Genomic DNA, 68,798 nt, shown 5'->3' on the forward strand with positions numbered 1-68,798 from the left:
GGCTTCTGAGTACCGTTCATGTGATGCGGTTACGGTCCTTAGGAATCAGATTATCCGAACCAAATGTATTTTCTACTTAGATATTTTTGTGGTTTGAGAAAGGCGTGGGGAACTGATGGTTAAGCAACGTGGCTGTTGTTCACTTGCACGCAAATTTCTACTATGTTCCTGTTGCCTGCACGCAGTAGCAACGGGCACGATCAATTAGCAAAGCAACAAAATTCCTATTTTCAACCTCTTTTTGTGTGGCTGAGGAATCCACTTTCAAATATAGCTAGTTCTGTAATGAATCTTAATCTCTCTGTTATTGCTTTGCTTCACAAGTCACAATTGGATTGATACATTGTACAGCCCTATTAGGCTCGTACTTGCTAACCTGGCAAACTGGTCAGTCATTTAGGATATTCATAGTCAGAGTCTAAAAGGTTAGAAAAAATAAATAAAATGAAAAGCTGTGGTTTTTCAATTTTCTAAAAATTATTGTAATACTTTAAAAAACACTGATCTTAGGTTGATTTTGGTGTATATCATATTAATGTAACATCAAAAGAAACTAAATGACCACTTTAGTTCTTATATTTGTGCTTACTAACTCGGGTTAGTACCTCCATCTACCTCCGTTTGAGTTAATTGACATGGACATGTGATCCGTTAAGTGTGTAAATGACATTTCCACGTGAAGAGTGAACAGAATTAAAAAAAAACGGATCCTTCTCTTTCCACAAATACATCTATCTGGGATTGGAGTATTGTTTTATGAAGTTGCCGTCAGTTTTAATTAACAATAATCATTTCATGACAGAAAAGGGGAAACCATAATCATTTCATGACCCAGGGTCTGTAATCACGTTTATGATCAGTGTTCTTAAGCTTTTAATAAAAACTCGGTGCATTTTGATTTTGTTGAATTTATGAACCTCTTATTTTCGACATGAAATTAAAATCACGAGGAACTATCATGTTTCAGGCATTAATATCCTTGGCTATGAGGTAGGACAGGGACATGCTTCTCATTATGATAAATTCAATTCTGCTGAATATTTGCCCACAAAAAAACCAAAGAGTACGTATGAAGTAAAACTCTTACATTCTAATTTCGCAAGTTGTTTTAGAGATGGAATTTGTGGTTAGTTTTGAGGATAGGGTTCATACTAGCACCCACACTGACAGCGTGTTGCTTGTCATTTTGCAAGAAGTTTGATATCCATCTAAGGTTGCTTGACTTGATAAGGTTTGTGTATAAGACGTGAGATTTTTTATGGAGACATCCCTCTGTCTTTTTCTTCTTCCTCGTAATAACATCATTGTCCCATGTTGCAGAGATTGACAATCCCTTGCAGTACTGTAGATGCATATGATGCTTGGATAAAAATATGTTTAAAATACTATATCTGTCAATATATTTATTTATTCAACTTGAATTGCTTACACTAATGTCAAACTCATATTTTACACATCAGTTTTGGTTAATCAGCCAGATGACTTCATTCATAGTGTATTTAAGCAATGTTCCAGAAGGTAGAGAGACCGTGTTTCTATTTTGAGGTAAAAACTAAAAACCAAGTTTGTCACTGCATCTTGATTCTCATACTTCCCGTTTTCTGGTAAAGGTAGTCAGTGCATTATTAATATTCTGCAGAATGGCTATGATTTTGAGTACTGTATTGGTTTAAGGGTAAAGGCCACCCAGGGGGGTGGACTTCTATTCATTTGTTGTTCCCTAATGGTACAATTTTTCTAACCTGCCAACGCAACATTCCTATCCAAACTCAAAAACTTAGATGGATGTCAAATTTTTAAGTGAATGCCCCATCCAAACAATGCTTCCAATGTTTTCATAAAACTCTCTTTGGTCATAGCTAATTAGCAACTTAACATTTTACCGTCAGTCACGTGTTACAGTATACTAGGAAACAAGGTTAGGAATACCCTATAAACCCAACTCGTAACACATCACTAAGCCTAATAATCTAAGATGACTAAAATGGTCAGATTTTATTTTTCACCTTCTGATATTTAGGTGCACTTTTGGAGAAATTGACGCTTGTCACCAAATAAGATTGTGGTAGCAGCTTTGGAAGTTTGTGCGGCTGGTTGTACCTCCATAAGCACCCAAGCAGCTGCATACGCAAGCTACAATATATAAACAGAATTAGAAACCAGCTAGTACTGCAAGGCTTTTTATGGCTACACAAATTAGAAGAAAAATTGGTCTAGAACTCAGAACGAATTAAATTGAAGCTTCCTTTGTTCAGCACTCACTAGAAGTTCAGTGTTGCATTTTCTGAAATTTATTTCCTCTGGTCTGCATTGGCATCATTCAAGTTATTCATCTCTTAACTCCTCATTGCTGTCAACCAAAGAGACCTACATCCACTGCTAACAAAGCCAGCCAAAGGGGTATGCATTCACTGTTTATGCCAGTTGTGATATGGTTGCTTCCCCCATTTCTTCAGACTATGCATGCAACCAGCTGCTAGCAATAAACCAAGCACAGCAAATGCCATTAATGTTGCATTACTAACATTCCGGTAATAGCCACCCTGCAACAACATTTAGGAAGTTAATATGTTTACAACAGCACACAAACCAACTAAACCAAAAGAAACACACAACTAAAAAAATTGAAAATTATTTTTAGACAGAAGTTAAAGCGTCTAGTATATAAAATTGCAAAAAAAACATGCAAAATTATATTGCATATTATATTCCTAGAATTTAACCCTTCCCTTAGAGTCACATGAGCCAGCGATGTCACCCTATATAGCTAACCAACTATAGGGACAAGTTGAGGTCATCAACAAGTTATCACATAATCAAAAAGTTGGTCTATTTTCAAAGTGCCAGCCAGCTTGAATGATCATTTCATAGACGAAAGTCATGTTTGAGACTAGCTGGAAGGCCCAATAAGAGTAAAACCAGCACTTGTTTCTGCTGCTTTAAGAAAGACCGTGGAGGGATAGGAAGAAACAAGAGCAGGGCCACTCTTGAATATCAACTTCTCATGCCACCCTCCACGATTATGGCATTCTAACTTAAAACCTCAAAATATTTATCTTTCATCTAGGGTGAACCTCGACGTAATGGCAAAGTTGTTGCTTAATAACCAAGAAGTCACGAGTTCAAATCCTCGAAAACAACTTCTCTGCTTGTGGCCACAGGAGTAAGGATACGTATATCTACTCTCCTCACACCCCACTAGGTGGGAACCTCGTGCACTGGGCATCCCTTTTATGGTTCAGATCAACTCATGTTAATATTGTTTAACTGGTTAGTTGGTTAATTATATGCTTCCTACAATTTCAGATAACTTAATGAACAAATACACACTTGCACCACAGAAAGCAGAACTGCTGCATTTGCCGGGGCCAAAGAAAGCCCCATCATCCCTCCACGCAACTCATTAGGCACATACCTGCAGACAATGTAATTAGAACTATCAAATCATTTGTTAAGAAAATGAACAACTACAAATCCTGTTAATGAGTTTACATGGTCCTCAATCTGGCAAGTGATGGTATAATGAACCCGACACAAGCATGAAACAAGCAAAATAGTGTCACCAGAACTCCAATTTCCTGTATGTGATAAATTATCAAAGCAGACTCTAGGTTTCAAGCTTGATAATATGACAAAGTATATTTCACTATTTGAGACTTTTTAAAGATGAAAGATAAGTGAACCTGATAGTCATAGGCCACAATAGAGAGGAGAAGAGCTAGTATGATGTATGCATATACTAGGCAATCCTCTGTTCTAAATGATGATGGCCCACTTGTAAGACAAGGAAATGCAGTGCTTCCAAGCATCCTTGAGCCCAGAAAGCAAGGATATATCAATCCTAATTGCACTTCTCGACCATCAGCCTACAACCACATGCATCAAAAATACATGTTAGCATTTTAAGTATATTATTCAATTAAGACCATTTCAAGAATCACCAATACAGATAAGTCTGAAGAAGAAAAGAAAGCCGATAAAATATTCATTGATCCTATACGATTATAGTGTTTTAAGTATTCTCCACATACATTAATATCTCAGCATATCATAAGATGTGCTCTAGAATTTCGATATCATACCACCACTGTAGGTGCCCAGAGGATCCAAAAAATTCCAATGGAGAAGTGAAGGCAAGTTTGTGCCCATGCCAACAGCCATATCCTTTTATCTGTGGATTATAGAATTATCATCAGTATGTTGCTCTCGATGAACTTTTCACTACATTGATTGATAATTGAAAAATGCCTATAGTAGATTCCACCAACTCCTTTCCATGTGTATGTCGAAGAAACTATCAAACCATGTCAGTCTGAACATAGAAAAGGAGTTTAGAATGCATGCATTCATAGATCAGGCATATTACAGCTTGAGAGTGAAACTGAAAAAACAAACTGAAGGCATGGCAAACTATAATTAATAGATTACTAGGATACCAAGTTATTAATCATCAGAAACTTAGAAATTGTGAAAAAAATATCAATACTAGCTTGATATATGCAATCATGAATTCAGAGATATCTTTTCATTCTGTCAATGAAGTCAGATACAAAGTCCAAATTTGATTCAAATGAACCTCTAATGTGTATTTCCACTCTTATTAAATTGTCAGTAGATTCTTATCGCAGTTTATCTTGCAACTAGTAAGGCGAGATATATTGACAACTGTGGATTGTTTGATTGGAATGAAATTTGGAATGGGTATGCTTGACGATATGAATTATGTGAAAAATAAACGGATTCGTTCACCAGAAGCCACTCTGAGTTTTGTTTATTTGGTTACAACAAATTCAACTTTTGATCAACCCATAACTTATGCAATCAGAGCTGAGCAAATTCAATTTACCGGAATAATCTGAGCTGAATACATTTATGCAATCTACTTACTTGCTACCATATCTGTATCTATTTAAGCCTGTTTTCTTGTTCTCATTTTTTTATCTCAGTCTTCAATTAGGTAACCATGTTGTCTTTCCCCCTGAATATATATATATATATGCTACTAGTATATGACGTCTAGTACCATATGATAACTAGTATATTTGCTTTTGCTGTGAAACCCTTAGATGTTCTTTTAACTAATAGGATAAATTTTTTGGCCAGAGTCACTACAAATCATGAACTGCTTTAACTAAATTAAATTCATTACACATGCCTCTTTTGTCCTTTACTCGAGCAGATCTTCCCATTTGCAGTACTGGCCTCCTGCTAATACTCGATGAAACCTATCCCTGCAATAGACTGGTCTTCCGTCGGCAGCCTCAGCGGCAGCTGCCGCTAGATCGTCATCAGATATCACGTCTGCAGGCAATTGAAGCAACTCCTCCTTCCTACAAGGCACATAAAAAATTGCAATTACCTGGTTGAAATGATTAGGAAGATGGTGCAAGGATCTTTATGTCTTTCCTTACCTTAGGTTGAACTTTGTGTTAATTTTTGGAGTTTGAGTGGTAGATTTATTTTCTTCTGTGGTAAAGGTGGTTCGAAAAAAGTTCTCCACGGGTGTAGCAAAGATAAATAGCATAACTCCAGTAACAAGTAATGCTCCTGTACCGACAAGAGTTTGCTTCAGAAGTTTAACGACTGGTTTGACCTGGAGACATAGAAATCAAGTTTATCATTTGCTCTTCTAGCCTGCATTAAAAAAAATCAGCATGATGAGTTGATGCAATGTTGTGTTATTTCACAATGCCCGGTACCTTGTAAGAGCCCAGCAATCTATCACGAGCTAGGATCTGCAAAGAAAGCTAAGTTTTCAGTTTATAGTGCCTGAAATGAGAGAAATGAAGCATGTCACTTGTTCCTTTAGTAGTTACTGTTAGGAAATTTTAGCTATATTTATTCCATATCCTATGTACATCTATCCTACCGAATCTCACTAAGTGAGAGCCTCATACATTGAGCCGCCCTTATTCCATATCCTACGTATTCACTAATTTTGAACAGACTGCTTATTGCTTAATGAAGTGGTATCTTCTACAATTTGAAAAGCAACAGTGGCTAACCTATTATTTGTTCACCTTTACCTCTAAATTAAATTTACTCCTTTTCTATTTGTTTACTTTTAGTGAATGAAAAAGGTGCATGTAGAAGAGGCTAACCTCAGGTGGCTTGACCCACATCTGTCCGTCATACCAGCCACTTTCTTCATAAGGAATGACCGCCGATAGAAGTCTATCACCAACATAACTCCACCCCTGCATTGGAATTCACTTATCTTAACTGCACCATGTATTTAAGTGTAAAGGTGCAGACACAGCCACTTTAATCATCAGGTATATTTGGTTTGAATAGTGAGCTATGAATAGATTACATTAAGTTGAAAATTTATTATATTGCACATTGGCAACAACATGCATGGCTACAAAAGGGAGTTCCAACTGAGTTAAACTTGCAAATCTTGACCTGCAAATGCAATTATACAGTTTTGAACTTTTGAATTCATGATGTCTTCTACTGGGACAAATGTGTTTCTAATTTTGTGTCTTACACAATACTTTCTGGCCCCCATAAATGAAATGATTGTAGAACACAGAGAGGATTACAACCCACCAGATAAATCCTCAAGACAAACAAAGAGACAATGAAGAGTGTTCCTGTTCCAGCAGCTAGTGCAAATCTTAGAGGCTCCTGCAAGGTAGTTAACATTAACTCAGGAACAAGGAACTTTGATGTGCCACTTTATAAATGTTTTAATTCGTGTTTGTGTGCAGCTCGCAGATACTAGTTAGTATGCATGCATCAAAATATCTGGTCGATTAACTGATTAGATGTCCCATATTCCCCATAATTATAAAGGGCGGCCTAGTGCACAAGGCTCCCACCTAGTGGGGTTTGGGGAGAGTACATTCGAACTGCTGCTGAATCCACGGGCAGGGAAGAGACAACCTGGCGAACACGCAGCTTACCCTGTAAGCAAAGATACTATTTTCAGGATTTGGACCCATGACCTCGTGGTCACTAAGCAACAACCTTATTGTTGCACCGAGCTCACCCTCTAGATTCCCCATGATTATATGCACATATTTTTTTTTACTTCTTTCTTACTCTAGAAGGATTAAAGCTTGCAGCTGCAATTGGCACTCCAAGAACTATGAACACCGACAACCAGAGGCCTCCAAGGCGAAGGAAGAAAGACCCAGGACCCAGTTCACCCCATGAATACAATATTCCATCCTTCAGAGATGAGTACTCATTCACCTGTTACACAGTGAGAGTGTTGGTGCCAGCATAAATATTTAGAGAAAAAGAATTCATACACTAATATTAACTACAACATGCAGTATCTTTTGATTTCAAAGGTCAAACAAAGAAAACAATTATTGCTATAACTGCATAATTGTTCATACATACCGGTCTCTGCTCAAAAGGGACTTCGATTTCCAACCCAGGATCCCAGCTACGTCCTGAAGACCCACTTGTTTCTCCATCCATTTCATCTTTTATGGCCTTGGCCTTGATGGAAATCCCATGAGAAAATCTTGAAGCTCTTCGTTTATGGATGATCAATGAATCATAGCTGCTGAGTGGTCTAGCTTGATTTGCACTTGGAATCAGAGAGCAGTAGACATTTAATCTCAGCATTTAGTTGTTTAGTTTAAGCTACAGAATTGTGTTTTTGTTTTAAATCCTAGTTCAATTCTTTGGTTGGAAAAGGAGATTGGAGATATTAAAGCTCACTGATAAATAGCAATGGATTTTTTTTTTATTGCATGAGGGTAAGATAGTTTGTTTTGTGACTTAGAGGTCAATAAATTTAAATCATGTAAATAGACCTTTCACTTACGAAAATAATGTTGTATATATCTACTCTTCCCGATTTGCGTCACAGAAAACCTATTATATTTAGGTGGAGGAGAACTATCGGTAATAACAATTGTGGATTTTTCCACGTGGGCTTCTGAGTACCGTTCATGTGATGCGGTTACGGTCCTTAGGAATCAGATTATCCGAACCAAATGTATTTTCTACTTAGATATTTTTGTGGTTTGAGAAAGGCGTGGGGAACTGATGGTTAAGCAACGTGGCTGTTGTTCACTTGCACGCAAATTTCTACTATGTTCCTGTTGCCTGCACGCAGTAGCAACGGGCACGATCAATTAGCAAAGCAACAAAATTCCTATTTTCAACCTCTTTTTGTGTGGCTGAGGAATCCACTTTCAAATATAGCTAGTTCTGTAATGAATCTTAATCTCTCTGTTATTGCTTTGCTTCACAAGTCACAATTGGATTGATACATTGTACAGCCCTATTAGGCTCGTACTTGCTAACCTGGCAAACTGGTCAGTCATTTAGGATATTCATAGTCAGAGTCTAAAAGGTTAGAAAAAATAAATAAAATGAAAAGCTGTGGTTTTTCAATTTTCTAAAAATTATTGTAATACTTTAAAAAACACTGATCTTAGGTTGATTTTGGTGTATATCATATTAATGTAACATCAAAAGAAACTAAATGACCACTTTAGTTCTTATATTTGTGCTTACTAACTCGGGTTAGTACCTCCATCTACCTCCGTTTGAGTTAATTGACATGGACATGTGATCCGTTAAGTGTGTAAATGACATTTCCACGTGAAGAGTGAACAGAATTAAAAAAAAACGGATCCTTCTCTTTCCACAAATACATCTATCTGGGATTGGAGTATTGTTTTATGAAGTTGCCGTCAGTTTTAATTAACAATAATCATTTCATGACAGAAAAGGGGAAACCATAATCATTTCATGACCCAGGGTCTGTAATCACGTTTATGATCAGTGTTCTTAAGCTTTTAATAAAAACTCGGTGCATTTTGATTTTGTTGAATTTATGAACCTCTTATTTTCGACATGAAATTAAAATCACGAGGAACTATCATGTTTCAGGCATTAATATCCTTGGCTATGAGGTAGGACAGGGACATGCTTCTCATTATGATAAATTCAATTCTGCTGAATATTTGCCCACAAAAAAACCAAAGAGTACGTATGAAGTAAAACTCTTACATTCTAATTTCGCAAGTTGTTTTAGAGATGGAATTTGTGGTTAGTTTTGAGGATAGGGTTCATACTAGCACCCACACTGACAGCGTGTTGCTTGTCATTTTGCAAGAAGTTTGATATCCATCTAAGGTTGCTTGACTTGATAAGGTTTGTGTATAAGACGTGAGATTTTTTATGGAGACATCCCTCTGTCTTTTTCTTCTTCCTCGTAATAACATCATTGTCCCATGTTGCAGAGATTGACAATCCCTTGCAGTACTGTAGATGCATATGATGCTTGGATAAAAATATGTTTAAAATACTATATCTGTCAATATATTTATTTATTCAACTTGAATTGCTTACACTAATGTCAAACTCATATTTTACACATCAGTTTTGGTTAATCAGCCAGATGACTTCATTCATAGTGTATTTAAGCAATGTTCCAGAAGGTAGAGAGACCGTGTTTCTATTTTGAGGTAAAAACTAAAAACCAAGTTTGTCACTGCATCTTGATTCTCATACTTCCCGTTTTCTGGTAAAGGTAGTCAGTGCATTATTAATATTCTGCAGAATGGCTATGATTTTGAGTACTGTATTGGTTTAAGGGTAAAGGCCACCCAGGGGGGTGGACTTCTATTCATTTGTTGTTCCCTAATGGTACAATTTTTCTAACCTGCCAACGCAACATTCCTATCCAAACTCAAAAACTTAGATGGATGTCAAATTTTTAAGTGAATGCCCCATCCAAACAATGCTTCCAATGTTTTCATAAAACTCTCTTTGGTCATAGCTAATTAGCAACTTAACATTTTACCGTCAGTCACGTGTTACAGTATACTAGGAAACAAGGTTAGGAATACCCTATAAACCCAACTCGTAACACATCACTAAGCCTAATAATCTAAGATGACTAAAATGGTCAGATTTTATTTTTCACCTTCTGATATTTAGGTGCACTTTTGGAGAAATTGACGCTTGTCACCAAATAAGATTGTGGTAGCAGCTTTGGAAGTTTGTGCGGCTGGTTGTACCTCCATAAGCACCCAAGCAGCTGCATACGCAAGCTACAATATATAAACAGAATTAGAAACCAGCTAGTACTGCAAGGCTTTTTATGGCTACACAAATTAGAAGAAAAATTGGTCTAGAACTCAGAACGAATTAAATTGAAGCTTCCTTTGTTCAGCACTCACTAGAAGTTCAGTGTTGCATTTTCTGAAATTTATTTCCTCTGGTCTGCATTGGCATCATTCAAGTTATTCATCTCTTAACTCCTCATTGCTGTCAACCAAAGAGACCTACATCCACTGCTAACAAAGCCAGCCAAAGGGGTATGCATTCACTGTTTATGCCAGTTGTGATATGGTTGCTTCCCCCATTTCTTCAGACTATGCATGCAACCAGCTGCTAGCAATAAACCAAGCACAGCAAATGCCATTAATGTTGCATTACTAACATTCCGGTAATAGCCACCCTGCAACAACATTTAGGAAGTTAATATGTTTACAACAGCACACAAACCAACTAAACCAAAAGAAACACACAACTAAAAAAATTGAAAATTATTTTTAGACAGAAGTTAAAGCGTCTAGTATATAAAATTGCAAAAAAAACATGCAAAATTATATTGCATATTATATTCCTAGAATTTAACCCTTCCCTTAGAGTCACATGAGCCAGCGATGTCACCCTATATAGCTAACCAACTATAGGGACAAGTTGAGGTCATCAACAAGTTATCACATAATCAAAAAGTTGGTCTATTTTCAAAGTGCCAGCCAGCTTGAATGATCATTTCATAGACGAAAGTCATGTTTGAGACTAGCTGGAAGGCCCAATAAGAGTAAAACCAGCACTTGTTTCTGCTGCTTTAAGAAAGACCGTGGAGGGATAGGAAGAAACAAGAGCAGGGCCACTCTTGAATATCAACTTCTCATGCCACCCTCCACGATTATGGCATTCTAACTTAAAACCTCAAAATATTTATCTTTCATCTAGGGTGAACCTCGACGTAATGGCAAAGTTGTTGCTTAATAACCAAGAAGTCACGAGTTCAAATCCTCGAAAACAACTTCTCTGCTTGTGGCCACAGGAGTAAGGATACGTATATCTACTCTCCTCACACCCCACTAGGTGGGAACCTCGTGCACTGGGCATCCCTTTTATGGTTCAGATCAACTCATGTTAATATTGTTTAACTGGTTAGTTGGTTAATTATATGCTTCCTACAATTTCAGATAACTTAATGAACAAATACACACTTGCACCACAGAAAGCAGAACTGCTGCATTTGCCGGGGCCAAAGAAAGCCCCATCATCCCTCCACGCAACTCATTAGGCACATACCTGCAGACAATGTAATTAGAACTATCAAATCATTTGTTAAGAAAATGAACAACTACAAATCCTGTTAATGAGTTTACATGGTCCTCAATCTGGCAAGTGATGGTATAATGAACCCGACACAAGCATGAAACAAGCAAAATAGTGTCACCAGAACTCCAATTTCCTGTATGTGATAAATTATCAAAGCAGACTCTAGGTTTCAAGCTTGATAATATGACAAAGTATATTTCACTATTTGAGACTTTTTAAAGATGAAAGATAAGTGAACCTGATAGTCATAGGCCACAATAGAGAGGAGAAGAGCTAGTATGATGTATGCATATACTAGGCAATCCTCTGTTCTAAATGATGATGGCCCACTTGTAAGACAAGGAAATGCAGTGCTTCCAAGCATCCTTGAGCCCAGAAAGCAAGGATATATCAATCCTAATTGCACTTCTCGACCATCAGCCTACAACCACATGCATCAAAAATACATGTTAGCATTTTAAGTATATTATTCAATTAAGACCATTTCAAGAATCACCAATACAGATAAGTCTGAAGAAGAAAAGAAAGCCGATAAAATATTCATTGATCCTATACGATTATAGTGTTTTAAGTATTCTCCACATACATTAATATCTCAGCATATCATAAGATGTGCTCTAGAATTTCGATATCATACCACCACTGTAGGTGCCCAGAGGATCCAAAAAATTCCAATGGAGAAGTGAAGGCAAGTTTGTGCCCATGCCAACAGCCATATCCTTTTATCTGTGGATTATAGAATTATCATCAGTATGTTGCTCTCGATGAACTTTTCACTACATTGATTGATAATTGAAAAATGCCTATAGTAGATTCCACCAACTCCTTTCCATGTGTATGTCGAAGAAACTATCAAACCATGTCAGTCTGAACATAGAAAAGGAGTTTAGAATGCATGCATTCATAGATCAGGCATATTACAGCTTGAGAGTGAAACTGAAAAAACAAACTGAAGGCATGGCAAACTATAATTAATAGATTACTAGGATACCAAGTTATTAATCATCAGAAACTTAGAAATTGTGAAAAAAATATCAATACTAGCTTGATATATGCAATCATGAATTCAGAGATATCTTTTCATTCTGTCAATGAAGTCAGATACAAAGTCCAAATTTGATTCAAATGAACCTCTAATGTGTATTTCCACTCTTATTAAATTGTCAGTAGATTCTTATCGCAGTTTATCTTGCAACTAGTAAGGAATAAATGGTGAACCATTTATTCATGGAATAAATACAAAGATAACACAAAGCAAAGACTGTCACAGAAAGGGAATTAAATACATAGCAACAGTCAAGGCAACTAGAAAAGTAAAAAAGAACAGCAAAAAATAAAGGAAAGTTTGGGTATATCGCTTGAAAAGAAGGAAAGAAAAAGAAAGAAAATCTTGAGTAGTAAGTAGTTCACTTAAATACAAAAATCATGGTACAAGGCCTATTAATAATTTGGAGTAGTTTTTTTTTAAAAAGGTGGCCTAATAGTCACTAAACAATAACCTTACCGTTGCGTCAAGCTTATAAAAAATAAATAAAATAATGTGTAGCTGAAATAAAGGAAAGATAACCAAACAAGAACTAGAACGGTATGCAAACTTACCACCAAAAATATATTCATAGAAGGACAGGATATATTCCTTAAGAGATGATGTTCCTGGAGTTTCTGCCCATCCTTTGGTGACAAAAGTGAAGCATATGGTTGCTAAGAAGATAATTGCAGAGGAAGGAGCAGTGTTTTTCTCTGTGTTATTACCAACCAGCCAATTTGCAAATATTTGGCTGGCAATAAAGCACGCAGACTCAAAGAAAGTCATTAACCAAAATGTGTCATTTAGAGAATCTAGTCGGTGACCATGCTGCAAAAACACAAAAATCCAGTATGACATTAAATTTTACATATTTTAAGTTATCCCCGAGTTCTTCCCAGGCAGCCACATATTCCAATATATAGTGAAGTAAAAAGAAAATGTGGAGCAAGTTATTTGATCTGGAAGAAATAAGCTCCTATTGAGCCACATCCTGTGGCACTGTTGTAAATGTTTAGACTGAAAACATGCCTATGAGGAAATCAAGAAATAATGAAGACACAAAATCCTGATTACCTTTTCATGTTGAGTGACCATCCAAGTCTCAAAACTGAATGAAAATATTGTATTGGCCAGAGAGAGACATATACTAGTCATGAAAATGCTTGGTTGATCTAAAACCCTCTTCCATAAGGCAATGATGAAGTGTAGGATACAAAAGAATAAACAAACTTTCTTGTGACCTCTGTACCAATAGTAAGTAGTAAATTAATTTCACTGCCAAACAACTTTATCTGAAACTTGTGCAAAGTTAAAAAAATGTACATATAATATCTTCAGTATGCAAAGGTTAGCAGTCGTACTTGTGGGATAACCAAAATACTTAACGTGTAACATAGCAAATGACTAAATTGATAGAAATTATTGACAAGTAATACAATTCACAGAAAAATGAGACTAACATCACAATATATAGGTTAAAAGATTGATTATGAGGTCATCTTTAACATTTGGAAATGTACAGGTCTATGAAGAGCGCATTTAAAAAAAACTCTGAATATCATATCAAATATCCACTAAAATCAATAGAAAATACTTCAACAAGTTTTTTTGGATAGGGTAAAATAGTTTCGCAACATAAATGATTGTTTACAGTGTTAGTAATTACATGGAAGGAATCCCATGCTTTACTTTAGATGATACACATTATAACTTAATATAACATAAATCGTTAAACCAACAAATCATATTTAGTACAACAAATATCATAATATGTTGTAATTCCAACATCAAAGGTGCATAAATTGTCACTTCCAATACTAAATATTGAATTACCAGAACTGATTTAATTTAGCTGATCTAAAAATAACAGCATAGAGAAAATAGAGTCTCACATCAAATCTGAAAGCACACCAAGGACAGGAGCAGCAAAGAGAGCCGTTCCATATCCATAACAGAGAGTCATGACCATCGTTTCTCTGCCGATTCCATATGAAGCTAACTCATACTCTCCAAACACTGACCACAGACCTTCCATAACTGAAGGACAATAAAGAGAAGGAAAATGAAATTGTCACTCACAATTTGTCATCTCCGATAATTAATTATTAGAAATGAAAACCGAGTTTCTAGATTTGAATAATTTCACAACAAAAACTACCACATTAATGAATTTCCAGGTAAAGCAACATAGACAAAGATAATTTATAAGTTCAGAAAGCTGATTTTCTTGATGTCACACATTTTCTAGTAAACCAAAGAGTCTTATAATGAATAAGAAGATGAAATCAGCATTCACAATTTCTCGTCACTGATCTGAATGTTGCTAATAATTACAAACAAAACGAGCTTCGGGATTTGGCTAATCTCATAACGAAACTAATGAATCGTCAACTAAAGCAACGTATAAACAAAAGAAATTTGGAAGTTAATAAAGATGATTTTCCTTCTTGAGCTCACACATTCTCTATTAAACCAAACAGTGTTATAGTTACTAAATTAGAACGTGAAATGAAATTGAACCTGAAGCGAGAGAATAGAGAAGGAGGAAATTCCACTGGAAACGAAAAAAGGATGAAGAGGTTCCATGATCGAAGATTGTGGAGGTTCGGTTAAGGTTAGAGTTAGGGGAAAATATGATGGAGAAGCAGCAACATAGGAAGAGGAATATGTATGGCGATGGATTTGGTTCCCAAATGGAGAATTCAGTTACTACTCCCATTGGCCTTTTATAGTTTCGGTTTTCAGAGGGAACGGAAGAGAGGTGGCGTTCCGTTCAGATCTGAGATTTGTGATTCGTGAAGGAGGGGAACAAAAAAGAAGAATCAAAATGGTGTATGTGCTTTTGTTTCCATAGTAAATCTACTATCAGTAGGTATGAGGATGACCGTGAGTAATCCGATTTTTTTTACTTAATTTGTAAGATTTTTGAATTATAGTTATATATATTTTCTTGTAAAATGTATGCACTAACTAACTGCTTAAAGATTTATATGTAATGTATTATTTGTCATTCATTTGCCTTATTTTTATTAAAAAATCAATAATAATTAAAAATGAGAAAAAAATGAATAGTGATTTTACAATGATAATATAAAAACTCTTACACTACAACTATATACATCTCTATCTCATTTTAGACTTCCTCTTATCACCATATAAATTATCTCGTCACTCCGCACACTAAAAATGTGACTAAATAATATAGGAGAAAAATATGTCTCCATTGTGTAAAAAAAAATTTATACTATTGCATTATTCATCATTCATTTTTAATTATCATTAATTAATTTTTCAAACAAAATAATTTAAATGAAAGACATATGATTTACTCTATTATTACATAGATATTACACTTTAATATATTTGTCATTTCATTCATTAAAATGTTTCGGATAGATATTACCAAAACATATTTATTTCTTTATACCAAAACATATTTCATCCTCTACTTATTTCCTTACTGCTTGTTCTTTTTTGAACAGTGTTAGTTGATTTGGCATATGCTTAGGATTTATGGTGTTGGTTTTAAAGTATGGCTGTGCATCCATATATTTCAATAGTAAATTTTTTAGATGTACTTATATCAGCTATTAATTTAAGAAAATTCAATGGTTTAGATCTAACTGAGAGTTATAATGAGAAGTAAGTTTAAAAAACTTATTTCAAACTCTTGGAATAAGTGAATCTCTCATGTTAGTTTTACTTTCTTATTCTAACTTATACTATAGTATTGTTAATATATTGAGGAGAGTTACTTTTTCCTGATATTGTAGACATTTTTCCATTATTTTGGACGTCATCCCAACATTTCAGATAGTACAAAGTGAGTTTCAAATAATAACTTTATTGTTTTTATATAATTTATATAGAGGGTTGGGTAACCAGATTATAAGTTAATTAATAAGTTTATTTTGCCAAAAATAAGCAACATTTTTTGTTCGGATAAAATTACTAATTTACAAGTCTTGGTTTTATAATTTATTTACTATATAACAAACAAACAAAACTTTTATGGCACATGTCAACATCTATGCAAAGTTTTTCTCTTACGAACACATATCAATTCCTCATGTAAAATTTTCGCTCCAAAAGCTTCTTATATCTTACTATAAACCTTATATACAAGATCAAAACTATTATTTACTATTTGTTTAAAAATCTGAACATTATTACTCATTAAATAAACAATAAAGGAGAGACAAAATGTTGTACATTTTTTCTCACAAATGTTTCGGTTGCAGTTTCTTTAGGTGTCTCTTCCTTTCTCAACATATCTACCATTTCAACTCTCAAACTCACTTACAACTATGATTTTCTATTCTTCTCACAAATATGATTTTATTTTTATACCCTTTAAAAAAAATCATTTGTGATAGATATAATTTCTTCATCATATAAATTTCATATATTTTATTCAACAAATCTATCATCTTCGACTCTCAAACTTACTCACAAATATAATTTTATATTATTTTAATTAATGTATTTGTTAGTATATATATTTTATACTATTTCATTTTTTTATTTCATATGTATGATTTTCTATTATTTTAATTTATGTTTTTTTGTAGTTGGTAGATATTCTTTATATTATTTCTCAAATTGTGATCAACAAATTTATTCTCTTCAACTCTTAAAACCAACTCACATGTATGATTTTATTTTTATATTCTTTCAAATTTTCTACATTTGTGGTATATATGATTTTTTCATTATATAAATTTCACATATTTTATTTAACAAATCTATTATCTTCTACTCTCAAACTCACTCACAAGTATGATTTTCTATTCTTTTAATTATTGTCTTTGTTGATAGATATATTAGAAATTGCAATTACTATGTGAGTGTACAAAAATTATGGGTTGGTCGTGTTATTTTTTTCAGCATTTGTAGAAAAAAACTCATCTCCTATAATATAATGATTAGAGGTTATCATTACTACATGAGTTTGTTGTAATTCATTTTTAATGTAAAATTGTTATAGATTTTTGGCATTTCCATATATGGACAAGAATAATGTCATAATTTTTTCTATTTATAATTCATTTAAATTATTTCCGATTTCTCAATTTTATGCAATTCTCATTATTAGATAAATTTGCAGAATTATAATTAATAATTGTTGATCATGAATACTTAGTGATTTTATTTATAACTAGTGAAGAAATAATATAATCAACCATTATAACAGTTTTTGAATATATATTAGTTACTCGAATAATTTATTACCTATTAAATGACACTAATGAATTCATCCTTAAATAATATAACGAATTAGATCCTTATTTTTTGAATATATATTATTTAATATCATTGTATTATTTAAATATAAAAAACAATCAAATTTAAAAATTAGAAATCAATTGGGAGTATATTCTTATATTAGATTAATAATGGCTGACGAATTTGGTGGAAAAGTGGAAACTACGTCTGTTACAACCGGGACAATAAATGTGAATTCGATGAGCGAGCAAAAAATGGCAAGTATTTTGTTCAAGAGTAATTGTATGTTTATGAAAATTGGTTGACTGTTACTAGAAAGAAGAAGAAGATTTCTAGTAAACAATATGTCAATATTAATAAAATTAAATTAGAAGATGTTAATCCGTTTTCCTCCTTGGCCAACGGCCAAGAGAATAATTTGGTTCTAACTTTAATGCCTAATTTTAAGGTGACCCACAAAATTAAAAATCTAGGTAACCAAAAACATGTTACGAATGAAGATATTATTAACATTAATAACAATAACTATAATTCTTATAATAATTCTATTATCAATTCTCGTGGGAGCAGGAACATGCCACTAATGACACCATGATTGAATAAAATGCTCACTCTTCTTTTATCAATGCTATTTCAAGTAACAAATTTCATTAAAGCTATTTCATATTTTGAAATTACTAAAGAATGTATTATTAGCATTAATAGCAATAATTTTAATTCTCATAATAATTTCATTATCAATTCTCATCAGAATCGGAAGTATGACATTAATAACACCCATGATTGGAAGAAATATTCACTATTCTTTCATTAAGGCTATTTCATGTAATAAATCATGAAAAATAATAAGCCACAATATCAAATTAATATAATAATAGTCTTATTTTTATTAAAATTAATGAAAAATATGTCATTGATTTGATTTTATTGTGATTATATAATTGATTCTTCTATCTCTATTTTATTAATAGCAATATTAAGATATACAAAGTTGTGTGCATTACAATACATATTTGATTTATATTTTGTTTAAATTATTATTTTACTCTTTAATTTTAGGCAACGCTCATTGCAGACATATTTTGTTCAGGGTTTAGTGTTTTATTCTACTATTACAATGTTACTTTTACAATATTAAAATAATAATAATAATAATAGGATTTATAACATAAATAGAATATTAAAGATATTATATTAAGAAGAACAGTTTTTTAATATATATTAGTTTAACATATGAGAATTTGCAAAATATTTAATTATTATCATTATATTATTTAATTAAAATATAACAATGATAAATATATTCAGAGAAAACATTAGTACTTTTATTAGGAATATATAAAAATAACAAATCAATATGAGAATCTTTTTATTATTTTGATTAAAATTACCATAAAAAATATCCCGTCAAATCCTAACGTAATATTTTTCAAATAGATTATAAAAATTATCACAATAGTAGTAAAATTAATACACAAAGATTTGAAATATTATTAGTATATTTCAAACTACAAATTAATACAGGTACACATAAGATCAATTATAAAATCAAGAAATTGTATATAAATCGAATACTATAAAATATAATGAGTCACAATTTGAAATTAATATACTCTTTTTATTATTTTGATTAAAATTATCAGGAAAAAAAATATATACCATCAAATCCTAACTTAATGTGTTTTTCAAATAGATTACAAAAATTATCTCATCCTAATAGCTCAATCAAATCATTTGGTATAGAAAAATAGATAAAACAATAGTAGTAAAATTAATACACAAAGATTTGAAACATTATAATATATTTGAAACTATAAATTAAGGTAAACAATAACATATTGTTAATACATTGAGTTATCCACAACATATGAATTTAATAATACATATGAGTAAACTTAATTCAAACAATAAAAATATTAATTCAAATATGTATATTATAAAAATGACAGCTTTAATATGAAAATATGTATAGTAAACTATTATAGTTGATTAGAAAAATATATCCTCCAAATAATAAAAATGAATCTTTAATTTATGAGTTATTTTCATACAATGATTATTAGCTAAAACATAATCAAATAAATAACATTTAATTATACTATATTTGAATGCTAAAAATATATTCAAATATTTATACACAATGAACATTAATCTAAAATAAAACATAAGAACTCAAGAGATATACTGAAAATTCTTATGACTTTATATGGTACTTATAAACGTAATCACACAAAAAATATGATGCAAAAAGAAGTCCTTATATTTATAATTTTATATAGAGAATATAGAGGTGAGATATTATCCAATACAATTTGAATTTTATTTATTGAGTTATTTTAGAATCAAATATTTTCTATAATCATACTTTCAAAAAATCAATGCTTATACAAATGCATATATAAATATTATTATTCTACATATACCATCAAAAATCAATGTTAATATTGCAACTATATGAATGCAAAAATATAATAGTTCAATACATGATTTATTGATGTTATAAAATATATGTATATATTTATGCATTATATATAAAAAAAGAAGCGACTCATGCAAGTGCACCAGTACACTGTGAGTTCCAACTTAATAATTAGTTATTTATACTTGTCATGTAATTTATCGGCTAATTTTGTGAGACACTTCGATTCAATTATTTAGCTTATTAATCATAGGTTTTCCACTACTGGCGTTTCTAAGGAAATATTGAGTCTTCAACTAACTTTTCATTCTTTAGCTTAGCTATTTTCACTTAGTTGTGTTAAATAAAGTGATAGCAAATGTAATTATAAGTATAACAATCAACATTAGTAGGATAAAGTTTTTGGTCATAATCAAATTGACTTCAATTACCAAATGTCTCATATGTCAGCACTAGGCAATTTCTTCAATAGACTCGAGTAATTTCTAGTGCATGAAGATTGAGTAAGGATCATTTCCTTAGATAAATGATTACTTTTGCACTTATATATAGAGATAAAAATGTCATTTTATTACACTTTGATAATAAAAGTGTCAAATTATATTACTTTTTTTCTCTTGCTGTGAGTATATTTGTCTATCCATTAATAAAAATGATACTAACTCATGAAGATTATGGCTGTCGTTCCTTGTTTGGCTACATTGTAGTTATGTAATGTAATGCCAAATTATCGTTCGAACAAAATCTTCCTGGCCTAGTTCCACTAGGGCATATGACACATAAACCTTTCCCATACCCCAATGAAATCAGATTATTTGATAATGTGGCCTACAAGGCTACAACTTCAATTCAATAACCACGAGTTCACAAGTGAAATTTGATTCCTCGCTTCCTAAATCACATGGACCTATAGTGATCTCAAATAATGTATCATTATGCTGGTGATAAAAGAATGTTGCAGCAAAATATGCCAAACCTAACTCCATTAATTATCAAATCCTCAGTTGAGTATGCAATGACTTGGACTTTTGCCTTATCATGTTCAGCTCCTTTTGTTATTCACCTTGTGCCTCTAAATCAGTAGGTTGGCTTCGCAAATGCACGGGTGTCTGCAGAAGCCAATTGAACATTTTCCTGAAACATGAAAATTTCAATCATGGCAAAAACATTCATCATATATCCAAATAGCCTAGGAGAGACCTACAATGACAAATTTCAACCATGGCCTATGAGACATAGGATGAAAAATGATAAAATTTCCTCTTGTTTTCCTTGTGACAGCCGACAAGTCCAAATAGTCTACGAGGGACAAAATAAAATCTAAATATTACATAATAAGTAATATTGAGTAATGAAATTTAATTACTAAAACACTTAAACCATATATGTAAACTTACTAAGGATAATTTGCTATCCAATCAGGAACGCTTTCTGAAAGAAGGCTAATATATTGCTCCATAGCCAACTCTGGTCTCATTTTCCCAAGTTGTTGCCATGCATTCCTTGCACAAAAACAATCCATTTATTACATCAAATAATCTAATGAAACTGCTGTAACTCTAAGCAATTCAAACAATGACCTAGAGCAGAGAATGAAAGATATCAAAGATAAAATAATAAGAGTGAAATGAACTACCACTTTGATCGAGCAGAGAATTTGAGTGCCATTGGCTGGGGTTCACTGCAAGGACCATGGGTAGCAATTTTGTAATAACCATATAACTTCAACTTCACATCATTACTAAGATCCAAAACTCCATTAGCATAGCTTTTGGACCCTACAAATACCACTGCAGCACCAAAACACTTTTCCAATTCACTTCTTTCTATTCCCTCCCAATCATCCTCAATATTTTCATCAACCTCCACGTTCCTCTTATACTCATCAATCTCATCACAATTTCTATCACACTGCAAGATCTCATCAACCTCTTCAACTTCTTGCTCTCTATCATCACACTCCATCAATTCAAACTCTACCTCATGTGAACTTTCCTCAGCAGGATTCTCTGTCAAATTCGCAACTTCAATTTCATCGTTATCATCAATCTTCTCTGAATTGAGTATCTTGTGCGATTCGCAATTCACATCCACTATTTCTGTGGCTATATGATTTTCTAGTACTGATTTATCTCTAAATTCATCAACTTTCTTCACAATCCGAACAGTTTCCTCTGTGACTTCACGATCACGATCACGATCAAGTCCAATAACATCAACTTTCTCATTTGTCTCAGAGTTTGTGGTCATAGATAGGAGCTTGATGAAAACCAATGGAAGTAAAAGAGAAAGAGCAATTGTGAACGAAAGCTCCAAAAAGAGGTACATGATGAGAGAGTTTGAGATTGAGTTAGAGTTTATTTGTTGAATGTTTGTGAGAGAGAAGAAAGTGTGAATGTTTTGTGATGATAACGTAACCGACAGAGGGATAAAGTGGGTTTTGCATCGAAAAGAGCAAAGTATATTCTATTCTCTGTTGCATTTTCATTTCATATTAAGGTTAGGTGTAACTACATTCACATGTTTTACTCAAGCGATGTTTTTGTACAGTAACACAAGTCGGTGTTAGAAAATGACACTTCCACCACCATAGACACATAGGTGACCGTGGAATAAGGGGTGAGGTAGTTGTTTTTTTCAGACAAAAGTTAATCACGTATTTTCAAAACGGTTTGCAAATTATCAGATCAGTTATTCTCAAGGAACAATTTAAAATTTCACGTTATTTTTAGATGTTAAATAATTCATTGCAGCTCCAACCATTTATTGAATCCATATATTCCGAGTCGGATAGAATTACTCCACTACAAGTATATATGTGAAAAACAAAAAAAATCATTTATTAATACAAAGCGAAAATATATTTATTTATATAATGAACCTGAATTAAGGAAAGTTGAAATATCATTAAAGTAATAATTGTATATAATTTATTAAAATATTTATATTTTTGTAATTGAAAATTCTAAAATGGTCTAATGAAATGATTAAGAGTAAGTAAGAGTGATAAGGTGTTAATAATAGAAGTTTACCCTAGTTTAATCAAATTTCAAGTCTCTTGTAAGTTTTTTCTGTTTTTAGTTATTTTCATCTTAAAAAAGGTCACTTATTATCAAATAGTCTTGGATCTGAAGTCAATGATTAAGCCTTTAAAAAAATAAAATTGTTAAACAGATTTAAGATTATGTGACTAAATTTTCTGGATAGACTCCAACGTTCTACGGCCACCTATGTATTAGTTCATAGTGAATTGGTGATGGAAGACTATCTCATTTGAGGCATTTCTCACTACTAGATTAATACGCACTGTGCACTTATACACAAAAATTGAATGTTACTTTTTCGTATGTAAGACCCTTGTATGCTCATTATTCGAATTAAACTCATCATAACAACTAGATGATGTTCAATCATTTTCGGAATGAATAAATTGATAGTTGAGTCTTTGCTCACCTAATGTTTTTTCTTTCTTTTCCCACACTTTGCCTTTTCTTTTGATATACAACAAAATAATTTAGAAAATCATGTATTCTCATATTAAATCATCCTAATAATCCTCCTAATTACAAGAAAGTACTCCTAATTACAAGAAAGTTACATATATTACAAGATAATATTTTATTTGTTAATAATTAATTTATAAGTTACATATGTTACTATCTTCTGGATAAGAGAATTTAGTAGATGATACAACATCACTTAAATATGTTTCAATATCTATGGTAGTATTTATACATCATTCCTTTAAACCAGCTCTTATATATTCAATTTGAGGACGAAATCTTGAATAGAGAATGGAGGGACAAAATTCAAAATTTACACCATAGATATTACAAAGTTGATTTGAATGATTCTGAAAGCACCCAACGTAATTAAATGAATTGATTGCATTATTTTGTGTGGATAAGATGATGTGGCAATCACTGAGATTCAGAATTGGTGATTAACTATGAATCAGACCTTAGATTGAATGAGTATTGATTCTCTTCATTAATAGAGAGACAAATACTACAAAAAATAAAATAAAATAATAATGTGGTAAAACATTTTTATTATTTTATATATAATTAAATAACATTTTGCTATTGAAAACATATATAAAATCGAGTATTTTTCTATTCATTAATGAAGATTAAGCTTAATACGTGACTCTAACATTCAATGTTGAGAAAAAACTTGGTTGAAGATAACTATGAGGTGCTGGGAGAGTTTGAAAAAAGTAAAACAATTTTATAAGATATAAAATGTAAGCACCCTAATTTTATAAGATATATATCATTTTCCGTATTTTTACTTACATGTAATTATTTAAAATGTAAAGTAAATATAGAACCGGTTGTTGAGATTAATAAGTATCATTGTCTCACATCAACAATGGTAAACGAAATCTGCAAGATTTCTATCAAAACTCAACAGAATCCTTTGGGCTCAGGCCCCTTGTTTTACCAAAGTAATAAATAAATAAATAACAAAACAAAATATACCAAATAGCAAAATGGAGAAATACTCGGAGTGACGAAAAAGCCCTTAACCCAAGCATTGAGCGATTTATATATATATCCCCATTCGCGTTATTCTTCCGTGTTCCTCTTTGGTGCTATTAGGGTTTCATAGGTCTTCCCTCTGATCCTACGACATGGGAGGAGGCAATGCGCAAAAGGCTAAGATGGCTCGTGAGAAGAATCTCGAGAAGCAGAAGGGCGCTTCTAAGGGTAAAATTTTTCTCTCGCAAAACCTAATCATTTCAATTCATTGTTTTATTTTGCCGTATAAATTCTATTGTTTTTTCCTCCAATTGTTTATCGGTTTTGTTACAAAGGATTTTGTTGCTTAAACATTATAAACCAGACTTCGACGCCTTCAAATTTTTGTATTACACAATTTTTTTAAATAAAGAGATAAAAAATCGAAAAAAGGTTAAAAAAAATTGCAAAATATGATTTGAATAATTTTATTTGATATGCGCAGGAAGCCAACTGGATGCAAACAAGAAAGCAATGTCGATCCAGGTAACATGGTGTTTACAACCTTTTACCAGTGTGACTTCCTGTGAATTTTGTGTTTTCATTGCTTTTATTTTTATAACACATAATTTGAATGGGTTAGAGGGCCATCCTCGGCGCAATAGTAAGTTTGTTTGTCGTATGATCTGGGTGGGATGTCCGATCCTTAGAGCCTTGTGTGCTCGGATATTTTTTAATATATAAATTAAATTGGACCGGGGGTTATGCAATTACATTCCTGTTTGAACAAGGGTAGTAAAGGTTAGATTTGATGACATAGGGCCAGAAAACTGAGACAGAGATCTAGCCTTCATACCAGGTCATGGCATTCTGGAACTATTAAATGTTGATTCAATACCATGATTTATGTGTTCTGTTATCTCGAAAACTTGAAATATTAGGACTAGTTGCTTTCAAAGGTAAATTGTTGGGGTTTGCAAAAAGTAAAATAAAAAACAAGCTGGAAAGTGTTGGTTCACTTTGTTTTCTCAAAACCTTTCATCTTTGTAATGCATTATCTAAACAGTCAAAACCTTTAAATTTGCTGTGCCATTTAACAAATCTATAATAAATGTATTTAAATGTGTTAGCCTCTTATATTTTAGGAAGTTATTAAACAAGATTAATGACGTTACATCACAAATTTTACAGTAATGTGAAATCTTTGTGCATTATTTAGGTTTGATATATGTTTGTGGTATCCCAAACATGAAAGCGGATTTTTATTTTAGTTCCTTTGACTGCTTTGATACTTATCATAAATGTTGTAATTTATTTTGATTATTGCAGTGCAAGGTGTGTATGCAAACATTCATCTGCACCACATCAGAAGTGAAATGCAGGGAGCATGCTGATGCAAAACACCCTAAATCAGATATTTATACTTGTTTTCCTCATCTTAAAAAGTGAACATGTTGAGGAGTGCAAGCTTGATATCATTGGCCTGTTCCTTAAATCTGCTCTCAAATATTTCTCAATTTCTATTATATATATAAAAATGTGTGTTTGTGTCTTGAGGACTGGGACAAGAAGTGGAGGGCTTGATCTTCCCTTTGATAATCAGGAAAGAATGTATGACTCCATTTTGTTGATGTATAATTGTTTAATGACGATTAGTGTTAAAATTTAAGTGTGTGGACCCAAAATGAAATTTTATGACTTAAACCAGCCATAAGTTAAGGATGATGTTTGTATTCGTACTTGATTATTATTCAATTTGTTCCAAAAAGTAAAAATGATGATGACAAGCAAAGAGCTTAAGCAATTTTCATCTTGAGATTGCAAGTTTCGTTTGTAGGCAAGAGGTTGCCAATGCTACTGACTTTTGTCAAACTAGATTCTATATTAAGCGACATTGACGACAGCATATGTATCTATATTAATCAAGGTTTTTTACCAAGCATGCTGAGGGTAACACCTTTCGTACATGCTCATATCTGGCAAACATCTACATCTCAAATCGAAGTTGTAGCAAATGGGTAAGCTGTAAGCGCATCAAATGGGTACATAAGAGAATCAATTACAACTGAACTTGCAGATAAATCCTTATGGTTTAGTTTTTTTAGTTGATTGTTTATACTACAATAAAAAACTTAAACAAGGTTTTAGTTAAACATAGGTTTTTTGAAGAATAGTTTCATTAACTTAACCTCAATTATGCTTAATAATGTTTTGAGAAATATACCAACTTGGATCCTTTCCATTGATGCTCTCAATCCTCCTTCCATAAGCATCAAAAGGCTCCCAACTCGATTCCTTTTCATCATGCATTCAATCCTCACTCCCATCATCATCTAAAGGCTCCCATTATGCCAAGTATGATTTTTAATTGCTTTGTTAACGTGATTGATGTAATGTAATGTTGTGATATTTTATGAAGAGAGGATGGTTGAATAGCGCAGAAAAGGATCCAAATCTGAAACCTTGTCGGAGAGATTAAAATCAAAACTTTCAACCCATAACTTCAAGTTTCAAAAACTGGTAGGTACCCTTTAACAAAAAACAATTCGCAGTAACACGTTAACAAAAAAAAAACAACTGGCAGTAATATTATTCTTTAGCTGAAATATGTATTATTACACAGTACAGATGGTAACCAAGGTGCATGTTAAATTAATACGAACAATCCCAAACATATCAACTCAGGTTTCCGGGTCCACATGTGACCGAGCTACTGAGTCCTCATTCTGCTACTTTCTGCTGCCCTTACCTGAGAGAAATATGCATGAGCCTGCAGAAAATTCACCAAGATAACAACAAAAGGTTAGTGCAAACAACCTATAAATACAAAAAAAACTAATTAAGTAAAAGTAGATATAAATATTTGTTAAACCAAAAGATTATAGTGTAGCACACATAACCATGTCATGGCAAATTAGAAAAACTACAAAGCAATGAGTTCTTTATCATTACCATTGCTTCTCTTGCTGTTAGCCTGTCTTGGTGATCATATCGAAGGAGCTTATCAAGAAAATCAATTGCCTACATGTCAGAGATGGAAAGAATTAAGCCTATACATAAGAATACTGCTAAGTTGCAGCATACGCCAAGTGGAAGGTACAGATTAGAAAATTGCTATAGTGACCTCCGGAGACACAAGATGCTGATTATCTGCACTGATAAATTTAGACCAGGGTTTGCGACTGTGCCTGCAGAAGAATATAGAAATACATAATAAAAGATGCATTAAAGCAGTAATCCTTCTTCGTTTATCTCCTACGATAAAATAAACTCAAGATAAATGCAGCAAACTTCTAATCAGATAGTTTAGAGAGGGAATATAAAAGTGCTGTCACATATACTTACATAAAAAATTGTGAATTAACCAAGCTCAATTTTATGTAGTGCCAATGCAAAGCCCCCCACCCCCCGTTATCAATCAATCATACTTACATTAAAAGTTGTGAATTGACTAAATTCAATTTTATGTAATGTCAATGTAAAGTTTTTTCATCACCAAGTTACCAACCAATCACGCATCATTGCATGTGATTTTAATTTAGCTATTATGAGTCCAAGATTTTTGATGATTTGGTAATACTTGATTGGTTGTCGATGTAAAAAAAACAACACTGATAGTGCATCATAATTAAATCCACTAACTTAACCAAACTTGCTTCCAAATATGTGGAAAATCAAATGGAAGATTATACCGTCCAACAAGTGAATCAAGTTGAGGATCAAGCTCCAGATGATATTTATTCAGATATGCATTCAGTTCGTCAGTCCCAAGCACCTAGAGACCACAAATAATAATTAATATTAATAACAGCAACTCCTTAAATTTCAAAAGAGCATCTCTACAAATGACCATTAAGAGGGGATAATATGCTCGGAGATGAAACGGTCAATGGTTTACATCTAAAGCCCACCTTTAATACAGGACAATATATCACACTCTGAAACTAAAGCACGGAATTAAATTGTAATGCATCAATAATCAAAAGTCAAAACATAAAAATTATTGTAAGCCATAATGATTGTTACCCTCGCTATTTTTACAAGCTGATCATGGTTGTCGTGACCATAAAAGAAAGGTTCCTTGCGAAATATCTGCATAAAGCACAATAACAAATCATAACCACTAATTAGTTGTTTTTCCACATGCACTTTCAATTCAGATCACCAGCATAAATAATGCCAAGGGTATGCAATAGCCGATACATAACCAGTGACCTACAGCTAACTAGTTATAATTCTCACCATTCCAGCAAACATGCAGCCAAGGCTCCACATGTCTAATGAGTAGTCATAGTCTTGCAAATCAACCAGAAGTTCAGGGCCCTTAAAGTATCTGAGGAAAAAAATGGCACATGACAGTTGTTTTAGGTCAGTAACACTCTAGAACTTGAGAGACCACAACTCATTGTCACGTTGTAATATGCCAATGCACAAAAGTCTAGGAGAATTTAGACAATCATTTTTCCCGCGTCAAGTTTCAACCAATCTATGATTATAGAAACAAATAGGCAAATCAAAATCAGATAAAGGTAACAGTGACTGTAAACTAATGCTTGCCAAAAATAAAACAAGGGTTGTATTTTTACTATAAACCAAATGAAAAGCTAGGGTGAAAAGCTTAGGGAATTGATGACAATAGGACAGTCAATAGGGCGATGTCTTCCATAAATCAGTTGTTGTTTATTATAACATTTTTCAAGTCTTACCACCACTATGCTTAACAAAAAAGATAGCATTACAATAATTCAAAGATCCTTTCCCAGACCCATATTTTAAATAGAAAAATAATAGTGGCGTTAAGTTTTACAAAAGTTATGCACTCTTGGTTCATGTTCCCACAACTTCATGATTACTTTGAATAGCATTAAGAGCATGTTTAATCAGTCAGAGAACATTACCTTGAAGCTACACGAACATTATATTCCTTTCCAGGATGATAAAATTCAGCAAGACCCCAATCTATCAAACGAAGTTTTCGTAACTCATGATCTATCATAACGTTGTGGGGCTTGACATCTCTGTGCATTATGCCTTGAGAGTGGCAGTAATCCAAGGCCTGCAATTCAAACCTAATGCATTTAGGTAACAAGGAAAGGCTCTCAACAGTCAACCCCCATTTTGTGAAATATTAAGTAATAATTTTCATGATACATCAGCAAAAGCATATAAGTCCTGTACACATGAAGAAACGCAGAATTCACGAAACTTTATGAAAGACAAATGAATTGAAAAAAATATGCAGAAAAATGATATGTTAATTATGATAGGACAATTAAGACAGTCCCAACTCCCAAGTATAACACAGGAAAATGAAGGATCAAATTACCTTAAGGAGCTCATATATGTAATAGCGTATGTCATAATCTGTCAAGGTCGGATATAGAACTTTAAAATCTGTACTATTGACATACTCAAATATCAGGCTTGGAGTTTTTGAATGTTGATCTCTGACAATATCAAGAAGCTTGACTATATTTGGGCCTCCACAAAGGTTCTGAAGTATTTTTATCTCTCTTTTAATCTGCAAATTGATGTAGAAGAGCTCGTAAGGTAAGAAAAAGCTTCTCAGAAGAATATTGCATTAAACAACATATGGTAAAAAAATAAAAAGGAATTAAATCTATAAGGTATATTACTAATTCCAACAATACGTGGATCGGTGGATGATCTTACTTTTCAAAGGAATGGAATCAAGGATGTCTTTGTTCATGGCAAACACAATTTTACATCACAAGGTGAATTCTGGTTTGGCTAGAACAATTTGAAATGAACAATTCAAATGATTTACAAAATCAGATTTGCAGAATCATGTTTCAGCAGACACACATTATGTCCTGCTTGAGTCAAAGTTTACCCTTTTTGCACATTTTTAAAATGAATAAGTTGACACAAGACTCAACAACTCCTCTAGCTTTTTTCGGGTCACAGACGCCCTTCTCAACAAATTTCAGCTATTTAATTTTTTATAGAAGACTAATGCCATACGTATATATTCTTTACATTGAAAAATAAGAACTGATTATATTTCTCATCAAGTTTAATGTCTTCTTATAGTGAAATAACAAATTTTATATTATTTTATTTTGGAAATGATAGCTGTACAACTGAGAGGGATGTTGTGCAGAGGGACCAGTTGCCACCCAACAGCTCACATAAATGATTGTGAAGAGTGTGTGAGCAATTTGTTTGTGTAAACAAAGCTACTCATTGTGCAGCAGATTTTAGGAGAATAGTTCAGATAAAACAACCGAACTAGTTTTATTAACGACTGCAGATTCCAAGTAAGGTAGAAAACAACACAGATGGAGGGATCACCTTTTTTTTCTTGACAGGCTTGAGAATCTTGATCACACAGCGCTCATTGCTATTAACATTTATGCCTTCAAAAACCTCACTATATTTCCCCCTTCCCACTTTCCGCACAACTTCATAATCATCTTGGTCACTGAAAAAACATAAAGCATAATAATCAATACTCGCAGAATATTGGCATGAAAAATGTAATAAAGAGGTAGATTGAGGGCACTGAGTAATGCTTTAGCCTCATATAAATAAACATAAAGAAGAAATCATCAAAAGGCTACAAAACCACTCATTTTATTTAACAAAAGTAAGCCAAGAACCAATAAATGTCATACAAACAAACCTAACTCAATGAAGAACAAAATGTGCATAAGTATTGATCGTGGATTCTTGGTAATTCAGATTACATTCAATTGATTATCTTCGAATTTCATAATATCTAACTATCTAAGCAAGAACATGAGATCCAATAAAAAGGACATAACTAAAACAAATATGACATAGTTTTTCACCCTAGGTCTAAAATGAGAGATAAAAATGTTGAATGAAGTCAATGAACCAATCAGAATTAAAAAAGAGAGATTAAAAAACAAAAAAAAATAAGCTAAGAAACTACGCACACAGATTCACAACATAGAATTTCCATTCATTTCGGAAACAATGACATAGAAACAGAAAATTAGGGTTGGTAATATTACCCCCATTGAACGGTAAGAGACTCGTAATCCCAATACTCTTTGGGGCGAAGAACATTGATGTCGGTGTAGACACGCGCCTTCGACATGGCTTAGCGCTTCGAATCTGAGATCTCTAACTTAATGATTACGCGATTTAGAGTTAGTTTCGATTGGGCGAAGAAGCGCAAGTTAGAAGGTTGCGCAACCAGTGCACGCTAGCTAGAAGCGGAGTAATAGAAGTAGTGCGCGTCGCATTAACATATATCTATAGCATGTGTTTCCCATTTCATCATCTGGTTTTGGTTTCTTCGTAACAAAAAGCAATAAAGGTGTGTTTGGTTGGGTGTTTGTTTTTGTGCCTGAATTAAAATATCTCCTTCTGTAAGATTCTTCCACCAAACCTTTTTTGTGTCTGCCAAGAATCTATTTACTTGATATTTTATGACTTGTGTCTTAAAAATATCTCTAACCAATCACAAATAGAGAAAAAGATGCATATATATTGTATAATGGTTATACACTATTATTTTATTTTTTATTATTCATTTTTAATTATCATTAAATTTTTAGATCAAATAATCTAAATGAATAATGGATGATGTAATAACCATGAATAAATTGTTATACTATTAGTTTTTCTAGTAGCACAAATGTTCTAGTCACACAAGTTAAATTGGGGAAAGAAAGGTATTTGTTATGGGAAATGGTAAATTTAATAGATCTAATGAATCTAGCTTTCCAACTTATCTTCTTAACATTTTCCTTGACCAATAACAAGTTTTTATTAAATCTGTATCGGAGTTTCATAAATGCAGCAAATGAGTTTGGTTATGCAAGATAAATCTTGTTTGTCAACTCTATACATTCTTGTATAATTGTCTTTTAATATTGTGACATATAGACTAAGAATCATAATTAATCTGACTAACACTAAAAGATAAATAAGAATGGACATTTTTTAAAAAGACAATTAATAAATAAATGCAGTAATAATTTGTTGATGCATTATCTATTGAATTATGTGATTATTGAACCACGTTAATCACAATCATAAATTATGTACAAGTACTATGAATATGTAAACTAATATGGAGTACTTAATTAAATTATGTACAAGTACCACGTTAACCTTATTTAAATTTTTGAAATCGAAAATAAAATTTTAGACAATGAAATATAAATTTTGAATCCACCAATAATATTTAACCTATTCCTTTATTTTTTGAATCAAAAACAGGTGAATTTGGTATTGATGTCTCACTAGGGTCACCGGGTCAGGACAATCTTCTCACAATTTTATTGATGCTTATAGAACTACTTACATATTATCTACTAGCCTTATTTAAAAAGTATAAGAATAAAAGAATGATATTACAACTATTAAAACAATGGAAAAATAATAAGACACAAGGGTTTAATAAAACAATAAGAGCTCTCGGTGCATGTTAGGTGCCTCCTATCCACTGCAAGAAGCTTTTGGTGCATGTTAGATTACATTACACATATAATAATATAAGATCTCTTATTCTTTTATTAAATAAGGTTGATGACTTATTATTCTAATGTTATATTACATTAGAGAATAAAGTATCATCATACCAGGAGATAACTTACTTCCTCCCACAGTTCCACCAATAAAAGTATGATATATATACTATTTTGTTTAGTTTTAAAAATATTTTTATAAAAAATGATTAAATATGACATATATCATGATTTTAGTGGCTGTGAGAATATAACTTATTTCCTTATACCATGATATAATTTATTCTCGTTACATTTATAGGTTTGTTGACCGGTATAATATTAATAAGAGAGAATAAAGTACAAGAATAAAAGAATGAAAGCAATGACCAGATAGGAAAACCCCTTTGCCAATGGATAAACATGAAAATTTTGTAGATGAACACTTCTTCTCAAACTCTACTTCAAAATGAAATGGCTGAGTGAAAACTACTTAATTTTCTCATTTTTGTTGTGAAGATCCTGGTTGAATTCTCAAATAATGATAACAAATACAAAAAATCGGTCATTCTCCATGAGTCCATGGTCTAAGTCATGGAGACTGGAACGATTAGTCAAATATGTTATCATCAACTTGGTGTGTTTTTAGTAACCTATAAGGTCACAAAGTATCAAAATTAACAGAATACAATGAATATATACAAGAGTAACTTCCAAAGAAAAATTTGCAAAAGTGCAAAACACCTATAACTAGGTGGATTGAATCAATAATATTGAAAGACTACATGGGTAACAAAAGAAAGCAAAAGAATGATGTGAAAAAAGAAGGTTAAATGAGGTGAGGAAAACAGAAGTGCGTTTATCATTAGTGATATAACACTCTTATGTCTCCATATTTAGACTTCTTTAGGTTGGATCTGCTCAAAGTCAAAAACCTCAAACATAAGACGCCTTACGTCACGCTTCCCATAAACGAGATATGAAAGCCCGTGAAAGGATTGTTGAACAGCTGTTGTGGCTGGGTTTCTCATTCTCCGGTTGTGCTCAAGAGAGTCTTGAAGCTTATCATCACATATAATGTAATGGTGGAGATGTTTGGCCCTCAGATATCTTCCACAATACTTGTTCATAAGAAGGCCACGGTGCCTCTCTTGTAGCCACAACCCGGGAGCATCTAAATGCTTCATCAATAATCTTTCAGCCATCACCAAATCCTTATGAAAATAATAATAGTATGAAAACGTTATACAGTATCTTAAGAAGAACATTTTATTCTAAACATAAGTTGAGCAGAAAATAAATGACTTAGCACTTTAGCGAGTCATTTAACAAATAAAAAATGTAGTGGAATGACATGTCCTATAGACAGCAGAGAGAAGTACCTGTATCTTTTGGCCAACATATTCTAATCTCTCATAGCAAAATCGAGGATGCTCAAACTTGTACTTTGATGGATGCATGTTACAAAGCTGCAAATAGATAAGACATGAAATCATAAGAACTAGAAACAAAACCCAGGGAACTTTCAGACTTCTGAGCCCTGTATACAGGCTTCACATCTTCCATGTCTAAACTATTAAGGTGCTTAAAATTTGGATGGTTTTACATTTACAGTGTGTATATGAGCAAAATACAGTAAAGCAATACCTATAACAGGTAAGAAATACCTATAGCAATTATCTATTATGTTTCCATCCCTCGGTATTTTTACATCACTTATTAACTTTCCTAATTTCCACAGAAGAACTTCAAAATATCAATGTATGCCATTTAAATATCTAGCTCAGCCACTCAGACAAACTAGCCTTTAAGCTTTGATGCAATTTAATCTGAAGCCCAAGAATGGACTCATAAAAGCATTAACATCTGTTTGTTCTGAGATACACCAAAAGTAAAAGAACGTGAGAGGTGATAAGCAGCTACCTGCAAACCAAGTCCAAGCTCTATGTTTCTGGCTTCAGTAATTTCTGGAATTCTATCATTCAATTTTAATGGATATCCAAGTGTTTCCATAACCTTGGGTCTGCTATCAAAATCCCATAAATTTCCTCTGAACCGATGCATGCCTGGGGGAACACAAGCTCTGTAAAGCCTTGGATGTGCAAACAGAGCATCTGCAGGAGGCTGAATGAAGAACAATAAACATCATTTTTGTACCTCCACATAATAATAAATGTTATTTCTGTATAGAGGCAGGAATTTTGCATCGATATATGGCAATTGTGCAAAAAATATAGTTGAATTTCTAATGGAATTAGATTAACTAAGTTAAGCTATGTGTGTGACATGTGGATCTCTGAGTGCTAACTGTTTTAACAATAACACTTAGCAGAAGATATTTGGAGCTTGCCTTATATGTAACCATATCTTGCCAGCTTAGCTTGCCCTCCAATTCAGCAGATACAGAATCTACATCTTCAAGTTGTCTACGCAATTTGGGCTGGCAATCTTCAGCATCTGGATCCATTCCAAAGACTTCAAAAAGAACACGGTACACTTCTGGTATACCAAAACAAAGATAGATTGCCCCAAACAAAGCCCAAAATACTGACCTGCATAGAATAACAAATGTGAAGATGCAGTGAACAATTCACTTCAGAAATAGATTATAGGCAAAGACAATTTCCTTGTATATGATAGTTCTATAATAAATTATAACCATAAAGCAACACAATCTTCGACTTGAAAAGGAGGTAGCACCAGAAACATAGGTTACTGATCTCATAAATTCTTATTTAAATCTATAATTGGTGCACAAAATGCATGGTCCATATTATGGATGATTAGTTTAAACACATGGCAAAACAATATTTGAAGCCAAAGGGAAAACCTAAGTGCATGAGGATCTATGTCCAAAATCTAGTCACCCATTCTGTTTTGAAGCTAAAACAGCATCAACATGATTTTCAGATCTGAACTTTCTATTCTTGAACATCCCAAGCACATGTAATATCACACATTGTATTGCTCAATATCATCAAAAGAGAACCAAGAGAGGAAAACAGAAAACCGTATTTAGCAACTTAAAAAACAAATAACAAAGCAAACCTAAATCATGAGAACAAATGCAGCCATTTACCTAACAAATCAATTCACTATGGCTAGTCCCATATAATGGTCATAGACCAGTCATATGTCTCTCCTATTCACCCTGTTAAAAACATTACCCAATCTAAGAAAATAGCCGATTCAAGGCTCCAGACTTTCCGAAAATGTTGTTATATTGTTATTTTCTATTTATTTTTTGGCTGAATATGAGCATATTGTAAGTAAATATAATTCTAGCTGCTGGATGCACTGCAGCTCTTAGCAGAAATAACATTATTCTAGATAGGTAGACAGTATTTTGCAAGAGCACTTGCACTATCATAACTTCAAATGATAAACTAACTTTTAAATATAAAAAGGGCAAACTCAATTACAGCCAAGTTATCCATTAAGTCAATACCATATCACAGAAACAATAATCTACTAGAGAAACTACATTACTATAAAATCACAAGAAAGAATTTTTAGTGGAACTACGAGTTAAAGCTTACTTTACTGGCCCCTCGCGGTCCTTCCTCAACATCTTATCCATTTCATCAGATGGAAATATCAAATTTTGCAAGCTAGCAGCTTTAATCCACTGTGGCAAGCTCCTCTTCCCAATTAACCCAAACACTCTCTCCCTCATTGGACCCGGCGATTCCCGAGGATACCTCTGCAAGAAAAACTCAGCCATTGCCAATTCAAGCACATACTCCCCTAGAAAAAACAACCTCGAATGCCCATTCCTCACGTGTCGCGCCTTCGTTCTCTCACACGAGGGATGCTGAAACGCCAAATACAACAGATTATCAAACTGTTTCGCAGGGTTATCTTCCCCAAGCGTTTCAGATTGCTCAAGTGAGTACCCCAAAGCTTGCTTCACTTCAAGCAAGTACTCATCAATCCACACCTTATCAGCATTGTTAAGCGGCGAAGAGGGTAAGCAAGAACTCAACAATGGAAACGATTTGAGTGACAATTGAGGACTTTTGAGAAACCTTTCAGCTAATTTCTTATCTTCTAATGGGGGCTTTAAAATAAACTGTCTTGGGGGTCCTTTATTTTTAGGAGAAGTGAATTTTTTGCGTTCTGCGAGCTCCTTAAGAAGATGCTGAGGACTATTCTTAGGGAGTTCTTTTGGGTCTAAGGCTACGGCGAAAATACGAATGTTTTGTGAAGTGGGGTTTCGAAATTTGGGATTTTTTATAAGAAATAGATTTGGGTATGAAGAGAATGAAGAATTGAAAGAGTAGTTGGGTGAAGATGGTGTTGAGGAGAGTAAAAAGGAAGAAGAAAGTTCCATTTGTAGAAGCTAATTGTGGTGGGAAATGATTGTTATTGAAGGTGGAGTTTTATGAAGATTAAGAGGATTGAAAAGTAGGTATGTAAATGGGTTTCGATACCATAGATGATAGGGTTTTGAGCATTGTGTTGCAGGGTTTTGATTTTTAGAGTGATAGATGGTTGGATAAGGTTAAAGAGCATGGCTCATTCAATATTGCTTCAGCTTCGTAGAAAAATATTTGATTTCATTTCGTGTTCCGTCAGTGGAGCCGTGTCGTATTAGGGGTTCAAACAATGCGTCTTTGTTGATCTATATTGTCTATTTTTTTATTACTTCTCACACACTTAAATTTACGCTATGGATGTTTTTGTAGAATTAGACTCCTCTCGAATGAAGATCTCTTGCCGGGTTTTGATTTTTACAATGTTAAATAGTTGGATAAGGTTAAAGAGCATGGCTCATTCGACAATGCTTCAGCTTTTTAGAAGATATTTGATTTAATTTCATGTTCCGTCAGTCGAACGGTGTCGTATTAGGGGTTCAAACGACATGTCGTTGTTGATTATATTGTCTATTTTTTCTTACTTATTAGACACACAAATTTACGCTATGGATGTTTTTTTAGAAGTAGACTGCTCTCGAATGAAGATCTCTTGCAGGGTTTTGATTTTTACAGTGTTAGATAGTTGGATAATGTTAAAGAGCGTGTCTCATTCGACATTGCTTCAACTTCGTAGAAGATATTTGATTTCATTTCACGTTCCGTCAGTCGAAGGTGTCGTATTAGGGGTTGAAACGACATGTCGTTGCTGATCTATATTGTCTATTTTTTCTTACTTCTCAGATACACAAATTTAGGCTATGGATGTTTTTTTTAAATTAGATTCATCTCGAGTGAAGATCTCTTGCAGGGTTTTGATTTTTACAGTGTTAGATAGTTGGATAAGGTTAAAGAGCGTGTCTCATTCGACATTGCTTTAGCTGCGTAGAAGATATTTGATTTCATTTCGCGTTCCGTCAGTCGAACGGTGTCGTACTAGGGTTTCAAACAACATGTCGTTGCTGATCTATATTGTCTATTTTTTCGTACTTCTCAGACACACAAATTTACGTTATAGATGTTTTTTTAGAATTAGTCTACTCTCGAATGAAGATCTCTTGCATGGTTTTGATTTTTACAATGTTAGATAGTTGGATAAGGTTAAAGTGTGTGGCTCATTGCTTCAGCTTCGTAGAAGATACTTGATTTCATTTCGCGTTCTGTCAGTTGAACGGTGTCATATTAGGGGTTCAAACGACATGTCGTTGTTGATTTATATTGTCTGTTTTTTCTTACTTTTCAGACACACAAATTTACGATATGGATGTTTTTTCAGAATTAGACTCATCTCGAATGAAGATCTCTTGCATGGTTTTGATTTTTACAGTGTTAGATAGTTGGATAAGGTTAAAGAGTGTGGCTCATTCGACATTGCTTCAGCTTCGTAGATTTGATTTCATTTCGCGTTCCGTTAGTCGAATGGTGTCGTATTAGGGATTCAAACGACATGTCGTTGCTGATCTATTTTTTCTTGCTTCTCAGACACATAAATTTACGCTCTGGATGTTATTTTTTAATTAGACTCCTCTCCAATGAAGATCTCATGTCCTCATTAGTGTCCCTAATGGTGTCCCAAATCAATCAAAATGCATAATTTAATTTGAAAAAAAAATTATAAAAAATAAATCAATATTTTATATTATTTTGTGCAATATTATTGGATAAGGACATGAGGACAACAACTTTTTGGGACAAAGAATTCCAATCCTCTCCATTACTGGAGAGAACAGTTCAAGTTTGTAGTGTATTTTAAAAGTAAAAATGTAAACTTAATATAAATTAAAGGATATAAAAGTCTTTATTTTTTATTTTTCAATGTTTTTTTATTAACTATCTCTGTCATAATGGAGAGGAGTCTCACTCACTTTTTTTTATTACTTGAACCTTTATTTGTACATCATATCCATTTCCTATTGGTTAATTTTACTGAAAGATGAAATACTCGTGAATAAAAAGTTAAAATGAGTGAATAGTTTTTTATCCAATTAACTCAAACATAAAATAAGGGAAAAACTTGATACTTATGATTCAACATTCAATTATAGATGTGGAGAATGACTAAATATTTATGTATTGAAAATGTAAAAGTTAATATACTGATAATAGGTAAAAGTTAATATATTGATAATATAAATATTTATTATAGTCAGTATATTATTTATCATTCATTTAGATTAATTATTTCGGAAAAATTATGATAATGTAATGACAATATAAAAATTCACAATAGTTCTCAAATAAAAAAATGATGAGAACAAGAAATTAATTCTCACCTGAATCTGTGTCTTACAATAACAAGTACTTGAGCCTATGTTATAATTACTACTAAAATTTAGTTATTATCAAGTATAAAGGCCAACTTCTTGATCAGGTTAACTGATTTCTACTGATATGAAAGTAAATGCCTATAAACTATTAACCTGTTTGAATCAGTCAAGTAAATAAATACAATCCATCATTCCCACGAGTTTCTGTTTTATTCTGTCTTTTTTATTTTGCACTGAAAGTCAAACAATTTACTCGAATCCCATGTGCCATGGGGACATTTTCTCATACCCCACCACCATTTTCTTTCATAACTGGGAAGAAAATTTCAAGCAGTTTTGCATAGAAATGAATGACAATAGCATGTAGGGGTGGACACTTCTGAAGAAGATTCAGGATCAAAATTATAATTATCATGGAAGTATTTCGACCCAAAATTTATCCTCTTCCATACTAGAGAGAAGAGTGTTATAAAAAAAAGAAGAAAAATATTTGCATGATTTTATTTTATTTATAGTGAGAAGAAACTTTTAATGTTAAAACTAAAAGCATTTTGCTCTCTAATACTTCACTCCACGACAAAGAACCGTACGCTTAGAAGGGAATCTATATGTCTAAAAGTCATTGTCTCTAATAAGACTCTTAAGTTCAATAATTCTGTTTGGTTAACTTTGGACAAGCATCACAGTGAATACAATATATGTATAAACCAATTTGGATCAACCCTTAACATGCATGTAAGTAATTAGACAATGTTGATCCCTTTAAGCCATGCAATCACGTCATAAATGCTTGATTTTAATTTGTTGAAAAGTTGTTGACAAAGGTGTCAATGCCATATAATGATTAAAAACAATATTGTTAATTATAGGGTAGCCTGTAATTGATTGTGCTGCATTATTTGGAATTGAAATCCAACTTTCTTGGTCTAAAACTTTACTTGACCAAGAGATGAATCAAAAGCTCAAATATACAAGTAAATGATACTTATTGAGAAAAACAGTCATATACTCCATTCCTTATATATAGAATAAGTGTATCATTAATCATACCAAAAAATCCAACCAATATATATAAAGATGAGAGGGTGAAATGAAGCTATACAAATCAAGTTTCTAATGATTAGTCTGCATTATAAAGGGGACCCTTATCTTGCATGATGTGAAACCACGAACCTAAACAATGTGTCAGATGTGTACTAGAGCTAGTCTTTCATTAATGCCGGGAGCACAAATTATTGCAGAGGACATCTTATTGCCCGGAGCTAGAAATAGTTAAATGATTTTGTGTATATAGTGATAATGTATCCGTATACAAGTTCCCTTTGCATATTTGAAGCTTCTGTGGTAGATAAGATTTATAGCTTGAAGAACCTCCTATACCTTTGAGTCTTTGACACCATAAGTGGTATTGTACTGCAACATAGGTTGCCCCATTTCTTCCCAAGTTGATTGCTATATGGATATGACATTTGTGTCGGCACATAGATAATAAAAATTCAACATGTGTTACACGAATTTAATAAAAATATAGTTGATATTATAGTTTAAATATTTATACTGTTCTACTTATTTAAAAAATTAGGTTCAGAAGAATTAGGATAAACCACCAACTTCAACTATAAAAGTTTAATATATATAGTTTATGTTGTGCAATTATATATGCTTATTCAATGAGATCTTGAAGTTCAAGTCAAGTAAGATTAACTTTTTTGATTTGAAAAATGGTGGCAAACATGGTTCCTACCATATGGGGCAATACGACAGTTTGGCTTAAGGGTAAGCTGGACACTACTTTGACATATATCATGATTTTAGTGGCTGTGAGAATATAACTTATTTCCTTATACCATGATATAATTTATTCTCGTTACATTTATAGGTTTGTTGACCGGTATAATATTAATAAGAGAGAATAAAGTACAAGAATAAAAGAATGAAAGCAATGACCAGATAGGAAAACCCCTTTGCCAATGGATAAACATGAAAATTTTGTAGATGAACACTTCTTCTCAAACTCTACTTCAAAATGAAATGGCTGAGTGAAAACTACTTAATTTTCTCATTTTTGTTGTGAAGATCCTGGTTGAATTCTCAAATAATGATAACAAATACAAAAAATCGGTCATTCTCCATGAGTCCATGGTCTAAGTCATGGAGACTGGAACGATTAGTCAAATATGTTATCATCAACTTGGTGTGTTTTTAGTAACCTATAAGGTCACAAAGTATCAAAATTAACAGAATACAATGAATATATACAAGAGTAACTTCCAAAGAAAAATTTGCAAAAGTGCAAAACACCTATAACTAGGTGGATTGAATCAATAATATTGAAAGACTACATGGGTAACAAAAGAAAGCAAAAGAATGATGTGAAAAAAGAAGGTTAAATGAGGTGAGGAAAACAGAAGTGCGTTTATCATTAGTGATATAACACTCTTATGTCTCCATATTTAGACTTCTTTAGGTTGGATCTGCTCAAAGTCAAAAACCTCAAACATAAGACGCCTTACGTCACGCTTCCCATAAACGAGATATGAAAGCCCGTGAAAGGATTGTTGAACAGCTGTTGTGGCTGGGTTTCTCATTCTCCGGTTGTGCTCAAGAGAGTCTTGAAGCTTATCATCACATATAATGTAATGGTGGAGATGTTTGGCCCTCAGATATCTTCCACAATACTTGTTCATAAGAAGGCCACGGTGCCTCTCTTGTAGCCACAACCCGGGAGCATCTAAATGCTTCATCAATAATCTTTCAGCCATCACCAAATCCTTATGAAAATAATAATAGTATGAAAACGTTATACAGTATCTTAAGAAGAACATTTTATTCTAAACATAAGTTGAGCAGAAAATAAATGACTTAGCACTTTAGCGAGTCATTTAACAAATAAAAAATGTAGTGGAATGACATGTCCTATAGACAGCAGAGAGAAGTACCTGTATCTTTTGGCCAACATATTCTAATCTCTCATAGCAAAATCGAGGATGCTCAAACTTGTACTTTGATGGATGCATGTTACAAAGCTGCAAATAGATAAGACATGAAATCATAAGAACTAGAAACAAAACCCAGGGAACTTTCAGACTTCTGAGCCCTGTATACAGGCTTCACATCTTCCATGTCTAAACTATTAAGGTGCTTAAAATTTGGATGGTTTTACATTTACAGTGTGTATATGAGCAAAATACAGTAAAGCAATACCTATAACAGGTAAGAAATACCTATAGCAATTATCTATTATGTTTCCATCCCTCGGTATTTTTACATCACTTATTAACTTTCCTAATTTCCACAGAAGAACTTCAAAATATCAATGTATGCCATTTAAATATCTAGCTCAGCCACTCAGACAAACTAGCCTTTAAGCTTTGATGCAATTTAATCTGAAGCCCAAGAATGGACTCATAAAAGCATTAACATCTGTTTGTTCTGAGATACACCAAAAGTAAAAGAACGTGAGAGGTGATAAGCAGCTACCTGCAAACCAAGTCCAAGCTCTATGTTTCTGGCTTCAGTAATTTCTGGAATTCTATCATTCAATTTTAATGGATATCCAAGTGTTTCCATAACCTTGGGTCTGCTATCAAAATCCCATAAATTTCCTCTGAACCGATGCATGCCTGGGGGAACACAAGCTCTGTAAAGCCTTGGATGTGCAAACAGAGCATCTGCAGGAGGCTGAATGAAGAACAATAAACATCATTTTTGTACCTCCACATAATAATAAATGTTATTTCTGTATAGAGGCAGGAATTTTGCATCGATATATGGCAATTGTGCAAAAAATATAGTTGAATTTCTAATGGAATTAGATTAACTAAGTTAAGCTATGTGTGTGACATGTGGATCTCTGAGTGCTAACTGTTTTAACAATAACACTTAGCAGAAGATATTTGGAGCTTGCCTTATATGTAACCATATCTTGCCAGCTTAGCTTGCCCTCCAATTCAGCAGATACAGAATCTACATCTTCAAGTTGTCTACGCAATTTGGGCTGGCAATCTTCAGCATCTGGATCCATTCCAAAGACTTCAAAAAGAACACGGTACACTTCTGGTATACCAAAACAAAGATAGATTGCCCCAAACAAAGCCCAAAATACTGACCTGCATAGAATAACAAATGTGAAGATGCAGTGAACAATTCACTTCAGAAATAGATTATAGGCAAAGACAATTTCCTTGTATATGATAGTTCTATAATAAATTATAACCATAAAGCAACACAATCTTCGACTTGAAAAGGAGGTAGCACCAGAAACATAGGTTACTGATCTCATAAATTCTTATTTAAATCTATAATTGGTGCACAAAATGCATGGTCCATATTATGGATGATTAGTTTAAACACATGGCAAAACAATATTTGAAGCCAAAGGGAAAACCTAAGTGCATGAGGATCTATGTCCAAAATCTAGTCACCCATTCTGTTTTGAAGCTAAAACAGCATCAACATGATTTTCAGATCTGAACTTTCTATTCTTGAACATCCCAAGCACATGTAATATCACACATTGTATTGCTCAATATCATCAAAAGAGAACCAAGAGAGGAAAACAGAAAACCGTATTTAGCAACTTAAAAAACAAATAACAAAGCAAACCTAAATCATGAGAACAAATGCAGCCATTTACCTAACAAATCAATTCACTATGGCTAGTCCCATATAATGGTCATAGACCAGTCATATGTCTCTCCTATTCACCCTGTTAAAAACATTACCCAATCTAAGAAAATAGCCGATTCAAGGCTCCAGACTTTCCGAAAATGTTGTTATATTGTTATTTTCTATTTATTTTTTGGCTGAATATGAGCATATTGTAAGTAAATATAATTCTAGCTGCTGGATGCACTGCAGCTCTTAGCAGAAATAACATTATTCTAGATAGGTAGACAGTATTTTGCAAGAGCACTTGCACTATCATAACTTCAAATGATAAACTAACTTTTAAATATAAAAAGGGCAAACTCAATTACAGCCAAGTTATCCATTAAGTCAATACCATATCACAGAAACAATAATCTACTAGAGAAACTACATTACTATAAAATCACAAGAAAGAATTTTTAGTGGAACTACGAGTTAAAGCTTACTTTACTGGCCCCTCGCGGTCCTTCCTCAACATCTTATCCATTTCATCAGATGGAAATATCAAATTTTGCAAGCTAGCAGCTTTAATCCACTGTGGCAAGCTCCTCTTCCCAATTAACCCAAACACTCTCTCCCTCATTGGACCCGGCGATTCCCGAGGATACCTCTGCAAGAAAAACTCAGCCATTGCCAATTCAAGCACATACTCCCCTAGAAAAAACAACCTCGAATGCCCATTCCTCACGTGTCGCGCCTTCGTTCTCTCACACGAGGGATGCTGAAACGCCAAATACAACAGATTATCAAACTGTTTCGCAGGGTTATCTTCCCCAAGCGTTTCAGATTGCTCAAGTGAGTACCCCAAAGCTTGCTTCACTTCAAGCAAGTACTCATCAATCCACACCTTATCAGCATTGTTAAGCGGCGAAGAGGGTAAGCAAGAACTCAACAATGGAAACGATTTGAGTGACAATTGAGGACTTTTGAGAAACCTTTCAGCTAATTTCTTATCTTCTAATGGGGGCTTTAAAATAAACTGTCTTGGGGGTCCTTTATTTTTAGGAGAAGTGAATTTTTTGCGTTCTGCGAGCTCCTTAAGAAGATGCTGAGGACTATTCTTAGGGAGTTCTTTTGGGTCTAAGGCTACGGCGAAAATACGAATGTTTTGTGAAGTGGGGTTTCGAAATTTGGGATTTTTTATAAGAAATAGATTTGGGTATGAAGAGAATGAAGAATTGAAAGAGTAGTTGGGTGAAGATGGTGTTGAGGAGAGTAAAAAGGAAGAAGAAAGTTCCATTTGTAGAAGCTAATTGTGGTGGGAAATGATTGTTATTGAAGGTGGAGTTTTATGAAGATTAAGAGGATTGAAAAGTAGGTATGTAAATGGGTTTCGATACCATAGATGATAGGGTTTTGAGCATTGTGTTGCAGGGTTTTGATTTTTAGAGTGATAGATGGTTGGATAAGGTTAAAGAGCATGGCTCATTCAATATTGCTTCAGCTTCGTAGAAAAATATTTGATTTCATTTCGTGTTCCGTCAGTGGAGCCGTGTCGTATTAGGGGTTCAAACAATGCGTCTTTGTTGATCTATATTGTCTATTTTTTTATTACTTCTCACACACTTAAATTTACGCTATGGATGTTTTTGTAGAATTAGACTCCTCTCGAATGAAGATCTCTTGCCGGGTTTTGATTTTTACAATGTTAAATAGTTGGATAAGGTTAAAGAGCATGGCTCATTCGACAATGCTTCAGCTTTTTAGAAGATATTTGATTTAATTTCATGTTCCGTCAGTCGAACGGTGTCGTATTAGGGGTTCAAACGACATGTCGTTGTTGATTATATTGTCTATTTTTTCTTACTTATTAGACACACAAATTTACGCTATGGATGTTTTTTTAGAAGTAGACTGCTCTCGAATGAAGATCTCTTGCAGGGTTTTGATTTTTACAGTGTTAGATAGTTGGATAATGTTAAAGAGCGTGTCTCATTCGACATTGCTTCAACTTCGTAGAAGATATTTGATTTCATTTCACGTTCCGTCAGTCGAAGGTGTCGTATTAGGGGTTGAAACGACATGTCGTTGCTGATCTATATTGTCTATTTTTTCTTACTTCTCAGATACACAAATTTAGGCTATGGATGTTTTTTTTAAATTAGATTCATCTCGAGTGAAGATCTCTTGCAGGGTTTTGATTTTTACAGTGTTAGATAGTTGGATAAGGTTAAAGAGCGTGTCTCATTCGACATTGCTTTAGCTGCGTAGAAGATATTTGATTTCATTTCGCGTTCCGTCAGTCGAACGGTGTCGTACTAGGGTTTCAAACAACATGTCGTTGCTGATCTATATTGTCTATTTTTTCGTACTTCTCAGACACACAAATTTACGTTATAGATGTTTTTTTAGAATTAGTCTACTCTCGAATGAAGATCTCTTGCATGGTTTTGATTTTTACAATGTTAGATAGTTGGATAAGGTTAAAGTGTGTGGCTCATTGCTTCAGCTTCGTAGAAGATACTTGATTTCATTTCGCGTTCTGTCAGTTGAACGGTGTCATATTAGGGGTTCAAACGACATGTCGTTGTTGATTTATATTGTCTGTTTTTTCTTACTTTTCAGACACACAAATTTACGATATGGATGTTTTTTCAGAATTAGACTCATCTCGAATGAAGATCTCTTGCATGGTTTTGATTTTTACAGTGTTAGATAGTTGGATAAGGTTAAAGAGTGTGGCTCATTCGACATTGCTTCAGCTTCGTAGATTTGATTTCATTTCGCGTTCCGTTAGTCGAATGGTGTCGTATTAGGGATTCAAACGACATGTCGTTGCTGATCTATTTTTTCTTGCTTCTCAGACACATAAATTTACGCTCTGGATGTTATTTTTTAATTAGACTCCTCTCCAATGAAGATCTCATGTCCTCATTAGTGTCCCTAATGGTGTCCCAAATCAATCAAAATGCATAATTTAATTTGAAAAAAAAATTATAAAAAATAAATCAATATTTTATATTATTTTGTGCAATATTATTGGATAAGGACATGAGGACAACAACTTTTTGGGACAAAGAATTCCAATCCTCTCCATTACTGGAGAGAACAGTTCAAGTTTGTAGTGTATTTTAAAAGTAAAAATGTAAACTTAATATAAATTAAAGGATATAAAAGTCTTTATTTTTTATTTTTCAATGTTTTTTTATTAACTATCTCTGTCATAATGGAGAGGAGTCTCACTCACTTTTTTTTATTACTTGAACCTTTATTTGTACATCATATCCATTTCCTATTGGTTAATTTTACTGAAAGATGAAATACTCGTGAATAAAAAGTTAAAATGAGTGAATAGTTTTTTATCCAATTAACTCAAACATAAAATAAGGGAAAAACTTGATACTTATGATTCAACATTCAATTATAGATGTGGAGAATGACTAAATATTTATGTATTGAAAATGTAAAAGTTAATATACTGATAATAGGTAAAAGTTAATATATTGATAATATAAATATTTATTATAGTCAGTATATTATTTATCATTCATTTAGATTAATTATTTCGGAAAAATTATGATAATGTAATGACAATATAAAAATTCACAATAGTTCTCAAATAAAAAAATGATGAGAACAAGAAATTAATTCTCACCTGAATCTGTGTCTTACAATAACAAGTACTTGAGCCTATGTTATAATTACTACTAAAATTTAGTTATTATCAAGTATAAAGGCCAACTTCTTGATCAGGTTAACTGATTTCTACTGATATGAAAGTAAATGCCTATAAACTATTAACCTGTTTGAATCAGTCAAGTAAATAAATACAATCCATCATTCCCACGAGTTTCTGTTTTATTCTGTCTTTTTTATTTTGCACTGAAAGTCAAACAATTTACTCGAATCCCATGTGCCATGGGGACATTTTCTCATACCCCACCACCATTTTCTTTCATAACTGGGAAGAAAATTTCAAGCAGTTTTGCATAGAAATGAATGACAATAGCATGTAGGGGTGGACACTTCTGAAGAAGATTCAGGATCAAAATTATAATTATCATGGAAGTATTTCGACCCAAAATTTATCCTCTTCCATACTAGAGAGAAGAGTGTTATAAAAAAAAGAAGAAAAATATTTGCATGATTTTATTTTATTTATAGTGAGAAGAAACTTTTAATGTTAAAACTAAAAGCATTTTGCTCTCTAATACTTCACTCCACGACAAAGAACCGTACGCTTAGAAGGGAATCTATATGTCTAAAAGTCATTGTCTCTAATAAGACTCTTAAGTTCAATAATTCTGTTTGGTTAACTTTGGACAAGCATCACAGTGAATACAATATATGTATAAACCAATTTGGATCAACCCTTAACATGCATGTAAGTAATTAGACAATGTTGATCCCTTTAAGCCATGCAATCACGTCATAAATGCTTGATTTTAATTTGTTGAAAAGTTGTTGACAAAGGTGTCAATGCCATATAATGATTAAAAACAATATTGTTAATTATAGGGTAGCCTGTAATTGATTGTGCTGCATTATTTGGAATTGAAATCCAACTTTCTTGGTCTAAAACTTTACTTGACCAAGAGATGAATCAAAAGCTCAAATATACAAGTAAATGATACTTATTGAGAAAAACAGTCATATACTCCATTCCTTATATATAGAATAAGTGTATCATTAATCATACCAAAAAATCCAACCAATATATATAAAGATGAGAGGGTGAAATGAAGCTATACAAATCAAGTTTCTAATGATTAGTCTGCATTATAAAGGGGACCCTTATCTTGCATGATGTGAAACCACGAACCTAAACAATGTGTCAGATGTGTACTAGAGCTAGTCTTTCATTAATGCCGGGAGCACAAATTATTGCAGAGGACATCTTATTGCCCGGAGCTAGAAATAGTTAAATGATTTTGTGTATATAGTGATAATGTATCCGTATACAAGTTCCCTTTGCATATTTGAAGCTTCTGTGGTAGATAAGATTTATAGCTTGAAGAACCTCCTATACCTTTGAGTCTTTGACACCATAAGTGGTATTGTACTGCAACATAGGTTGCCCCATTTCTTCCCAAGTTGATTGCTATATGGATATGACATTTGTGTCGGCACATAGATAATAAAAATTCAACATGTGTTACACGAATTTAATAAAAATATAGTTGATATTATAGTTTAAATATTTATACTGTTCTACTTATTTAAAAAATTAGGTTCAGAAGAATTAGGATAAACCACCAACTTCAACTATAAAAGTTTAATATATATAGTTTATGTTGTGCAATTATATATGCTTATTCAATGAGATCTTGAAGTTCAAGTCAAGTAAGATTAACTTTTTTGATTTGAAAAATGGTGGCAAACATGGTTCCTACCATATGGGGCAATACGACAGTTTGGCTTAAGGGTAAGCTGGACACTACTTTAGTATTCGCTCACCAGTTTAATCTGATATGTACGAGCTAAATATGGTCAGTCTTATCGATCTAGAGTCGGGTCCAAGTTCAAATATTAGATTCAGTTAATATTTAAGATCGGGTAAGAGGCAAATATAATTCGACCCGTTTCGAGTGAGACTCATCTCTATTACTAGAGAGTGCAGTTCTATTTTTTAGTGTATTTTTAAGGCTAAAAATGTAAATTAAAGGATACAAGTGTCATTGTCCTTTAATCTTTCAATGTTTTTTCTCATAAGTGCCCTCTCCATTAGTCTCTCTCACACACCTTATGGTCTATTAAAGATATATGATAAGTTATTTTGGAAGATGATACTTGATCAAGTTAGGTTTATGTTAGTTACCTGTTTTACAAGTTTTCTTTTCTCCTTTTCTCTTGTATAAATAAGTCATATTGACTCACTTCTTATTCAATCAATTCAATTCATTCAATGAGAATATTATCAATCTTTGTTTATCATTCTTCTTTATGTAAGCTTTCTTTTATACACTTTTTGATTCATCAAGAAGCTTTCTTTTCATGACTCTTACCACATTTTAACATAGTATCAGAGCATAAATAATTATCTTTTGATAGCTTCCGCTTATAGTTCCATGAAGGATTTCATGGAAAACTTCAACAATCAAGAACATGGTGGTGCTTTCTTTTTCATCTCAATGGCCTTCATTAGTGTTATCTTGCTTCCAATAGGTGACAATGCTGCATGTGGCAAGACTATCTTGATTTCTTTGATTGCTCCAGCGTTGTTCTTCATCATCCAATGTTTCTTCTCAACATATGTCCCTAAATTCTTCAATATCACCTTCTTCATCGACCTTCAAATTCCGATCAAAGGAGCTTGTTTTTTGTCAAAATTCTTTTCAAGTACATAAGCTAGCTTCTTGATATCCTCAAGCTCTTCAAGAATGGAATATCATGACCAATTTATCATATACAAGATTACATCATTTTCTTATTCTTCATCATTTACCCATCTTTCTTATTCATCAAAGAAACATCTCATTATGATCAAGATTCTGATATGTTCTCTCTCTTTCATCATCAATGGTTGGTTTGCTTCTGTTCATGATGGTTAAGCTCAGATATAACTTCTGTCATAGATGGTTAAGCATTGGATGGGTAGTTTCTGTCCATAGTGGTTAAGCAAAGATATAGCTTATGTTATAGATGGTTAAGTGTTTGATGATGTAGCTTCTGTCATGGGTGGTTAAACATTGTTATTACTTCAAATCAATTCCAAGCTAAAGAGTGAAAATTTTCACTCATCAGCTTGAGGGGATATTAAAGATATACGATAGTTATTTTGGAAGATGATAGTTGATTAGAAAGTTAGGACTAACAAGTTAGGTTTATGTTAGTTACTTGCTTTACAAACTTTCTTTTCTTCTTTTCTCTTGTATAAATAAGTCACATTGACTCAATTCTTATTCAATCAATTCAATTCATTCAATGAAAATATTATCAATCTTTGTTTTTCATTCTTCTTTCTTTAAGCTTTCTTTTATATACTTATTGATTCATTAAGAAACTTTTTTTTTCATGACTCTTACCACATTTTAACATGATCACTCATTCATTTTATATGTGTGTTTATTCAATTATGTATAGAGTAATGATATCTCTTTGGTCGAAAGTATCATTGATTCTCTAATTTTTTTCATGATTAACAATATATACATATATTAGTTGGCATGTCAATATTTAATCGTGTATAGGTCGAGTTTGGATTCAAAACCTGATTCGATCAATATTTGAGGTCGGTTGGGTTAGCTTCAGCTCTACGGTCGACTTTAGTATAAAAAAATGACACAAACAACATTTATGGTAAAAAAAAGGACAAGTATTACCGATCAATATTCCCCCTGGTTTGGCTTCTATTCTTAGTATAAGCTTTTAATCTTACTCAAATACCTAAAGTTCAATATACTTAGAGTTCGACTAAGATGCTAATTGTACTTTTTATATGATTTATCTCACATGAACTTGAATCCTGTTGAAAAAATCTCATGCCAAAAAACATTAAGCTGATGTACTAACTAACATTTAAATTTACAGATATGAAGAATAGTAGTAGTAAAGTAAAATAATATGGGGTGTGGTGTGGAAATAGTTTCGGAAATGGGCCATACACCTTGGCGGTTGTGGACGAGAATGTTGATGAAGAAATTAAACTTCATATGTATTAGACGCCAACAAACATGCAACGATCTCATCCTTTCCACTCTAACTCCCTAAGCACACACCACACAACATAAACTACATCTTCATGCTTCTATTTTGCCCCTCCTACTATTTCATAATCTCCATATTGCCACTCATATTCCCTCTATATAATTGCTTTCTCTTATTCACAACAAGACCTTGTTTTGGAAATTCACAAGCCTTGCATGGAAACTTATTTGAGGTTCTTGTTCTAACTCTATCTTCCTTATTCACCAATTTTGGTCAGTTCAGGTTGAAATTTTTAATTGATAAAAACGTTTCCAGGGAATAAAAAGCACCACTCTTCACGGGTAAAAGGAATCTACATATATAAAAGTTGTTACAAAATATTACTGTTTTATATATTTGCTCTATCCTATGATTAATATTTACATGTTTTTAATCATTCGTCGAAACCAATTGGTCCGGTACGAATTCATGGGTAACTTAGTAGTTTATAATTGTATACTATAACTGACTCAATTTGTTTCCTTTCTTTGTCTACTCTTCATCATCAACTGTAAGATAGAGACGTTGTAGCGAGCAAGAAATCTGTCCCTGACATGGTTGATCGTGGTCAAGAGACAATTATTCGTGCCGGTAGTGACGTGTCTCTGAAGAAGAAAGAGCTTCTTTCTAGTGCTATGAAGAGAACAAGTGAATGGTATGATTATATTCTTATGGAACTAATGCTTTGGTGGTTACTGGTTCTTATTTCAAATGTACTTAACCTGCTTCCATAGTGTGTAACTACACGAGTTTAATTACTTAATTACAGGATATCATCCCAGGAAATTCCTAGTGATATTAATGTTCAAGTTGGAGAAGCTACCTTTTCTTTGCATAAGGTAATGAACGAAATCAAGCATGGTTTATTTGCTGCATATATCACACTTATTAGTTTCATTAATATATTTTTGTTCCTGTTAGTTGCCAATGAATCAATTTTGGCTATGTTGTGCTTTATGCGAACTTCCGAAGTTATAGACAGTTGGTTCTAAGCCCGGTTAGCTTCAAACTTTGTTGAATATCAGGATCATCGATGTTAGTTGGCAATGAATCTAACGTTTACTAGTTAAATGCCAGTTTTCTCCCAGTTTTTTGCTTCTTGTGTACAAATAGAACTTAGACAAGGAAGCAAGATGCATATAGAAGCAATACTGTACAGAATTGTTATTTTTTGGGGCATTGACTAATACTATTATGCATCTTGTACTGTAATTGCAGTTTCCATTAGTCTCCAAGTGTGGATACATTAGAAAACTCGTGTCTGAATCTAATGATGCTGATGTTTCCTTCATCGGACTCTCCGATGTTCCTGGTGGTGCAGAGGCATTTGAGTTGGCAGCAAAATTCTGTTATGGGATAAACTTCGAAATAAACGTTGAAAACATTGCTATGCTTCGGTGCGTGGCAGAGTATCTGGAGATGACAGAGGATCATTCAGTTGGAAACTTGGTGGGAAGGGCTGATTCTTACTTGAATGAAGTGGCACTCAAGACAATAGCAGGAGCAGTTTCTATCTTACACATATCAGAAAACCTCGTTCCAATAGCAGAGAGAACAAAAGTGGTGAGCAGATGCATAGATGCTATTGCTTATATATCATGGAAGGAAAGCCAATTTTGTACATCTGCAAGAAGTGACAATGGCTCTGAAGAAGTAATGTCTTCAATAGCATCTCACCAGAGGCCAGTAGTTGAATGGTGGGCTGAAGATCTTACAGTTCTCAGAATTGACATTTTTCAAAGAGTTCTAATTGCAATGATGGCAAGAGGGTTTAAACAGTACGCTATTGGCCCCATTCTGATGCTCTATGCGCAGAAATCGCTACGAGGTTTGGTGAGACCCCTTACTAAAAAGATGGAAATGTTAAAAATAAATGTGATTTTATTTTATGCATTTTCAATCCTAAACTCTTTTTGATATTTTTTAATCTTGTTTCGAGGAGTAGGACATATTTGGAAATGGAAGAAAGAAGGTTGAGCTACGACAAGAGCATGAAAAGAGGGTTGTTTTAGAGACAATAGTGAGTCTTTTGCCAAGGGAGAGTAATGCAATGTCAGTAAGCTTTCTTTCTATGCTGCTTCGAGCGTCAATATATGTTGAGACAACAATTGCTTGTAGGCTTGATTTGGAGAAGAGAATGGCCATGCAGTTAGGACAGGCTGTTTTAGATGATCTTCTTATTCCTTCTTATTCATTTACCGGGGATACATTGTTTGATGTGGATACAGTTCAGAGGATCATGACTAACTACTTAGAATCTGAATTGGGAAACCATTCAGTTTATAGTGCAGATGATGAATATTTTTCTCCCCCACAGAGTGATATGGATAGAGTTGGAAAGCTAATCGAAAACTACCTTGCTGAAATAGCAACCGACAGAAATTTACCTGTTCCGAAGTTCATCAGTGTGTCTGAATTAATTCCTGAGCAATCCAGGCCAACAGATGATGGCATGTATAGAGCCATAGATATCTATCTTAAGGTGCAGTCCTCTCTCTATAGAAAATTAAGCATACCCCAGATTTGTACAGTACAAATAAGTAACTAATTTTGGTATCCTCCTGTCTATATATCTTGTTTGAACAACAGAACAAGCATTCACACTAAATAGCCAAGATTAATAGATTAGCTTCATCAAATTGAATTAGCTTTTTAGATTTATCTTATGATAGTTTATTTTCTATATTACAATATTTCATAAATGGACTTATAATTGTGGTGAAATTCTAGGATTTACTCAGTCGTAATACTATTTTGATATTGAATTCTTACACATGAGCTTATTATGAATTACTGGTGACGAAGTTGGAATTGACAATTATTCTCAGGCTCATCCTGCTCTAAGTGACATGGAGAGAAAGAAAGTTTGCAGCATTATGGACTGTCAGAAGTTATCGCGAGAAGCATGTGCCCATGCCGCTCAAAATGACAGGCTCCCTGTCCAAATTGTGGTTCAGGTTCTCTATTATGAGCAGCAACGGCTTCGCAATGCCATGAATGGTAATGATGGGGAATCTCCTTCCTCTCATGGCAAACTGAATGTATACTCCACTGATCATAATCCAGTTTCAAACGAGCTCTCCAACTTGAGAAGAGAAAATCAAGACCTGAAATTAGAGCTAGTGAAAATGAAAATGAAACTGAAGGAGATTGAGAATGCTACACTCAAAGCAGGAGTTAACAATCCTGTAGTAAATGCTTCTCCTTCTGCCAATAAGCCCCCTCTGCCTCGAAAATCTTTCATAAGCTCCGTGTCCAAAAAACTAGGCCGGCTTTCTCCTTTTCAACGTGCCGATGGTGTCACATCTGCCAAAGGTCGCACAAAACCCAATAAGAACCGACGCCATTCCATTTCCTGAGGCCACAGTTTCTGATCTCTACAAGACATTTTTAAGAGTGCAGAATACATGTTATTCCTTAGTTTATGAGGCTTGAAAAAACAGGACTAGTCTTTCCTAGTGTTTACTCATGTGCCATGCCCATGTATATTATATTATATTATCATGAGCATTCTGTGAGTACTATACTGTAAAATGTAAATGTTGGTCAAAAGTAAAATAAAATTTGAGTGATTGCTTGGATTGCAATCTAGCCAGTGAGTGGCAACAATGAATGGTAAAATGAGAATAACAAACTAAATTTAACATTGGTGGTCATTGGAAGAATCATTCTTCTTCCTATCAAGGTCAGTAGAAATAATGATTCATGAATTATTGGTGCAAATATGATAGGACCTGTCCCAAGTTTTCAAAAGAGATCATAAACATTAGGTGAGTGAAGTTGCTTTTACAGCTACATTATGCAATAGCTTTTGGAAGGATACAAAATCAAATAACAGAGGTCAGTGGGGTGGACCTGTCTATACATTTGAAGTCCTTTGGGGTAAAAAGCTTTTGAACAAGTCACAATAGTTCAAGTGACAGCCTAGCAGTGTCCATTGATGTCTAAAGCCTAATAAAAGGATTCTGATTTCTTGAACTCCTCTATTACAGGGTTGGTGAATAAGCCTTCAAAAAGAACATGATGAAATGTTTGTCACCAAAAAAGTAAAAAAATTCTAATCTTTTCTGTTTTCTCTTTATCCTTACCAGGTTGTCTCCACAACCACCACCATTATCATGGTCGCCAATGTTACCATCACTATCACCATCAAATAGATTTTAGAATAGCTTTCAAGTTAAGTAAAAAAGTAAAACTACCTGACAACTTTATGTCTTATCCCTTAAAGAAAAGAGATTATTTCTAGAATTTAAACTCGAACTTTCAAGTTTCAAACATTATTATTCTTGCGCTAAGGCTCTCCCTTACAGTGAATCTGTTCAACTGGGAAGAACAAATTCTAACCAAGAACAAGTTGCAGTGAATATGGAGTAATAGATTTTCTATTGGTGTACAGTCATAATAGTTTTAATATGTAACCCAGTAATTGTTAGCTTACCCAGATGGTCACAAATTTTATATTTTAGCACATTACTAGTATAAATACATAAACAAGGTAGGTGATAGTTTTAATATGTAACCCAGGCCACAATCTTAAAAACCAGCTCTGGTGTCAAATTGAGCTATAAATGTTTAACATCCTTTTGCCATAAATACTGCTTATAAATTTTATATGTCACAACTCACAAACCAATATTCAATATTCAATGTGGATCTAGCCTCAGATAATGCCATGGAATTCCTTTTCTCATAATAGTACAGTTAAACTGGGTCACTATTTGAGCTCATTTGTGATGACAGAGTGGAATATTCACCCTCAGGGGGCCACAATAAACACATAATATACTTTTTTCTTGGGCTTTCATTTTTTATGGCAACATTTGTTCAGATACCTACTCAAGAATCAGTTGAAAGATGTAAATTAAGCTCTATGCCTAACACTACTAGAGTGAGATGATTATACAACAATTGAATGGTATTGGAAGGATGCAAAACATGTTCTAAGATACTGACTGCCTCCTACTTCTAGATGGAGTTGATTTCGTCTCCTCTATAATTGTAGAAGCAGGACTTTCTGATGTATCAGAGCTTGTAATCTCTCCATTTCTTTCTTTACTTGACCAAATCTTAGAGAATAACTTCTTTGACATTTGAAAACCTTTCGATTTAGTAGCAGCAACATTTTCAGTATTGCCTTTACCGTCATTGCTGCTGTTTTTATCGCTACTTTGAGTGGCTCCGCTTGTTAATTTTAGTGTTGTGAGTTCCCCTTTCAATGTCTGTATGTCTTCTGATGTTCCCACAGCATCCCATTCCTCTTCTGTATTGGTTGTAGTTGATCTTGAGCTCTCGTGGGATCCAGCCGGAAGCATGGCCCTGATAGACCCGGGAAGATCAGGTGTGCTGTTGCCTCCAGATGATGTAGCTTTCAGCTGCTCAAAGAAGAGAACCTGCACAACAACACGCAATGGAAGCCGCTCGTTCTGCACAGCGTGCATGCAAGCTTCCGCAGATAACTTCCTGCAATCCATCAGCCTACATATACTTTTCCTTTCGCTCTTGCTGATTCCAGAATGCTCCTGCATGACATGGTAGCATCTGCCTGTGAAACTTGGTTACTATGGATAGAATACAAAGTCAACAGGCATAGCCAATTTCGAGGAACAATGGACAACTACTATAGTTGGATCAATTAAAAAATAGTGTCAGTTAAGACTTGACAATAGTTCATTATTTATAGCACCCCTTTGGAATATATCACTATAGAAACACAGCAAGTCAGCAACATGTATACAAAAATTAGTTTCCCGGTGAGTTCTACAATTTTGAAACCTCGAGTATCTGTTTCAGACAAATGTTTGAAATATTTGTAGGGAAAAAGAATAAGGAAAACTGGAGTTCCTGAAACAGTAGATGTGGATAATTGAACTTACTTTTAAATACATGTCAATGGCGCGATAAAGGCCATCATGAGTTGGTCTTGGGAAACTTGATACCAATTCGGCAAGATTGACAAAATCAAAAAGAGGCAAATTGGGATCACGTGCAATCTCAGCAAGGTAACCATCCACCAGTTTTGCCACCTTAACCTTATCAGAAAGATCTGACACCATCTTAGGGCTTCTGATCTCCTGCGGTTCCTCTTCCAACAGAGATTCGGTCCATGCATGCTGCTTATGTTTTACAAACTCTTCGACTAGTCTTTGCACAGTATCGACATTAAACATTGCTGCCTCAACAACTGTCGCCTCCTCCAGACACTGGCCTATTCTTCTCATCAGTTCGGATCTTTCAAACACTTCACATTCCAACAGAATAGCCGCTTTTAACAACTTCAGCAAGAACCTGCAAGAGACACTGCCTATGTCTGCAGGCAATAGATGAACAATGGTCTCCAGCAACAACCTATTCTTGACGAAATCGTCACCCTGGATCACGCCCTTATTGAAGCCAGGCAACCTTCTTGAGGCATAAGCACTTAGTGCTTCTCCGATTACAGGACCAGAAACATTTCCTTTAGTTATTATTGATGATATGACTCGTTTATAGAGATCAAGTTGGAGATCACAAAGATCTTCCACCCACCAGTCCTTTGGAACCATCTGTTGTTTCCTCACACCATTCCAGTGTGATTCATTCCCATTTTCGGATGGGAGCTTTTTCCTGTTATACGTGTATGACCACTCCACCATGGATGTATCCATTGTAGCCTTGGTAGATATTGAGTCAAGACAATGGCTCACCACCTTAAGTTCCTCTGACCATGGAAGAAGGGACTCGGTACTTTGAAGAACAATAATTGAGTCTTTCCAGCTCCTGAAAATGCTGGAGTTGAGGAAAACTTCAATCTTGTAGACAAGATTTCCTTTCTCCACGGTTTCATACATCTCAAGATACTCTGCTGCACAGCGAGCCGCAAGGACGTTGTATGGGTTGAGAGTGACAACCATACCATAACAGAACTTAGCACACATTTCGAAAGCAACAGGTCCTCCCGGAATATCATGGATATGGACTTCATCATTGTTCTCTTCATTTGTATCTGCTAGCAACTTTTGCAAGCACGCACTTTTAGATAAAAGAGGAAACTGCAGATATTGAAAATGTAGATATCATGATCAGGAATCGAAAGGATGACGGTGTCCATAGTTAAAGCAAGTACTGTTGCAAACATGAATGTATATAACAAGCCAATTGCCACAATAGTTACAAAGAGTATTCTGGATGGAAAGTTAGACAAACCCATTATGAATTTTATCAAGACTTTTCTGACAGAAAAAATGCTATCCAATATCCCTAAGTTCACCTCCAGCGACCAGAACAATTTGTCTGAAGGGTAAAGTTAAACCAACAAGTCAACTGAATGATTAAGAGTGCATGTTTTCATGAATCATCCCTCCGGAAAATTGAGTTTTAAGTAAAGGCGCGTGAATGACTTTATTATATCTCTAATACCCTCTATACAAGAGCCCTTCGGGCTTGAAGCAAGGACAATACATAAACTAATATCTGCTTCATGTATTTGAGTTAAAATTTTATTCTAAAACATACATTTGCTGATCCTACCTAAAGCCTAGTCGTTAGAATATACCAAGAGTGAAATTTTCCATGATGAAAAGAATGGCGAGTCAGATTAAGTCGACTCATTTACGAGATTGGATTAATTTATAACATTTGAACCCATATTATTTCTGTAAACTTGTTAAGTATTGACTGAGACATATGAAGATGGCTATCCACCCTTCCATCATCAGACTTCGGCAGCAGTTGGATTGAATTACAGACTTCTCGTTCTAATGAAGGGGAGAGAAACACTAATTGACAAAAAGATTAGCAGTTTCTTCCTCATATGAGCTATATTTGATATTTCAGATACCTATACCATCTCAATGTCAAATACTAGGGTAGAGAATCTTACCTTATGGAGATAAAATTTTACTTCCCCAACGATAACGACTACGTCAGATGCCAACTCAGCTGCCACATACCTGGACAAAGATATGTTGGTTCGTGACAGTTTTAAATGAAATAAACAAATCCAGAAGAAAAATAAATTGCTAACATAAATTTATTGAACCTACTTCAAATACAAAATATAACAGTTTATGCAATTGCAGATTTTTTCGCATGCATACATTGACTACAGAAATGGGGGATGGGGGACATGCCTTTATATCAAATTACAGAAAGCGCATGTTTGATAGACTGAAGTAATAGTAAACATGGATCTAATATTGTCCATAAATATGATTGAGGTGCAGGACATAAAGCCAAATATGGACACGGTTCAGGGCATAAGAATAAACCACCAGTTTGATTGTCGAGCTGTTCGAGACCATGGATGAAATTCAGGTCACAAACTTGTGTTAAAATCAATTCAAGCAGGTACAACACAAGACTAGGACTAAAAGAAACCAAATCATATATCTCTAGCCAATAACTAAAAGGAGATTAAAAAAAAGGAAAACAATTTTGCTAGTGTTGTTCTAAGAGAATAGAGGAAACTGATCTCATACCTGATATTATCTCCATCAGTTTGAAATGCATCAGGCTTAGATCCAAGTTTCATAAACTTCATCTTGGCCCTATTGAGATCTAATTCCTAGGTTCTACTACAACTGCAAGCACCTATGAAAAGTGAATCACCGACTACGACTTTGGATTAAAGAATGAATGTGAGTAACTTGGTAGTGAAGTCAAAGTTGAAAAAAAGACAGAAGGGTAAAATTATGTGTAGTATAGTTCCTAGTATGACTAAATATTTTCCACAAACCAAGGCCAGTAAGAATGGCAAGAGAAGGTAGAATGAGTAACTCTGCAGAAAACTAAACTTTATTTGTTGGGGTTTATTATTCTTTTGTGCCTTGAATGTGAAGATAAGAGATAGATAAAGAATTGGTCGCTTACTAAATTGGTAACGCGGCCCGAAAAGCAGGGCAAATGAGCATGTTAGGAGACATTGCCAACAGAAAAGACTATAAACTATTTCTCAAAGGCAGAGTTTAAGAGACACCCCCACTTGCTCAAAACTGACACCACCACACCACCTTCTGTTATATATAATATGTTTCTGAATCTCTATGTCTGAATCTCAATAACAACACAAAACCCTTTATGCTCCACAAAGTTTTAGAAGCCCAATTCCACAATCAACATTTCTTCATTAGCTTTGAAGCCAAGCACATGCTGCAACACAAGACAGCATATCTTAGTATGAGTTAAGAGAACCACCTAAGTAGTAGACAAAAAGCATCATTTTTTGGTGGTTTCTGCTTCAAACATCATTGCACACGTTTGGCACTACTTAAAAGCAAAAAAAATAATTTTTTATTTGAAGAATATATAAGTGGAAGACAACACATTTTCTCAGAATTTAAATCAATAAAGCAGCATGAAAATTAACCCAGTTGGACAAGGATCGATGGCAAGCATGACAATGATGGGATTCAGCCAAATAAGGAACAGAGAAATCTCCAAGAGATTTTCATTCTCAGCTTAAAAGCTAAAAATCGCCTAAAACACAATAATAAATAAATAAAATCAAACATAGCCCACCATATTAATTTTTGGCAAACATTTCCAGACAGCATATGTATTAAGACAAGAGCATAAAATCAATATAGTGCTCCAAATAAATATTATGGTACCCCCAATAGTTCCTCAAAAGATTTTATCATAAATTAAATTGTTAGAAGAACTTTATGGTAGTGTTTTAAATTTTTGAAGAGGTTATTTGCTGATAAAAATAATTCAAGGACTAATAGACAAAAGGTTAGGCAAATATGATAAAGTGGGAGCAGAAGTTTAATGCACACAGAGAATGAATAAAAGGGGTATCATATGAAGGATTGAAAGGACAGAAATCAAACACAATTGAAAGAATATCATGTTGATGCTCTTACTTGCCAAATCCAGAAGTTCGTTCTGGTTCAGTGAGAAATATTTGAGAGTAAAACAAGTAGAAGCAGATAACAACTAAAGGGTTAATCTGAGATGAATGAATGAATGTGAGAGTGACAAGTACAAAGAATCAAAACATGGAGTGAGAAGGAACACAAAGTTCACTTTACTATATCCTCAAAGAAAGAAAAAAGAAGGGTTCACACTTCATAGTTCACATATCACAGGAAACAAGAAACAAAACCCAAAAAGAAGAGTTGAAAAAAGATGAGCTGTTGCTTATGTTTGACAGCCACCACAACTACACAAACACAAAAAGCTAACCAAGATCAGAATGTTCCCACTCATTCTCTCTCTTCCTCTTTCATCAAAGCTTTTGAATCCGCACACTTGCCCCCACCACCACCACACCTTTCTCTTTTTCCCATTATAATCACATAACCATTTTACATCAACTTAGTTTTACACTACAATACAAAGGCATTCACAAAAATATACCAACTCAAATTGTCTGTGTAAACAAAATCCATAATATATATAAAAAAAAGTATTTTTATACACAAAAGAAATAAACTTGTGTCAGATATATAGCATCAGACACAACCCAACATTTAAATGAAAAAAAAGAACACAACTTGTGTCACTAGACCAAGCAACGAATCACTTTGAGAAAAAACAATGAATTAAAAAAGTCTCATTCTTTTTCATAAGTTGACATTGAACTAGAGGGTGGAAATACTTTTTTCTTCCTTTCTTTTCTTTTCTCTTATATTATATTCATTTCCTTCTTTTGTTTGTTTGTTGCCTTTCCATGATACTGAATGAGAACTCATTTATTTAGGGAAAACCCTTGATTTTTGACTCTCTTGTTTGAACTCATGTTAAAGTGAATAATAACCTGCATTTGTTATGTTAAAGGTCTCTTTTTTATTTTAAATAATATAGCCATGAGGCCCTCACCTTTTCTCAACATATATATAAATATAATAACTATTCATGCAATGTAATGTAATGTAATGTAATGCACGCCAATTTGATATGCACCACTTTGTTGCTCCCTTTGCCAAATACAAAAACGGCTTGGTTGAGTGCGTGAAGAAAACGACCACGCTTCTAGGTTCTCTTTTTTATGTATACAAGAAAATGACTCTTCCCTATGCTACACTTTCCCTCTCATACTTTTTCATTATAATCATCTTCGTTCATTGCTCATATCTCTCTTTTTTTATGTCACCATAGGATTCTTGCATAACTCATTAAATGCATGTTTTATGTGAAAGATGTTAATGTAGGTTAAATGTGGTATGATTTAATTGAAGAATAAACAAAACTCTTGCAAGTGGCCACAAGTTTGAATCTTATAAATGAAAAATAAAAATACATGCTATATATGAGAAATTTGGCTCCACAATAGATTTTTACGTTAGTGGGAGTCTAATGAGATTTCTGAAAATTTGAAGGTTTCATAAGAAAACACAATGTCATATTGGTCAACTCAGTTTAATATTTTTAATCTGTAATTTAGTAACCCATAATTATAATTGTGAGACTAGGTAAAACTCATAGAGTAACAATTTAAGATTTTTAGTTTTTATGATTATGACATAATTACGTTATTCTAAATCTAATATAAACATTTGGTTTTATATATTTGAGATTGGGAGAGAGAAGTAGTGAATCTTAATTAATGGTGATGGCTGGTGGGCTTTGACCAGACCAGAGAAATGGTGGGTTCTCTTAACCCCTCATTGTAGTTGAATGATCTGAAATCTGGTATATCAGTTTGTATAGTCCCTCTCATGGTCCTAGTGGACAAATTGTGACCGTAACTCTTAATTATCTTATCCAATCTTTTATTCCCTTCATGCCACATGCATTAATGCTCCAATCTACTCCTTCCAATGTCAATATAATTCACTTAAAATTTCAATATATATAAAATCGCACCATTTCATTGTATTCTAGTTTTTTAAACACATCCCCATGATAATGTTAACTAGTAACTGTTAAGTGTCAAATTGTTAAGAAAATTTATATGTTTTTGGAGCACTTAGCACGTATTTATGCTATTATTACATACAATTTCCAATAACTTAGCTAATCTTGTATTGTTTAGGAAATTACTCGTGTTTTATTGTTTGCAGTTTAGGAATGATGAACAAAGGAGAAAAAAAGAAAAGAATGAGTTTCTGAACAGCACAGGCCTCGCCCAAGCGAGAGAATGATCGCTCAAGCCATAATTCAGAAGAAAATCACCAGAAAATATTGACACCCCTCGCTTGGGCGAGGGAATGTCGCCAAGCGCCAATTGAATATCAAAAAACCTGGTAGCTTCTGTTTCTCTCTCGCCCAAGCGAGGTGTTTAAACGAGGAAAGGGATTTTTTCTCTCACTCAAGCGAGAATCCTTAGCTTGAGCGAGAGAGTGGTAGTTGGAACTTGATATGGGCAGCAAAGGAGGTTATCGAAAGACTTCTGAAGAAATTTTGGCACGAAACTAGAGGGAAACACAAGAGATTAGGAAAGAAATCGTGGAAACGATTCTACTTCACATTATTTCTTGTATAATTTCATGATTCGGGTATTGTAATAGCGAGAAGGAGTGATTAGATCTTGTTGTGGGATTCGAAATGTAATCTTCTAACATTTGTACTTCTAGATTCGATTCCATTGTAATTGTTATTTGATTTTGGGAAGTTCATCCCATTCTTAATGCATGAATTTAATTTGCTACTAATTTCTTGTTCTTGGGTTCAAGTTTAATTGGGAAGTTAAACTTGACACCGAACCTGGATCATCTTCCTTCATACATCATTGCTTTAGGAATGGAGAATGGTGCATGAATTACTTTTACATGGAACGTAATGCTAGTTAATTGGTCAAATATCCAAAGAATTGGTATTTGAGCAATTATCTAAGGAATTTACACTCAAGGGATTGATGTGAATGATTTGAATGATATGTGCATCTGAATCAGTAATTTCACAATTCACTTAGAATTGAATCCATGGATGTCATTGTGAAAGAACGATGCATTTTGATCACAATTTATTTTACTTGTTTTTTGTTCCATTTATAATTTCTTACAATTAAACATAAAATTTTATAAACACACCATTGCAAATATATACTCAATTCATTCTTGTAAGAATTAGTGTAAATTCACTTTACTTCCTGAGGATGATATTTCAGTACTTTACTAGATTTTACTACTTAAATGATATAGTGGACTTGTGGTTCTATAAATATATAACGGTAACATTGTTTACTACTTTCTTTCCCTCAATATTATTTGTTCCGAGGAAATTAAATCCATGTTTTGCAAACCTGATCCGATGGTGGTGCAAGAAAAAAACAAATGTGGGACATATGCAAAATGTGATAGATTCCTTTAACAATGTCGCTGTCCTGAATATGAAATTTGATGAGTGCATTATTAATTGTCACAATCTTTGTAAGATTGTATTTATATAAGTTTGTCGGATTGGTGACCAGTATTCCATCCATATTCTTTAAACGCTTACATTTCCCAAATTTCGAGTATAAGCTATAATGCATAAATACATAAATATATACATGACCATTTTCTCAGTTTTTGAATAGGTTGAGAGGTGGTATGACGTGTTAATTTAAAATAAATAAATAAATATGAGAATGAGTATATCCTACAGAATTATCATATAAAAATATCTCTGTAACCTTAATATAAGTTTACTATTTATTTGGATTGTTTTTTTGATGAGTTAACGATGATTAAATGATAAATTATACAATAATAATGTATAAAATTTATACATTATCAACGTATACATTTATTCTCATAAACTTACTAATACCATAATAAAATGATATCTCTCACTTATAAATTAATCATTAATAAACAAAGAAAATATAATTTTACTTATCTGGGCAGTGTTGACACCTATACCATGTGACCATTCTAGTTGAAGGTCATGCTCAATATCTTATAACTTTCCCAAAAGAGTTGTCTTTCCAGCTCAACTGAATTTATTCCTTAGGTTCCTTATGAGGGGACCAATCACTCTTAGAGTCCTTAAATCAAGGGCACCGTACCTTTAATTTTATTTTTAAGGACGCTTTTTTCGAGTTTAATTTTTAAAGCAACCTGAAAAGGCAAAGCTGGGTGAAAACAGAAAAGCATATTCTGTGTGGGGGATTACTGCCGAAACTGCCGAAACATACAACTCAAGGACAAGATTTTTGATCTATTTGCATTTTGCAATTAACACACAAAGGAGAGTTTCTCTATGAAGTTTAATATGCGTGTTATACTCCATTGTTACATCATTTACAATTCATATGAATTTTTCTAGTAATAGATGATATAGAATCTATTTTCCCTTCAATAAGGGTTTGGAGATTTCAGTAATCATCACAATGCACATGGCATCTGATTTCAATGATGACCAAGTGAATTGCACTGTAACCTTGCATGAACATGCTTAAAAGTTGTTAGAAACGTGAACTAATCATGAGAATCGAACTCAACCTTTTTTAAAGCAGAATTATTTATTGAATCTGGCTGAATCTTAAAGCAAGTAATAGAGCTTTCACCTGCTTTGACCCATCTCATTTCACCATGAACTGAGTAGGTTCGAGCCAATAACCACTTATCTCTCACTAACCAATGCTAGTTAGCCAATAACCTTGGTTTCAATCCTCTTTTTTCATTTCTCACACTCTTTCTCGAGCATAGTTGTCCGGAATCACTTATCTCCCATTATTAAATATAAAAAGATTTGATACTTTTTATTTGCAAGACAATGAGATATTTACTTTTACATTGAATATTTTGTGGCGATTTGTTAGGAGATATAACATATTGCTCTTAGGGAAACATCATTCCTAGTTTTAAGAATCTTAAGTAGGGTCTTACGTGAAATGTGACTATGAGTCTTGAGCTTCAATCATTCATTTTAAAAACTCTCAATAATATAATAAGCCTTATCATAGTTGTTTTACACTCACTTTATGACACATCACATATTTATATTAATTTTTTAATTATACAAAAGTCTTAATAATGTGAACTAAAGTCTTATGGAGTTTAAGTTGAGGCTTAATGATAAAAAGAATTATCGATCTTAAGAAAATGACACCCACAATCACTTATTGGGCATCGTCTATCCTCTATCGGAATGGGTCAAGCACACTATTCCCTCATTTCATTTGTTGCTTAATTGAAGGATAAATTCGTAGTGGGAATTAAGGGTGTGAAATTGTGAATAAGCTAGACGAATATGACCAGATTTACTTACATCCTATTAAGGATACTGTGTATTTAATATTTGAATGATGTCTTTTTGTTATTATACTTGTATTAGTGAATAATTCGGTTAAGGTACTGGACCAATGAATTACTTGTCCAATTAGTGAGTCAATGGTTGGACTAGTTAACTTGATTTATATTAAAAATTCTAAAAGTTCATAATACTATATAATAATATTTAAAAATGAAAAAAGATTCACTTACTTCGAGACTAAGTTTTTTAAATTTATTTTTCATCCTAGTCATCAATTCTAGGGAAATTCAATGATTTCAATTAGTGAGTATATCTAAACTTATTATTGGAGTAAGTGGATATTCACTCTTTAATAATTGTATACTCAAAATTTAAAAACATTAGCGTAGCTAATTAAACAACCAACAAAGAAAACTTTACTACTATAAAATGACACAAATTAGTTGAAAACATCATCAAACGGTATATAAATTATGTTGTAACTACAACAAAAGTGCAAAATAAGTTTAAAATGTAATTAAACAACGAAGATTTTGGGTTATAACATAACCTAACAAATGAAAAACATAATTGCAGATAAAAATTAAAAATACTTGACTTTTTCACCTAAAAATGACATCGATTTGGTTGTTTTAAAAAAAAAATGATTGACTCGGCTGACCCAACCATCCGAGTCATGAGTTTTAAGCTTAAACTAATCGAATCAACCCGATTTTGATATAGAGGCTCGAACCGGTTAGATGTCCGGTTGACAGTTGAACCAATCAGTTCGAGTCGAGTTTTATAACACTGGTTTTGTTGGTCTAGTGACGTAAGGTCTCGCTCGACCCCGGGATGACCAAAATGTCAAATATTTGATTCCTAAAAATCACACTTGTTGTGAGGGGCAGCCACAAATCAAAAAAGAGATTAGTTCCTTATTCAAAAAGAAGAGTGAGGAAATACTCTTAGTAACAAAAAAAAAATAGAATAACATTCCAAACCATCATTGCATAAGAAAAACCAACATGGGCCCAATTAAAATGGGCCTACATGAAAAGAGCTAGACGTATATTTGTTCAAATGTTTCAAAACACACTTGATAAACTACTCTGTACTGCAACATTTGAGAAGTCCGTCTTATGTGTAACCGGGTTCCATTGTTATACAAGTTTTTCTACCTTAAGGTATATATGATAATCAAATATTGAAAAATAAGTTTTAATGGCAAATAAATAGAGGGACTATCACCACACTTTGGCTAACTGTTAATTCTTTTATCACAGTCATACTTCCTTTTTAAATTTTTACCACAACCTTCATATCAAGTGGCACGCATTTTCTTGTTATTTGTTTTCACTTCTTTTGATTCTCTTATCCTACTCATCACTTTTCTTTTAGACAGAAAAAACATATAAAACAAACACTACACTGCTTCTTCAGGTGGACCACATTAACTGGAATAGTAAAAAGAACAAAACTGTGTTGGCATGTCGTTTTAATGTGATTTATTTATAATTCTAATTATTTATATTTTTCCTTATCAATTGCAAATTTGATTTTTCCTTTTTAAAAACTATAAGTGAATATTTGAATAAGCACTTGTATGAGAGAAAGAGGGAATCAAATAGCAATATATATGCACTCATTTATAGACAGTAAATATTATTTAAGAATTAATAATAATGATATGAGAGTATATAAAACTTTTATATCATTCATACATATATTTTTTCTCATTTTTTAAAATTTGGTTGAAATGATTATGCAAATGCAGGGTAATAGTTGTTTAACCACAAAATGAAACCAAAAAATGAAACCAGAAAATGAAACCAGAAAA

At 33.3% G+C, this 68,798-nt stretch overlaps 10 protein-coding genes across 19 annotated transcripts; 2 read left to right on the forward strand and 8 right to left on the reverse strand.

The window, feature by feature from the left end:
• LOC109331250 lies at nucleotides 1,817–4,590 on the reverse strand. Of its 3 annotated transcripts, XR_002105763.1 has the most exons (7): nucleotides 4,083–4,587; nucleotides 3,684–3,866; nucleotides 3,493–3,578; nucleotides 3,331–3,415; nucleotides 2,263–2,543; nucleotides 1,969–2,133; nucleotides 1,817–1,928 (listed from the first exon to the last, which is right to left on the reverse strand). XR_002105763.1 is itself a non-coding variant. In XM_019565631.1 (5 exons), exons 2-5 carry the CDS (start codon nucleotides 3,807–3,809, stop codon nucleotides 2,409–2,411), a joined length of 432 nt encoding a protein of 143 aa, XP_019421176.1. In that variant the 5' UTR covers nucleotides 3,810–3,866; nucleotides 4,083–4,590; the 3' UTR covers nucleotides 1,817–2,408. The 3 variants fall into 3 exon arrangements, 1 of the variants encoding a protein (XP_019421176.1); XR_002105762.1 differs by having other exon boundaries at nucleotides 1,817–2,133; XM_019565631.1 differs by having other exon boundaries at nucleotides 1,817–2,543; nucleotides 4,083–4,590.
• Nucleotides 5,047–7,701, reverse strand: LOC109331249. The gene is made up of 7 exons (XM_019565630.1): nucleotides 7,354–7,701; nucleotides 7,048–7,200; nucleotides 6,553–6,630; nucleotides 6,102–6,197; nucleotides 5,700–5,735; nucleotides 5,412–5,593; nucleotides 5,047–5,330 (listed from the first exon to the last, which is right to left on the reverse strand). Exons 1-7 carry the CDS (start codon nucleotides 7,582–7,584, stop codon nucleotides 5,168–5,170), a joined length of 939 nt encoding a protein of 312 aa, XP_019421175.1. The 5' UTR covers nucleotides 7,585–7,701; the 3' UTR covers nucleotides 5,047–5,167.
• On the reverse strand, nucleotides 9,712–15,200 carry LOC109331746 (molybdate-anion transporter-like). 3 transcript variants are annotated; one of them, XR_002105844.1, is made up of 11 exons: nucleotides 14,888–15,199; nucleotides 14,260–14,404; nucleotides 13,442–13,610; nucleotides 12,940–13,195; nucleotides 11,978–12,066; nucleotides 11,579–11,761; nucleotides 11,388–11,473; nucleotides 11,226–11,310; nucleotides 10,158–10,438; nucleotides 9,864–10,028; nucleotides 9,712–9,823 (listed from the first exon to the last, which is right to left on the reverse strand). XR_002105844.1 is itself a non-coding variant. In XM_019566433.1 (9 exons), the coding sequence occupies exons 1-9, from the start codon at nucleotides 15,084–15,086 to the stop codon at nucleotides 10,304–10,306; spliced, it is 1,347 nt and encodes a 448-aa protein (XP_019421978.1). In that variant the 5' UTR covers nucleotides 15,087–15,200; the 3' UTR covers nucleotides 9,712–10,303. The 3 variants fall into 3 exon arrangements, 1 of the variants encoding a protein (XP_019421978.1); XR_002105843.1 differs by having other exon boundaries at nucleotides 9,712–10,028; XM_019566433.1 differs by having other exon boundaries at nucleotides 9,712–10,438; nucleotides 14,888–15,200.
• Nucleotides 20,749–22,516, reverse strand: LOC109331321 (acyl-CoA-binding domain-containing protein 3-like). 2 transcript variants are annotated; one of them, XM_019565732.1, is made up of 3 exons: nucleotides 21,649–22,508; nucleotides 21,410–21,514; nucleotides 20,749–21,146 (listed from the first exon to the last, which is right to left on the reverse strand). In XM_019565732.1, coding segments are annotated over exons 1-3 (798 nt in total). In that variant the 5' UTR covers nucleotides 22,341–22,508; the 3' UTR covers nucleotides 20,749–21,145. The 2 variants fall into 2 exon arrangements, with proteins under 2 accessions (XP_019421277.1, XP_019421278.1); XM_019565733.1 differs by lacking the exon at nucleotides 20,749–21,146 and having other exon boundaries at nucleotides 21,430–21,537; nucleotides 21,649–22,516.
• Nucleotides 24,574–26,208, forward strand: LOC109331322 (uncharacterized protein At2g23090-like). Its single transcript, XM_019565734.1, has 3 exons — nucleotides 24,574–24,724; nucleotides 24,981–25,021; nucleotides 25,805–26,208. The coding sequence occupies exons 1-3, from the start codon at nucleotides 24,649–24,651 to the stop codon at nucleotides 25,922–25,924; spliced, it is 237 nt and encodes a 78-aa protein (XP_019421279.1). The 5' UTR covers nucleotides 24,574–24,648; the 3' UTR covers nucleotides 25,925–26,208.
• LOC109331320 (casein kinase II subunit alpha-2) lies at nucleotides 27,012–31,819 on the reverse strand. The gene is made up of 10 exons (XM_019565731.1): nucleotides 31,477–31,819; nucleotides 30,791–30,920; nucleotides 29,802–29,996; nucleotides 29,374–29,531; nucleotides 28,718–28,808; nucleotides 28,502–28,567; nucleotides 28,168–28,250; nucleotides 27,600–27,663; nucleotides 27,428–27,496; nucleotides 27,012–27,245 (listed from the first exon to the last, which is right to left on the reverse strand). Exons 1-10 carry the CDS (start codon nucleotides 31,560–31,562, stop codon nucleotides 27,186–27,188), a joined length of 1,002 nt encoding a protein of 333 aa, XP_019421276.1. The 5' UTR covers nucleotides 31,563–31,819; the 3' UTR covers nucleotides 27,012–27,185.
• LOC109331319 (ribonuclease III domain-containing protein RNC1, chloroplastic) lies at nucleotides 33,543–37,419 on the reverse strand. Its single transcript, XM_019565730.1, has 5 exons — nucleotides 36,459–37,419; nucleotides 35,270–35,471; nucleotides 34,843–35,043; nucleotides 34,302–34,388; nucleotides 33,543–34,133 (listed from the first exon to the last, which is right to left on the reverse strand). The coding sequence occupies exons 1-5, from the start codon at nucleotides 37,250–37,252 to the stop codon at nucleotides 33,816–33,818; spliced, it is 1,602 nt and encodes a 533-aa protein (XP_019421275.1). The 5' UTR covers nucleotides 37,253–37,419; the 3' UTR covers nucleotides 33,543–33,815.
• On the reverse strand, nucleotides 41,782–45,658 carry LOC109331157 (ribonuclease III domain-containing protein RNC1, chloroplastic-like). The gene is made up of 5 exons (XM_019565475.1): nucleotides 44,698–45,658; nucleotides 43,509–43,710; nucleotides 43,082–43,282; nucleotides 42,541–42,627; nucleotides 41,782–42,372 (listed from the first exon to the last, which is right to left on the reverse strand). The coding sequence occupies exons 1-5, from the start codon at nucleotides 45,489–45,491 to the stop codon at nucleotides 42,055–42,057; spliced, it is 1,602 nt and encodes a 533-aa protein (XP_019421020.1). The 5' UTR covers nucleotides 45,492–45,658; the 3' UTR covers nucleotides 41,782–42,054.
• LOC109331155 (BTB/POZ domain-containing protein At5g67385) lies at nucleotides 51,875–55,468 on the forward strand. Of its 5 annotated transcripts, none has more exons than XM_019565473.1 (7): nucleotides 51,875–52,070; nucleotides 52,394–52,450; nucleotides 52,490–52,532; nucleotides 52,647–52,716; nucleotides 53,096–53,710; nucleotides 53,823–54,359; nucleotides 54,706–55,236. In XM_019565473.1, exons 2-7 carry the CDS (start codon nucleotides 52,432–52,434, stop codon nucleotides 55,234–55,236), a joined length of 1,815 nt encoding a protein of 604 aa, XP_019421018.1. In that variant the 5' UTR covers nucleotides 51,875–52,070; nucleotides 52,394–52,431. The 5 variants fall into 5 exon arrangements, with proteins under 5 accessions (XP_019421018.1, XP_019421014.1, XP_019421013.1 ...); XM_019565469.1 differs by having other exon boundaries at nucleotides 52,398–52,450; XM_019565468.1 differs by having other exon boundaries at nucleotides 52,398–52,532; nucleotides 54,706–55,468.
• On the reverse strand, nucleotides 56,139–62,222 carry LOC109331156 (BTB/POZ domain-containing protein NPY4-like). The gene is made up of 6 exons (XM_019565474.1): nucleotides 61,720–62,222; nucleotides 60,334–61,003; nucleotides 59,736–59,805; nucleotides 57,751–58,905; nucleotides 56,515–57,396; nucleotides 56,139–56,224 (listed from the first exon to the last, which is right to left on the reverse strand). Exons 2-5 carry the CDS (start codon nucleotides 60,393–60,395, stop codon nucleotides 56,818–56,820), a joined length of 1,866 nt encoding a protein of 621 aa, XP_019421019.1. The 5' UTR covers nucleotides 60,396–61,003; nucleotides 61,720–62,222; the 3' UTR covers nucleotides 56,139–56,224; nucleotides 56,515–56,817.

Source organism: Lupinus angustifolius, chromosome LG17, assembly GCF_001865875.1.
Source record: "Lupinus angustifolius cultivar Tanjil chromosome LG17, LupAngTanjil_v1.0, whole genome shotgun sequence".
NCBI classification, from domain to species: Eukaryota; Viridiplantae; Streptophyta; class Magnoliopsida; order Fabales; family Fabaceae; genus Lupinus; species Lupinus angustifolius.

Excerpts from the sequence above, each read along its gene's own strand:
- LOC109331250 (XM_019565631.1), bottom strand. The coding sequence starts at position 3,809 with ATGCTTGGAAGCACTGCATTTCCTTGTCTTACAAGTGGGCCATCATCA. Across the intron at positions 3,579-3,683 it reads TTGTGGCCTATGACTATCAG|GAAATTGGAGTTCTGGTGAC; the intron begins GTTCACTTATCT and ends TATCACATACAG. Across the intron at positions 2,544-3,330 it reads TTCTGCTTTCTGTGGTGCAA|GGTGGCTATTACCGGAATGT; the intron begins GTGTGTATTTGT and ends ATGTTGTTGCAG.
- LOC109331249 (XM_019565630.1), bottom strand. The coding sequence starts at position 7,584 with ATGCTGAGATTAAATGTCTACTGCTCTCTGATTCCAAGTGCAAATCAA. Across the intron at positions 6,198-6,552 it reads TTGTCTTGAGGATTTATCTG|GGGTGGAGTTATGTTGGTGA; the intron begins GTGGGTTGTAAT and ends ATTCCAATGCAG. Across the intron at positions 5,594-5,699 it reads GATTGCTGGGCTCTTACAAG|GTCAAACCAGTCGTTAAACT; the intron begins GTACCGGGCATT and ends CTATGTCTCCAG.
- LOC109331746 (XM_019566433.1), bottom strand. The coding sequence starts at position 15,086 with ATGGGAGTAGTAACTGAATTCTCCATTTGGGAACCAAATCCATCGCCA. Across the intron at positions 13,196-13,441 it reads TGGTCACTCAACATGAAAAG|CATGGTCACCGACTAGATTC; the intron begins GTAATCAGGATT and ends GTGTTTTTGCAG. Across the intron at positions 12,067-12,939 it reads CTATGAATATATTTTTGGTG|ATAAAAGGATATGGCTGTTG; the intron begins GTAAGTTTGCAT and ends TATAATCCACAG.
- LOC109331321 (XM_019565732.1), bottom strand. The coding sequence starts at position 22,340 with ATGTACCTCTTTTTGGAGCTTTCGTTCACAATTGCTCTTTCTCTTTTA. Across the intron at positions 21,515-21,648 it reads TTCTCTGCTCGATCAAAGTG|GAATGCATGGCAACAACTTG; the intron begins GTAGTTCATTTC and ends TTTTTGTGCAAG.
- LOC109331322 (XM_019565734.1), top strand. The coding sequence starts at position 24,649 with ATGGGAGGAGGCAATGCGCAAAAGGCTAAGATGGCTCGTGAGAAGAAT. Across the intron at positions 24,725-24,980 it reads GCAGAAGGGCGCTTCTAAGG|GAAGCCAACTGGATGCAAAC; the intron begins GTAAAATTTTTC and ends TGATATGCGCAG. Across the intron at positions 25,022-25,804 it reads AGAAAGCAATGTCGATCCAG|TGCAAGGTGTGTATGCAAAC; the intron begins GTAACATGGTGT and ends TGATTATTGCAG.
- LOC109331320 (XM_019565731.1), bottom strand. The coding sequence starts at position 31,562 with ATGTCGAAGGCGCGTGTCTACACCGACATCAATGTTCTTCGCCCCAAA. Across the intron at positions 30,921-31,476 it reads TCTCTTACCGTTCAATGGGG|TGACCAAGATGATTATGAAG; the intron begins GTAATATTACCA and ends ATGTTTTTTCAG. Across the intron at positions 27,246-27,427 it reads TAACAGCAAGAGAAGCAATG|GCTCATGCATATTTCTCTCA; the intron begins GTAATGATAAAG and ends AATTTTCTGCAG.
- LOC109331319 (XM_019565730.1), bottom strand. The coding sequence starts at position 37,252 with ATGGAACTTTCTTCTTCCTTTTTACTCTCCTCAACACCATCTTCACCC. Across the intron at positions 35,044-35,269 it reads AAGATATGGTTACATATAAG|CCTCCTGCAGATGCTCTGTT; the intron begins GCAAGCTCCAAA and ends TTCTTCATTCAG. Across the intron at positions 34,389-34,842 it reads AGCTTGGACTTGGTTTGCAG|CTTTGTAACATGCATCCATC; the intron begins GTAGCTGCTTAT and ends ATCTATTTGCAG.
- LOC109331157 (XM_019565475.1), bottom strand. The coding sequence starts at position 45,491 with ATGGAACTTTCTTCTTCCTTTTTACTCTCCTCAACACCATCTTCACCC. Across the intron at positions 43,283-43,508 it reads AAGATATGGTTACATATAAG|CCTCCTGCAGATGCTCTGTT; the intron begins GCAAGCTCCAAA and ends TTCTTCATTCAG. Across the intron at positions 42,373-42,540 it reads ATGTTGGCCAAAAGATACAG|GATTTGGTGATGGCTGAAAG; the intron begins GTACTTCTCTCT and ends TATTTTCATAAG.
- LOC109331155 (XM_019565468.1), top strand. Across the intron at positions 52,533-52,646 it reads ATGAAGAGAACAAGTGAATG|GATATCATCCCAGGAAATTC; the intron begins GTATGATTATAT and ends ACTTAATTACAG. Across the intron at positions 52,717-53,095 it reads CTACCTTTTCTTTGCATAAG|TTTCCATTAGTCTCCAAGTG; the intron begins GTAATGAACGAA and ends CTGTAATTGCAG.
- LOC109331156 (XM_019565474.1), bottom strand. The coding sequence starts at position 60,395 with ATGAAGTTTATGAAACTTGGATCTAAGCCTGATGCATTTCAAACTGAT. Across the intron at positions 59,806-60,333 it reads ACTGATGGAGATAATATCAG|GTATGTGGCAGCTGAGTTGG; the intron begins GTATGAGATCAG and ends ATCTTTGTCCAG. Across the intron at positions 58,906-59,735 it reads TAAAATTTTATCTCCATAAG|TTTCCTCTTTTATCTAAAAG; the intron begins GTAAGATTCTCT and ends CAATATCTGCAG.